The sequence below is a fragment of the Chanos chanos genome, chromosome 2 (genome assembly GCF_902362185.1).
Source record: "Chanos chanos chromosome 2, fChaCha1.1, whole genome shotgun sequence".
Classification (NCBI taxonomy): Eukaryota; Metazoa; Chordata; class Actinopteri; order Gonorynchiformes; family Chanidae; genus Chanos; species Chanos chanos.
Window position 1 is genome coordinate 48,260,310 of NC_044496.1, and position 66,326 is coordinate 48,326,635.

Below are 66,326 nucleotides of genomic sequence, written 5' to 3' on the forward strand. Positions count from 1 at the left end.
AAACGTATACAATGAAATGAGATGAGAGTAGAAGCAAGTGAAAAATAGGTTAAGGATAAAGACCATACGGTTGTTAAGGTTTGGGTATCTGTGGATTTCTTATTGAAGTGGCTGTAGACATACAAAGATCTTAGGGTCAATCAAACGTAGTGTTTTTGTTTCTTTTTTATCCCTCAAGTTAACCCTTTTTTTTCCCTTTTTTTTTTGCTCTGCTCTTTGCCACTATCGCATTGTTAGACAACACTAGTCTGTCCTTTGACCCCAGGAAAGAAAAAGCAAGCAGGCAGCATGCAGCACGTTTGATTGCTTGCCTCAGACAAGCCTGTCAAAGTGCATATGCAATGCAGCAACCGAAGGATCAAGTAGCTGAAATCCAATCCTACACATTCACACATATCCTCTAGCAGAGCAATCAACAGGATAACTAGATTTGATCTCCCAAGGGCATAGGACTGAGAATGATCTGTCATTACCCTACCGCTTCAAATGAGACTTCACACCCAGAATAAAACAAGCCCTCTGCAACACTGTCATACTCAACACCTACATGACCAGGTTATCTGGCATACAAACCCATCCAGAGTAGTTTTAGAAGACCTCCACAAACGTCCATAGGTAGACCAGCCATTTTCCACAGTATTAGGTCACATGCAAAGTACCATAAAGACAGTGTATTGTTCATCCTGCTCAATCCTGTTGAAGGTGTGTGCTCATGTAACTCACCAGGCCAAATGTACAGTCTCTGTCTCTGTTTTGATGTTCAACTGGGCAAAAATAAAATGAATAAGTAAATGAATAAAAACAAGTGTATCAGAAATGGTTGAATACTGTGTACATATTTGAACTTTGGTTTCTAATTTATAAAAGATAAGCTTTAGCTCTTGGAGTACTTATTTTATTTTTCCTTTCATGCGTAGCTTTGTGTTTTTATTTTCTATTTCTGTAAAGTGTGTAAATATATCTTTATGATAATAAGTAATATTAAAAAATCTTATTTTAAGAGATCAGCGTGCAAGTGTCCTTCTTGTGAGGGAGGGGGAAAATGGTGTGCATTATCACGGACAGACAGAGATTAAGGTAACGATAACAATCAATTAAAGATCAGCTAATAAGGTCGCCGATATCTACAGATGGTGGAATGGTTTCAGTAGAGTGAACATCCCAGAAGTCGTTACCCTAAAATGTGATTTCCGTCACTTGACACCTCAAAGGTGACTGATGCCTGTACATTCTGTACTGTTCACCCAGCACATCAGCCGTTACTGTCGCGTAACTGCCGAGAAGAGTCATCGTGTTCAAGATCCATCATATTTGCATTTTCACCAGCCAGGCAGCACAGAGATACAAGGCAGCCTCCCTGATTTGATAAGAGTTGTGAAATAGTAACATAGAACTTTTTTTTATATAACATAGAACAATTGTTCAAAATAGAATTGTTCACATTACAGTAAATGTGCTTTTCATTTTATTCTCTTCCCGTTTTCCTAAATTAAGATTGTGGGCATACAAGGAATCATTTCCAAGGTTACTGGTTTGAGTCATTTGGCATAATTAATGATTACCATCAAGAATTAAACCATCTGGAGAAATGGAAAATATATCTTGATTTTGTGGTATTTTTTTTTTCAACAGTCTATCTTGGTTACAAGCACTAAAAAGAAAATTCTTTGATTTGTGAAAAAGACATGAGACAGCGGGAGACAGCGGGAGAGAGAGAGAGAGAGAGAGAGAGAGAGAGACAGAGAGAGAGAGAAAGAAAGAGAGATAGAAAAGGTGAGCAAGAAGTCGAAATGAGAAAACTGAAGCCCTCACTCTGCAGACCCCGGTGGGACAACTCTGGGAAGTGTCTGCTTAGCATACATGGTTGACACGGCATGACAGGCGAGAGGGTGCCCCACTGAGCCAGCGCACCCCAATCCAGAGAGGTTATGTCATCAAACCTGGGTCAGCTGTATAATTGGACCAAGGTCACTGAGGTGATATGGAGCGTGACAATGAGGCTCTAGAGTTACAGTGCAGACCTGGCCACAGAGACAGCACAGAGGCAGTAACACAACCTCAGATGGCTCCCTTAAAAGCCTAGGGTTCAGCGAAAAGGGACAGCACCACTCTGCTCATTTTCAATGCCAGAACGTGTATCAGTGTCTCGTAATCAAAGTGCATAAATGACACATGCTGTCAGCTGTGGCTGTGTAAAGCGTCTGAAGCAGGAATAAGACAAGTAAGGTGCATTGCTGGGTAGTAATGTGTGTCAGACAGAAAGTGGCTTGCTTTCATGTGGTTCTCTCAATTATTGATAATGCTCTGACGGCGAGAGAGAGAGAGGGCGAGAGTGAGAGAGAGAGAGAGAGTGAGAGAGAGAGGGGGAAAATATTGTGAAGCATGGGGAGGCTTTTACAGCTGAGACGTCAAAGCCACAACTAGAGGAGAAACATCTGGACTGCCCTTGGCACCAAGTTACGGAATCACTTCTGTCACATCATAAAACTCTTTATAGCTGTTGGCTGGTCTAGAATGCCACCAACAAGGACTTGAAAACCATGTATGGGTGATTATCTCTCTCAAGTTTTTCATAGTAGTCACGTCTGACTAATCCGATGTGATCCGACGATCTTTTCAAGCAACGCGTAGCGGATCTGACCAAGTGTTGTCAAATCAGTGTCAATTTCAAATGTCAAAACTCCAGAAAAATAACATCACGCACAATTAACTCTGTTACGGACTCTCAGCGGTGCCAGTTGGACTCTTGCATTGAAGGTGGGGGGTGGGGGTTGGGGGGGTGGTGATGGGCAGAAATGAAGTGGAAGGAAAACACTGGGGATTGCAAACAGAGCCTGGAGCTAGGTAAGAAGCTAGAACAACAGTGAGCCTAATGCACCTCAGCTGTGTTAACAGTGGCAGGGCTGGAGAAGGGATGGATCACTGACTTGGTCATAAAAACAAGGCCAGCACAAACATAGCACATGGGGAGGGTGAGGGGGGGGGGGTTGTCATTGGGGACTGGTGTGGAGAGTGGCTGTGACAAGGTTTTTTTTTTTGTTTTTTTTTTTTGCTATGAGGGGTGACTTCTGACTACTTCTGGCTACTTCTGGAACCTTCTGGCTCCATGGCCTTAATCAGGGCGGTGGTTTCTTCAAACTGTCCCATGGGACGTCCAAGAGTGATGGAGCACCACAGGAATATGTGTATGTGAGCATGCGAAGGGTGCCAGTGTTTTGAGCTTATCCTTGAACTCATTTCCCTCATCAGTGAGCCAAAAACCATCCCGCAGGATTAAAGTCCACAGAGAAGCGTTCAGTCACATTAGGCCTTTCTGGCAGAGTGGGAACAAAGCGAGCGCACCGACGCATACCTAAACGCACTCAGGGTCATACCTTTCCCATCAGTCTATTCTTACACAGTTAAGATGGTCGCAGGAAGGAAAGTCACCTTTTACTGGACTATCACAAACATAAACATGTTTTGGGGACAGGAGGATGTTTCCAGCGTTTTTTTTTTTTTCTTCTTTTTTTTCCCTTTCTGACTTTACTGTTTCGCTGGATGACTGAGACTTGGTGAAAGGGTTTAGTATCCAGGGACGTCGTGTTGGGGGGAAATGCAAGCGCTGTTGCGATCTTTATGGTTGCATTTCTGGCAGTAAACATGAGTCCCCCATGGGAATCCAGTGACATTGTAAAATGGAAGAAGGCCTTGCTTAGGACACTCATTTTAAAAAGACACAGTTGTTGCTTTTTTTTTTGTTTTCTTTTTCTTCAGCAAGGGGAACTTTTATTGAATTATTCGCTGTTGCTATTGGAGCTGTGTCGCGTAAATGTTCCCCTTTTGACAACACTATAGCTTTAACAGCGTAACACGTAAATCCATTAAAACAACATTTAAGGTGTCGGGCTCTCCTTCAGGCCCACGGTAAATGTCTAAATGTTCCTTAGTTCATGTAAATGCCTCACTTTATGTCACACAGAGCACATAGGAAGCAGATTACAAGGGTGTCGCCCAAGGGGGAAGGTTATCGGCGGACTGCACCACAGAGATTACCTGATAGTGAACAATGTGCCCTCCTGATCCAAAAAAAAAGACCTCTGATGAATTCCATTTAAGGTTGTTCAGGCGTAGCCCCTTGGAAAATATTTAAAGAAACAATTTGCTGCTGATCACAGAAGGCTTGTTGTGTTATTATCTGGTCAGGGCAGTTAGGAGGCCACGCTGTTGAGGCCCTTGCAGGAAGTGCTGCATTCTGTGTGCTGCCGAGCAGGCAGGCAGGCGTTAACGGCCCGGATTGCGTCCCAGCAGACAGACTGCTGCACGAGTCACTACCCTCGAGGTATTCTCCTAATCTTTCAAGTGGCAAATTAATCTTCTTTCCTCTCTTTAGGAGAAGAATGGAAGTTTTTGTCTGAGCCTACCAGAGTTTACAATGTTCACCGATCAGCTTTACAAACATTACCGGGAATGGAGTTGTAGGGGCATAGCTGGCAGTCAGCTGTCTCTATACAGTTCTGTTGTCTCAATGCTTTTCTTCTTTTGCCAGAGGTCACTAATAGACTGCAAGGACAGATCTGATTGAGGATATGTGGGTAGCTTCATGCAACAATACTGGGCTTGTACTGAATGGGCAATTGAGGAAAAAACATCCCCTTGCATTCCACATGTCAACTTCCTTTACCAATGTTTGTTTTTATTTAAATATTTTCCCATTACAACCAACACAACAATGAAATGGCAATTGTATACAATAGTATTATTACCGTCTTCCTCTGAATTTTTCCCCATTTTAAAAATAGAAAAATAGAGGCTGAATAACTGTGCTTGGAGTGAATACAAAGGCGGTTGAACTAAAGACAATGATACGGTGACACAGGCTGACCTGTAATTGGCAGGAGCTGGAGACCAGAGCCCTGCTATTGGCTGCCATTCAGGGCCTGTGGCCGTAGAGGATGGGAACCATCATGAAATTGCACAGGATGAGAAAATCACTGTCAGATGGCCTGTGCGCCAGTCTAAAAGCCAGACATTTCAACAAAGGAATCAAGACCTTTACCAAACACAAGAGATGTCAAGACAAGGTTAAGCTGCAAATTTCTTGTAGCCTAATAGACAGATGTCAGCTAAAAGATACATTACATTACAGTGAGGTGAATGAGAGACAGATTTGTGCTGTTGTACAGAGTTTTACATAAGAGCATGTAGCACACTGAATACATTAGCCTAAAGCACTTTAAAGGAAAGATTGCTTGGGTTGTTGTAATGGTTGGAAATCGGAACGCGTGGAGCTTCATTCATGCATCGAGACAGGCCCAGACTGGCCTTATGAATATTACACAGCTCATAAATGCATTAGTGTAGGGAAATGAAGATGTTCCCAAGTGAAAAAAAAGACATTTTTTGGGAGACGTCCAGGCATCTCTAATCTGCCAGTGTGGATTAGATGAACCCCTCTTAAAATTGTAATAGCTGATTTCCTAAATCACTGCCAATGCTCCACAGTTTAACAAGCTTTTGCAGACGATTGCGATGATGTCTTGTCGTACCCATCCGGCGCTTCCTGATGTCTTAATGCAGGTCAACTCCCCAAGGCTTGGCTAAGGAGCTGAAAAAAAAGAGAAAGAAAAAAAAAAAAAAGAGGAGGAAAACAAAGAGGGAAAAGAGAAGGGAGATGGCAAAGCATGCGTGTCTATCCATCTCTTTCCTCTCCCTCTCTCTGTCCCTCTCCCTTATCTTTTAGCACCAGCAGCTGAGCACCAAACAGACACAGCCACCTCCAAACCAAGCCAAGCGTGTTGGCTTGGTTTATACCAGACATGGAGAAGAGGAGAGAGAAACGTGGCTACCCCTCTGTGTGAGGCTGAAAGGAGTTAAGTAAGAGGGAGAAGCTGACCTGTAGTCTCTGTATTCACGGGCTCTGACAGCCTCACATACAGTATATCAGTCAGTACGCAACTCGACCAGACAGGCGGGACGCTTTACACACACTAATACAGAGAGATATGCAAATGTATGTGCATTGTCCTTTCCCCCACTCTCCCCGTGGAATAAATCTGCATTTCATCATTGTTCCTTTAGGTTTTTAATGTATTAAAAATTCAGCATATGGTAATGCCAGGCTCACTGCTCCAACCGGGCTTAGAGGCGATCTGTAGTTTCAGTTCCCACACTGAATCAAAGCTGTGACTTATTCAATTCATTATTTATTCTGAATTGTTTATCAAACACACACCCTGAAGACTTTCCTCCCTCCCTCTCTCTCTCTCTCTCTCTCTCTCTCTCTCTCTCTCTATCTCTCTCTCTTCTTTTTCAGAAAGCATAGAAATGTCACTGCTTAGTTTAGTCAGTAAACACAGAGAGGTAGAATACACACTGGAGACAGGCACAGGGTGCTGGAGGACCTCAGGCAGGCAGCTATCCCAGTGTTCCTGGATTAACCCACCACAGACAAGCAGCAACCCTGTCATAGCCAGTCACAGCCAGGCAGCTAAGAAAAAACATTGTGTTATCAACTGTATACAGAATGTGATAAGGAAAGCAGTGGATAGGTGCAACTGGACTGGCAAGCATCAAATGCACTGCTGAGAAAACCCAAGACTTTAAGAAACAGCAGTAATCTACAGCATGCAGGTTGACTACACACATTCAGTATGCAGTTATTTTCAAGTTGAGTGTATTGGAGTCGTTGTACATGAATGTTCTGGGGCAGAGTTCTGTGTTTTATTTGAAAAAGGGCTTAACGTTTTTTTTTTTTTTTTGGAAAAAGTAATGAGTCATTTTGAGTCATGCACTAAGGGTTGTCAAACACGTCTTACAGATCACACTACTGCTAACAAGAGGACTCTCTAAAGTGAGTAAATGATGGTACATTCAGTTACTTTGCCACTGTCTGAATGAAGACCTATTGTGCACTATCAAGTGGAAGGAAATATCAAACCCAAACAGACACAGACTTTGTGACTGTCTGGCCAAGACACTTGGCCTAATTGGTGTAAACAACAGTAAATATGTCAGCAATGTTAAACAGATTAATGCAATGTTTGTGTCACAGTTGTTTAGACAATTCACCTTGGGTGTCCTTGGTCAACAAGAGAATTATTTATTTGTAATAATGTGATTATCATGTCAAGATCCAAATGCAACAGATGTTACAATAACAGGAGATTGCTTTTCACACCGCTGATTACTAATTTTGTCACTCAAAAAAAAAAAAAAAAAAAAAAAAAAGATCGCTGGCGCACTCATCTGATAGGCAAAGATTTAAAAGGCCCTATCTAATGTGCTGTGATTGGAGCTGTGGTGGTTACTATGACTACAATTTGCCTGTGAGAGGCAATGACCTCAGACACACTGGCCGGTGGCCATGGACCCCAACATGAACAAGCAAAGCAACTCAGACTTCGCAGCAGCCTTTAGCAAACAAACGAACTAATGGTTTGACCAGACAGCATCAACGGAAAAACAACAATGCACTTTGGCTGGCTGGGATATTTAACGCATTCATGCCCTCCGTTTTACACAGTTCATTTGTCTCCTCTAAACAAATCAAGGCTGAAGCTGACCACGACTGGAATGTGATAAAATCTACTTCCTAACACCATACTCTTGATAGTCAGTAACTGTCACTTTCACCTTACAGCAAGTTTCAGGTCACTAAATCCAGCCAAATCAGACTATAGTCACAGTGGCTTCAAATTAGCCAGAGGAAAACAGTCTCACCTCAGAATAACAAGTTCAAATGTCCCTGTGAAAAGTTGTTTATAGTAGCTGCCAAATGTAAGACAACTTTTATGAAGATGACAGATGTGGGACAGAGAAGTGTGGTAGTGTTAGTTTTTCAGAGGTTCTTGAATGCATCAAAGCTACATTTGCTATGTGCTATATATCATCTTCAGTGCTCAACAGCAGTGAGGGTAACACAAATGAATCCTGCTGGGACATAGTTAATCTCTACACAATAACTCGAGGAGGTTCCTCTTCTGTGATTTCTGTATGAATATCAATGAAGTTAATTAAGGACATGATTACTTCTGTGTACCAAGCCTTCAAATATTATTTGCTAAGTTGAATCTCACAGAAAGGGGAAATTGCTTACAGACAAATCACATGAAAATGCAAATGTGACTACTTAGCTTAACTGTTTAAAGTGATGCGTACGCCAATTCTCTGTTTTATCCCATTGCTAGGCTGGAAGTATAATGAATGTTTTTGCACTGTGTACTTGTTTGGTATAGTATTTGTAGGTGTACACTTCTGCATAGGATGTAGGTTCCTTCTTTGTATATTCCTTTTCAGGAGTGCACCCTGGGCTGCAGCGAGTTCCTTGTTGAGACGCCATAAACTGCACCCTGGCAAGTAGCAGATCCACCCTGGGAAAAGGAGTCTGATGTTTATGCAGTTGCCATGGTGAGGCCACCCTTAGGAGAGAAGCAAGGGAGGTGTTAAATAATGCTCACCATCCACCAGGTTCAGACAACTCCTACAGTCTGTCTCACCGAGATGCACAACCTCAACACTCGGATTTACAAAGATGGGTCTTTTGGCAAGATGTCAAGGAAGAATTTAAAAGCTTAATTGCGATGCCACCCAGAAGTATCATTTGATACGGATGATAGTTTGTGGGATTTGTTGACAGAAGAACATTCTCATATACACGATATGGCTATGTTGCTAAATATACGTATATGAGATACGTAAAGCATTCGAAGCTCCATCTCTTTGTTTGCTTTCCTTCTGTGTTTTTTTTTTACGTTTATGTCACGCAGGGGTCGGACTGAGAATAATACAAAAACAAATACAATGCTAGACAGAGAGGCAAAGTATCCTGTGAGAAACGGTGACTACATATTACTGTGCGGATCAGATTCATCACACAAGGAAATGACATTGCAACCTCCTCTTATTTTGTATGTCACGTTCTCTAAACTCGCATATCTATCATCAGATAGTTACTTGCAGTTTCGAAGCTGTACTCCACTATAGGCAATTTAGCTTTGTTTAATTATTGGTTAACGAGGTTAATGTTTTTGGCCAACATCTATCAGTAAAACATGTGGCAAATGTTTGTTCGTTTTGAAAGTTACAATGAACATGTGGAATTGAGATTTCCATATGTGAGTGACTCCCATGAAATATGCAATGCATCAGCCTCTATTAGTCAGTTAATGGTAGAACAATATTTATTTTTCAGCACTCATATGATAACAATTTAAAACACTTACAGTATTGTTATCATGCAACCAAAATGCTTGGAAAATCTAAGGTGAAAACACGCATACTTGCATTATGTTACTTAGAATTGGCAAACGGTCTGATGTGTGTGTGCGTGTGTGTGTGTGTGTGTGTTGAAGTGGTGCGTTTGGTATTTGTTCCAGCAGTTCCTCTGCACATTTGTCTTCATCTCAGGCAGCCGCTGAGTTTCGTCTGGCAAACAGCTCTGCTTCGTTTCGTTTGATGATTGAATACATTTTGATTTGCCGGCTGCAGAGTAAACTTCCCGTGTGGCTCACCGTCAGGCCTGCGTTTTCTGCGACCTACTCCAGAGGACCATGCATGATGGTTGTTATTATCCCTCCAAATTAGCAGAGTAAAAAAAAGCCTCCTCTTTTTCCAGAATGTTCTGTTTTAACCCCTTGTTTGTCAGAGAATCCAGGCACAGTGCTGGGTATGGTGCCAGGCCCCTCTCGCACAGGCAGTCTCCAGACCTTGTGAATATTAAACAGCACCCGCTGTGGGAATGTTTCCCAAATTGGCAGCAGATGTTGCTGGGAGGGCGGTGTGCTTAAAAACTGTTTTGTCTGCAAACTGAGTGATATAGTATCATCAGTCTGACAACTCCTCCTGATGAACTTCCACTTTTGTAAAGAAATCTTTTCTGTTGGAAGAGCGAGGTAGCAAAAATTGGACTCACGACTGACTGTCATTATCAAACATAAGGCTGACTATTAGTGCAAAACTGCAGAGATTAACGTGAGGATTGTAGTCACTTTCTCACTAGGTAATCTCTATAATCTCCATCTGATGAGGTTTTCAGTGACCATATCCTAATGCTCAAACCAGATAACAGGGGGAACATATAATCACTTATAATCTCACACAGTTGGTGTATTATGTCAGATAACACACACACTTTCATCAATAAGATAAGAAGTGTGCCAACACTTGTCTGAAGAGGCTGCCAAATCAGATACCAACACTGTGTAAGTTTCAAACCAAAACAGAGCCTAGTGGGTTACCTGTCTGACCTGCCAACGCTGAAGGGAGCCAGACATATTCAAGGACAGAGATGGATAGCTAACGTGTGGAAAATTATTTGAGAGTCTGTTTCAAATACAGAATCAGTTACACCTCCAGGCTAAAACTATATCCAACTCACTGTGACATGAGGAGAGGAAGGAAATAACTGAGACAGATTGAGGAACATTTGAAATGCATGTTCATGCATTTAAACAATGTGCTTTTATGAACATGCTTCCATATACACTGAATTAAAACGAATAAGACTTTGATTATACAAGCAGATGCTTCAGGACTGTAAACTAGATTAGCATTGATATGTTCACGGCCCAAGAAGAAATGTCTGTTATTCAAAATCAGAAGTATGAGAGCTGTGCCATTTGGAATCCACAATCCGGGTGTTAACACAAGGCTAGAAATAGGTTAGAAGGCGTTTCTTTAAAATAGGCTTGAAGCTGCAACGAACAGTCTATTGTTAGTGCTTAGGTGTGACTATCATTAATCTAGCACATAAAAAGTGTGTAACTGCCATTTTTGGGAACATTCACTTCAGCCTTTGACATATATTGGTCATAAAAAAGTCTCTGTCAACATACTGACAGAACAAACTCCCTTCTGTGTGAATGAACACTACTGCAGAATGGAAATCTTGCCAGTTTACAACTGTGAACTTGCCAAGTCTTTTATCATACTCCACCAAATCCCCTTCTCTGATGCTGATTAATTGAACACAAGAGAAAGAATGAAGGTAACCTTTGCTAACTTTGTCTGAGACTAATGTGCTTATTAGATGTTAGGAAAATCCGACAAATTTGTTAAAATGCCAAATGTTTTATCTCCAGATCACAAGCTGTTTCATCTCTCAGCTGAAGGGAAGTAATGCTCTCAAGGGCCTGAGAGCCTGAGAAAATAAAAGTCCTTTACAGAGTCAGACCTCCACAAGATTTTGTGAGGACAACCACTGTTTGATACTTTTTAGGAAACTAATTTACAGACTTATAGTGTTACTAGAGAAACATCAACTGTTCTTCTTCCAATTCTCAAAATACACTGAGGCAAGATTAGCTGAAGTTTTTTTTTTCCAGTAGAGAATGAGAAATGAGAATTAACAGTGAATCAGTAATAAGATAGGTATTGATTAAATTTATCCTACTCCATATGTGGGGGGGGGGGGGGTATTTTTCCACTCGGAAAAGTGCAGCTGGTGCCTCTGTAACTGTAAGTTGAGGCTGTAGCCACATAAAGCTACTTCAACGCCATTCGCTCAGGACACACACATACGCAGTCCAGGTATGTGTGAGACCAGTAGTCCTCGGCAGTGCCCTGAGCTCACGGTTAAGACTTATTGTGTTTGTGTGGGGGACCCCACTGTGGTGCTCCATCTCTCTGAGGTTTTTAAAAAGTCCAGAAGTCCATGACCCTAATAAAGAAGGGGAGGTGGAAGAGAAAGAGACACAGAAAAACAGAGAGACCGACAGAGACGGAGACAGAGACAGAGACAGAGACAGAAAGACAAAGAGAGAGACAGAGAGAAAGGGGGCAGTGGGGGGGGGGGGGTAAAATTCTATGCTTTGGCATTTCTCTCCTCTTTCTCTCCCCCTGAAATATACCCACTTCCTTGAGTACTGTTCAAGCCCTGCCAGTAACCCCCTCCCCTTCAGGGCAAAGGGCCCCTGTAATTTATTATTTGTTCCCCTCTTGTTAAGGAAATACTTTCTCAATAGTCTCTCCATTTTGTATATTTTTACAGTCTTTATTTTCTTCCTTGATTCACCCCTCTTTCTTCTTTTGTTTATTTGCTGTATAAACAGAGGTTTGGTCCCCAATGTCCAGACTTAAAAATGACTTTCCCCATTCAAAAAGACATTGTTTATTTGCACAGCTGTGCAGGTTAGGATAAGATTCAGGTTGAGTGTACCTGTCAGGAGTCGAGGATGGAATTGAATCATACTAGCTGCTCTGGTAAGCATTACCTCAATTCCTGATTCAATTGTTCAAGTCTAAGTCTGAAGATCTGTTGACTGATGGAGCTTGTTCTGTTTAGCTCAGGTATCAGTGAAAATTAACAATGTCCCGTCTGACTGCAAGGTTCCATGAGCCAACCATGAAATGCGATGTGCTGTTACACCGAAACGTACACTAAACAATCCCCTCGGTCTGTAACCAGTCGCATATTTTGACGTCTTATTCCACTCTGCGCAAGCTAATTTGGGGATTTTATTTCCAAACCTCTTTGTCTCTATTGTGCTCCTTTCAGACAAATGCATAATTGTCTGACCCCTGTCTTAGCTTATTACATAACTACAATCAGGTGTAAAAGCTTCGATAAGGAGCTATGGGGATGAAGGGGCTTTTTTGTTTGGCTGGTAGAGATAGTTCATCCCTTTCTACCCCTCTTCTGTTCCAGTGCTCATCTAGTAGAGGAGGATTAAAAGGCCAGGCCTGTCACTAACTCTTGACCCATGACTCTGCTTTGATGACTAACCCCCCCCACCTTCCCCTCAACCCCCCCCCCCCGCCCCTACCCAATTCAAATTGTCCTGGTCTAGAAGCCAAAGTGGAGGTTGACCTCTTAGCCCTCAATGTCACTGCCAGGCTGAAGGGGTCAACAGCCATTCCCCTAAGCTTCCGGGACTGTCCGAGCGATGCAAAGGCAAACAAAGAACGCTGATGCTACAACACTAAAAACGACATCAATGCCAAAATGCTTAAGCTCTTTAATCAACATTAAAGCCATTATATTACCCATTCAGAAAGCCATTTCCATTTTAATGAAGCCATCGCAGCCTAGATAAGTCCCTCTGCTTTTCACACACAGAGAAAGAGATTTATGAAAATGTAAATTATTATTAAACTGCTGTTGTGCATTTAGGCATTAACATAATGTGGAATATCAGTGTGGGGAAAAAAATACATTACTGCTGTCTAAAGGCACTTTTCATTAAATGAATTTAATTTGTGATAATTCAGTAATTAGCAAACAAACGGGGGGAAAAAAACAATTCAGACAGACAGTGGCAGGTAAACACAGGGAGAAACAGACACAGAAAGAAAGAAAGAAAGAAAGAAAGAAAGAAAGAAGAAAAATTACTGAAAGAATCAGACTCGGAGGGGTCTCAAAACAACCTTAGAATCATAAATCTTTCTAAAGCACCACAGCTGACCTCTTGCTCCCTTTCCTCCCCCAGATATCACCCCCCGTCTCTTCTATCCCCTCAAACCAAACCCACCAAAAAGCCAGATCAGCTATCAACCTTGCAGACCCACACCGGAGGCTACCAGTCCTCAGAACATCCACCCAAAAGGCCAAGGGGGGAGTACCAGGGGTCCAGTGCCTGGAAGCACAGGAAAAATGACAGAGTGTCTGAGTTGTGAAAATAAAAGCCCCTAAGACAGAACGGTTTCCTCCCCTGTCACCCATGTTTCATATCCATGCAATTAAAGCAGTCAGTTCTGGCCGCCCGGCTTGTCTTCAGCCCTGGTGCGGTCGCAATGGCTCGGTTTAAATTCAACAAGAGTTCACCGGCCAGAGCTAATCTTATCTGATCCATTATTAGCGGCATTTTTCATCTTTACGGCACAGCTAACAAGCCTGTGATAGTGTGTTAATAGTGCAGAGTGTTCACATGTGAAGGTAACTATGAAGATAAATGAGAAAAGTTTCAGAGAGGATAACTCGTCCGAGGTTAAATACAGGACAGCTGTGGGTCTCCGTACCGAAAGCTGAAGATAGTAGAGTGAGGTGAACATTTATCTAAGAGCCTCTTTCCAGAATGTTCTGCTTCCCTCCCCATCCCCCCCCCCCCAAAAAACATGAAAAAAGAAGTCACAGACACAAAGTTGAATCATTATGTTTAATCTCTGATTTTAACAAGCTCACTGACAAACAATAGAATCGGTCAAGACACTCTTAAATCCTGGTGGATGAATCTTAGTATGCAAGATCAGCAAGACTGTCAGCTACTGTAACATCTGACAAAAACAAGACAATTTAAACTAGTACAGCGAAATGTGTGATCCTTTGTCTCAAGGCTTTCTTATCTGGCCCTGCCCAAGGGCTACAGGACAGTACAAAGGTCAAAGGTTAAGAGTACGTAATCGGTCAGTGTTTGAGTGAGGGGTGATGAGTGTCAGGAGGTGAATGACTCCGCCGAGCCACACACAGAGGAGCCTCAGTGTATGTGCGTGTGCGTGTGTATATGTGAGTGTGCACGTGCACGTGGGTATGAAGAGGAACAGAGACCCTATCAGTGACAGAGTTCCAAACACTGGAGGCAACGGTAGACAGCGACCACTCGGAGTTGTGATCCATCCCAGAGGTCTGAAGAGCAGACTCCCCCAGCCTGAAAATCTCATTGTCTAATTCCACAGGCAATAAAGAATATCCCTTGAACCCTCTCCCACACATGCACACACACAGGACAATCAGACCTTTCTTCCTGGGTTAGGGGTTACCTGCCAGTGACCGGTTATCAATGGCCCTGCATAGACTTCCAGCTGTCGTTTATCTGTCATGAACAGCGTACATCTGTTCAACTGGTTGTGTGTCGGATGGGTGGCTAGCCGCTTTTTTTTTTTCGGTTTTTTTTTTTGAGAAAGAGAGACAGAGCGAGCGAGCGAGCGAGAAATGGCGACCCATTTTTACGGCTGAATTATGTCTGTTTTTGGTGTTTCTCCGTGTCTGCGTTGCTCTATGGGAGAGAGTCCATCCTCCCAGGCTCCTCTCACCTCCTCCTACAGGTACCACAATCTTTTTCCTTCCTCCTCCACCAAACCCCTGGGAGAATAGAAGAGAGAAAAGAGGGAGAGAGAGAAAAGAGAGAAACTGAGTCACTTCTTTTTCAATACCCCAAAGCGGTAGCAGTCAGTTGAGTTACTCTCCTAATAACGCTGAACCTTGCATTCACAAACACACACACACACACACACACACAGGCAGGGAGGGAGGCAGCTGCTGTGATGCATCTGGCCCAAATTGCTTTTGGGAAATTTGACAAGCCAAATGCTATTTGTAACAACACTGTGGTGTCATTAGGGCAGCTTGTGCCGACAGTTCGCTGAAATGCAGAGAGAGCAAACAACCTTAGTTTTCATCTCTTATTCATGTTTTTTAATCACCAGTATTCAAAAGAGGGGGGGAAAAGTTTTTGTGGTTGTTTTTGCTCTCATATAATGAAATAAGAAGGCGCAGGTCTGTGTGACTTTGTGGCTGTCTGCTGGAGGACTCTGGGATTGTTGGATTCTTTGAGTAGGGCAGAAACAGAAGCGGGCAATGCTACAAATGCAGAGGAGCTGACACGAACAGCCGCGAGGATTAGGAGACTGCCAACTCTTCGGTGGCCAGCACAGACGGCGGGAGGTCTCTCCGTCCATTTTAATGAGCCATTGTGTCCGAGACGGCCACATCCTGCCCCGTGCTCCTCAGATGGAACGTCCAGCGAGCGACGGCCGCTTGAGGACCCTCATGAGGGGTTTCCACAGAAGGGGAGATGGATTCAGGAAAGGGTCGTGTGCGTCACTGCACATACCACAGAGGCAGATGGTTCGTTTGTGCCAAAAACAAGAGGTGCTACGAAGCGCACGTCTTCAAGGGCACGGGAAATGGCATCATAGTTTCTCAAACTACAGATGGATCTGTTTCCTGAGACCTGGACTAGTCTCGGAAATTTGGAAGACTATTCTTAGGAATATCCTCATCGGTGGACTGAGGCCACAAAGTGACTTCAAAGAGCATACCTCAGATTCTTTGACTCAGTTTACTTTTGAATAATGACCTAGCCAATGACTAACGAGATACACATACAAATTATGCATCTGAGAGGTGAATATGACTCAACTAAATTTCACCTGTAACATGTAGCAGTTAAAGGTCTGGTATCAATTGCAATGGCAGATCAAATGTACAAAAAACTAGAATGGCAGACATTTGCATCTTCCCTTAAACATACACACATACACACACACACACACACACACACACACACACAGTTTGTAGCAAAACTCATCAACCAAAAAGGCGTAAATAAAGGCCGCAGTTTTTACCTGTAGGCAGCAATTTCGATGTCCAGAGCCATTTTCTCACTGAGTAATTCCTCATAATCTCCACACTGCTCCTTCATCTGGGCCTGGAGATCACCCAGCTCCTCCTCCAGCCCAGCAGCAGAGGCCTGAACGAATACAGTGGTTTGTATGAGAGAGGATCATTAGTCTATGCAAACACAGGTTAACAGGGGCCTGAACAAACACAGAAAGCTATGTTTTCAGAGGGTCAATTTGTCCACACAACAGTTTCTGCCACTGACTACAAAACATGCAAAATCACATATGTGTAGTGCCATTTTCATGTTAAAATTACATGTACAGTGCTATTTTCACGTCTTAATTGAATATGATATTGGCCATATATACATATAACCCTCCTCATGAATATTTACTTAGTAAATATTACCATACTATATTTACCATTTTATGGACACATCACGTTTCATACATGACAATTTTAAACAGACAGATAGATCAAGTCAGCTCCTGTTGGTCATACATAATTTTAATAGTATTTTTGCATATGACTAGCCTAACAGAGTTTAGTCCAAACACACACTCTATGCCAGTCTTATGAAGTGAGAGCTGTTTGCAGTGGGAGGAGTGGGTGTAGTAGTCTCTCACCTCCAGTTCTGCAATCTCCTCCAGATGAGTTTCTCTCTTAGTCTCTATTTCTGCCTCCAGATCTTCTCCATGTCTTTCCAACTCAGCAAGCTCTTTTTGCAGTTCAGTAATCTGTAATCAAAGACATAAGCACACTGTTACACACACACACACACACACACACACACTGTTTAAAAATAAACAGAGTGTAATCGTAGAAAAAACAGCAAAATTATGATTACGGTTCTCTTTGACTGGATCTGACATTTGGCTCTGTTGTACCAGAACTCCCACAATAGGGACATATGCCTCAAAAAAACAGGCACGTGAACAGAGCTGAAATTTTATGTTGCATGTTCCTGCTCATGACAAACAAAACGCAGAGACGATCCGTTCCCACCTCAGAGAGAACTGTGCTGTGCAGTGAGTAATTACAGTAATCAGGTAAGTTAAACAGTTGGCTGTCAGAGACGGATGGAGATTGCAGGTTGTATTTCTCTCTCAGGTACATCTCCGAAAGCTTTACCCCGGCTTTATTAACAGGGTGATGAGATGTCTTTGTAAAGTGGCCATGAGATTCTCTCCAACTCTGCCGTGATTAGTGAGGTCTCGACCATTTGCCCTCAGTCCCTGTGATTAGTCAGGGGAAAGCCCAGCCATCACTCTCCTTCATAATGGACAGACCTCGTTTCAGCAAAAAGCTGTTTGTTTAGTCAAGATGTGTCTCAGCGTGACACCAGACCTCCAGTATCCATCTCAAACCAAGAGACGGGGAGAGAGAGAGAGAGAGAGAGAGAGAGAGAGAGGAGAGAGAGAGAGAGAGGTGCAGATTGAGGGAGGCTGTCTGTCTGTCTACTCGCGTGCTGTAGATTAGGGAAGAGGAGACTGTGTTATGAAAGTGAATGCTGTGGTTTTTGAGGAGCTGTTTATTTGAAGAGTGAGGCTATGACCACAACTGCCATAATTAGAGCCAAACCGCTCTGTTTGTTATTCAAAATGGAGAGGTGTCAGCTGTGACCAAGCTGTGATTTGATTTTCTTTTCCTGCTGAATGTAAACGCAGGCTAGTGAATGAATTTTAATTGTTTCTCACACGTATAAATCATGAATGGGTCTCTCTTCAGTGACACACTGTTGTTTTCTCTTCAAGAGTACTTTTCTCCATCTCCACCCACCCATAACAAAATAAAACTTTCTTTCTTTTTCACTATCTGTGTGAGAAAGTGAGGATGACAGGTGAAATTTTATTACCCTGTCTCAGTTTTGGTTTGGCGTCTCTGGAGACTTTGCTGGAATGTGAGAATTTTATGAAGTTTATAACTGTGGGAGAGAGAAAGAGTCAGAGAGAGAGAGAGAGAGAGAGAGGGAGAAAGAGAGAGAGACTGTGCCGGTAGACTATGAAATACACTGTTAATAATGAAAGACAGAGAGAGGAAGAAATACTGCTGGGAAGCTGCACCAAACTCTCACATCTAATGATGCTATCTCTCAGTGTAAACACTCCAGTCAGCAGGAATAAGCTTGCTTTATTCCCTAACTGTCACACTGAGTGAAGAGTACTGTGAACAAACCTCTCCCAGCTCCCCGGTCCTATATGCTGCTGGAAACTATTCATTTCCATCATTAGAGAAGATTTAGAGCTTGTTGCCTCACACTGAGGATCCAGCAATCCCAGCGGCCTCCCTTTGCCCGGACTTATCATTTGTGTCTATTTACAAGAAATAGAAGGCTGAAGACAGAGCATTTCCACAGGCGGAGAGAGAGAGAGAGAGAGAGAGAGAGAGAGAGTGAGAGAGAGAGAGCGAGAGAGAGCGGTAGGTAGCAATAACAGTGCGTTGAAATGGAAGGTCACAGCTCAAGTGCTCAGAGAAGAGTCCAGACACTCACCAGGTCCTTCAGAGCGTTCACGTCCGTCTCCTTGGAAACGTCCTTCACCTTGCCTCCAGTCACTTCGACCAGTTGGTCCCGTTTGCCTAGCCCCCCCTCTGTGACGGCCTTCGACTCAAACTAAAAACACGAGACAAAGTTTCAAAGGGGAAGCGAGAGCACCGCCGATCTTTCCCATCGCTCTGTAGGGAGCAACATGTGCAGATACCATCTATATATAGATACCATATATTTACATCAAAGTTAAACATCTTTTTTTGTTTTAAAACTGTTACTCTACGCATGAGTACTCAATTTCCAGAACTTCTGTCACTAGAATAAACCTGTTCCAGCATTGTTTATAGTGAAGATAGTAATTACGCCAATCTCAATCACAGTCTATTTTGTTAAAAGTGCCTTCTAGATTTTTATAACCATACAAAGGGACCACAGTCAGTCTAAGATAAAGCGCTTGAATCAGTACTACAGGAGAAAGTGACTCATCAATCAGGATTACACAGGGATCAGGCAGTATAGATTAATCAGAGTTAAAGTGATTATTCACTCTCATCTACAATTAGGGGGCACATAAATGAAAGGGAAAAGAAAGCAAATGAAGAAGCCCATCAGGTATGCAGGTGTTGGTGTGCCAAAATCAGTCCACAATTACAAGCACTCACAATCCCAATCATGACCGATTGTGATTGAGACAATTAAACTGTGTACGACCCTAATGAAGCAAAGACCTGATGTTCAGCTGTGAGTCCAGCTGGTAGGCACAGAAATAGAGAGGAAATTAAAACAAAAGGAAGGTATGAATAAGGGAAAGTGAGGCTCAGTGCAAGTATCTGTGTCCAGGATTAGACAGGCTAAACTCCGGCGAAACTGATCCAGGGTTTCCAGAAGAGTTTATTGTTGGACATATATTTGAGCAATTTTTTTCCTTTCCAAAAACCTTAAAATAGCCTCACTAATTCATACTGCCAAACATTTATAGTCCTAAACACTTGAATTAGGGGTGACTCCAAGGAAGGGTTATTCAAGGGAAAAGTTACAACAAATACATGGGAGACATATGGTGGTGGTCCAAGAGAAGATTGTTGGGAAACATAACACTAGAAGACCCATGGTTCTCCAGAGGCTTATCAGACCTGGCTCCCAGCACAGGAGCTCGCTCTTGCATTTTCTCACTCTCATCTCGAAGACCACACTGCAAAGGAACCTGGGAAAGGGGCCAGCCTGTTGATTACAGTCATGGCCCTGGCGGAGAATGGCTGTCCCCGGGCCAGGCTGGGTCAGAGGTCACCAGTGCTACAGGATGACCTCTAAAGTACCCTCTCCGCTTGTAAGATACTCAGAAGACAAAAGCACTCTGTGTTGGACTGGAACACTGACTGAAGCTCTCGAGTTCTTTTGGAGCGTTGTGTCAGGAGGCCAAAAGGAACTGGCCAGTCCCACAACAATGTGTGAAAGCTCAGATATCACTTCAAGTGTGTCTGCATGTTTATGTCTCTAGTACTCTCTCAGTGAAAGGAATAGAGAGAGACAGAGGATGTGTGTCCATGTGTGTGTATGTAAAATACTGATACCTGTAGACTTTCTGCCAGTTGGCAGTAATACTCCTTGATGTCCATAATGGCTGGGGTGATGTCAACGGCAGGGAAGTCCAAAGCTACGCCAAGGGAACCATCACTGTCCACGGGTTCCGACAGCATCTCAAGCCTCTGTGGACAAACAAATCATTAAAAAACGTGTGTGTTTTTCTTCGACTCTCAGCATATGCCTCTGTTAAACAGCACAGCTATGTGAAAGCATTATAACAGAATGATGACTTCCAGGAGAAGTGCATTAAGACTAATCTTGAGATTTTTTTTTCCCTCAGTACAACCAATGAAAGCCAAACTGATTAAGCAGGAGAATATGAGGTGTTTGGAAATATGGATGATGACAATAATGGCATTTAATATAACAAAGGCAGTCTCTACTTTTCATTTCATATTCTTGACATACTTCTGAGTTCAGCTTTGAGTTATGGAATGGGTCCCACTGGGAGTGTGTTAAATTCAGAACGACAGAGATACAGGAGGCAAGGGAGAAAAGAGTTAAGGCAGTTAAGGGACTGATAAGAAGGTCATGAATGCCACTTGAAAGGAGATGGAGTGTGTGACTGTAGGCGTGGTTCGGGGGCATTAGGTCACACATTGATAGGAGGAGCAGTGGGAAAGACAGAGAAAGACAGAGAAGAGCCTCTGATCACTCTGGTGTGTTTTAAATTTAGGACATAACAATATCCCCCAGTGGTATAATGTCTACCTCACCAAGTCTCTCAGAATGCTGATCTATATTGTGCATTGGTACACAGATCTGTAAACACCAATTGGACGGGTTCTGAATAAAACAGAGCACTTTCTGGGACCTGTACTCAGATCATTCATACTGTGAAAAACTTTAAATGTTCTACACATATGTTGACATGTGTTCTTACAGTCGCCTGCTGTCGCTCCATTGTGGCTAGTTGTTCTTCATATATAGCCACCTGTTCTCTCAGGGCCAGGCAGTCAGCAGTCACTTCATCCACCTCCTGTAGGGGGCATTAGAGATCCAAATCAGTACAAACGCACCTAGACATGAACTCAGATTCTCTCCAGGCTTTCCATGTACTTCATCCTTACTACACCATTCACTCTATCAACTCTCCTCCCCTCCACCCACTGGTTCACGCTGAAATACCGAGAAAAGAGACAAAGATGATGAGTCTCTAAGATGGGGGAATGTGGCTGGTTTCAGATGTTCTCCAGTCCATATGGTGGCAGCGGTTTCCTTGCTCATGTGGGGTTTTTAAGTGCCTGCTTAATTGGTGAAGAATTCAGTCACTCTCAGCTCCTACATTTGCATTTGAATGTGTCTGTGTGTCCAGGCAACATGTCTAGGATAGATGTACTGGAAGGCAAAGGCAGAGTGTTCCTTTTATCTCTGCACAAACACAAGCCTCTTCTTGGACTCCGTCTGTACACTTCTATGAAACAGCTGCAGTGTAGTCTTCTCCAATACGGTAGGAGTCTGTACTTCACCACAGTGTTTTATTTGAGAATCTCAGTTGAAGCTAAATCAAAGTTTGATTTCTCTCCATTCTTTATTCACAGGAAACTCTCTGGAGAAAATAAATAACTCCCTGGACACTGTATTTACACACACACACACACACACACTGGCGTGCACACGCACGAACACACATATGTGTGTGTGTGTGTGTGTGTGTGTGTGTGTGTGTGTGTGTGTATATATATATATATATATATATATATGTATATATATATTTATATATACCAAAAGCACATCAAAACAGCTAGTAATTAGGCAAATGATAATTAGATTTTGGGTCATGAACAGACAGTCCATTGTGTCTAATGAGCAGATCAGTGTGATGCCCACTAAAGAAAACCTGCAGGCCCAAGCACACATCTCCTCTCACTGCAGTGAAGTAACCTGTTGGTTCTGTTATGAGTGTGGGATGATTCTCTCTGGTCAACTCAACCTCAGAGGACAAGTGAAATGTTGACAAGTATAATACAGTTCTGAGTGGTCACCTTCATTCTGTGTTGCATTTCTATCCTAATGGGAGTTGTCTCTTCCAGGATGACAGAGCCCCCGCCCACAAATTTGATAAGCATGAAAACATTATAAACCACATGCCATTGCTGTCTTAGTCACCGAATCTCCACCCAAAACTAACAAATCATGGATCTTACCATGGAAGAATGATGTCACAGGTTCAAGAAACTTGTAGAATTTATGCCAAGTCCCGGTGAAGCTACTCTGATAGTTCATGACAGCCCAGTGCCCTAGTCAGATATTTTACCTTAGTGTTTCCATTATTTTGGCAGTTACCTGTATATCAAGATACTGTTGCTGATAAATCCATAAAAATACAGTCCAGTGTATGCTGTCAAAAATATATCTTACGTTCTGGCAGTAAAAAGGTATCTGATATCTAAAATATGGAATAAGACTTTCATAACTGAAGCCAGTGGCAAAGGCCATTTCACATTTTTCCATTATCCACCTCTGTCTCTCATCAAAGGCTACCATGTTAGCAAGAGGAAAGCTGCCAGCTTCACTTGCTTCTCACACATTGAGAAACATAGTAATACACAATACCACGGTCCTTAAATATCTCTGTCCGCTTCAACCAAATTATCTGGAACAATACACCCTTGCCAGCTCTCTTCTTTCGCTTTATCAAAACTGCCTCTCTCTCTTTTTTTCTCAGCATTGAAAGAACAGCACAGCCCTATATGGCCAGCAACATCATCCTCTCCTCTCTCTTGCATCTGCATGTGTGAGAGAGATATAAGAGTCTGAATGACTGGGTTATGAGCCAAGCTAACAGCTCTCCAACATCTGTTGTTTAACCAGAGGAGATGGGTGCTATCATGTGTAGAGTTATGGAGAGGCTTACACAGGCTCAGGCTCTGGTTTCACTATGGCCTATGGCCCAGAGCCTCCGAGTCTGATAATTAACAGCTTTACAGGCATATCAGGAAAGTAACAGCTGGCTTGGAAATAGGACGATTTTTAACTGGAGAGATGTAAAACTACAGGGGCGCTGGCATAGCGAGAGAGCACTGAAAGCATGGGACAATCCTGCCATCTAGTGTTTGCAACCAAATCCTGTTGTAAGATCGAGCCTTAAATTTATAGGGGGACCTGTAATTACACAGCTTCCTATTAATTACGCAAACGATCGACTTTACGGTCGGTGCGGTAATGTCTCAGTGATATGTAAAAACAGATATAAGCCGGAGGCTTTCAAGGAATTTACCACAGCGACATCTTCCCTTTCCAGTTGTAGAAGGGTTTTCTGCTCCACCACATCCTCATGTCGCGCCTGCAGACTCTGCAGCTCGCTCCTCAGAAGCTCAGTGTCATGCAGAATCTCCTCCTGCATGACAGAACCAAGCAAAGTGTGTGTCACAAGACTCAGTGAGAATAAAGAGTTTTAGAGAGCTTTAGCAACACTCTAAATACATTCTAATGCATAACGCTGTCATAACACAAGAATTTCAAATGTATTTTAACAATGTATTAGTATTGTCCAGCACGCAGGTCTAGACTGAGAAAAAATATCCCTCTAGGGAATAGCAGAGAGAAACAGTACAGGTAGAATTTATGTGTAAAATATATTCACTTGGATGTGATAACATGTTGTTCATAATAATGTCCTTTTTGTGTTTACACTAGGACTACACATAAACTGGGTTAGTCCAGTCTATGGTTTCTGTTTGCTTAGTGACTGTACACAGGGTGTGTGTCGGTGTGTGTGTGTGTAAGTGTATGTGTTTATTGTACCTTCTCTCGACGCAGTCTCTCCACAATAGCGTCCAGGCAGGAGTCGTCAGGTCGGCTGATGGAGACAGTGGAAGATTCCTTTTCCATTTTCAGTCTCTCCTCTAATTCCTCGATTTGAGCCTCCAGAGATTCATTCTCCTCTTCCAGACAACGAGCCTTAAACACACAAACACACAAACACACACACACACACACACCACCTTTAAAAGGGCTTAATGGCAGGAGATAGCACTACTCTTCTCAGAGAGATGCAGTACATGAAGGATTTCTCTCTTCAGGGGTAAACACATCTGACTGATGTCTGTAAAGGCTCTGCAGAACATCCTGTAACATCCTGAAACATCCTGTAAGAATATAACTCCCCAAAAGGACAGTTTGTCACTTTTGCTATACAGGTTATTCCAAAAAGCTATTTGACAGCTGATGCTGGTTCTTTGGTACACATACATAAATAAATCACTCAGAGACTAGATCATCTGGAATATCCCTGTCCATGCCTAAATTATGCATGTGAAACTACATACATTTCAGAACAAATATGACATTAGCTAACTAATGTGATTCACTGCTAACACTGCGGCTTGGAATATAAATCTTGGGCGGTAAGTGTCAACAGAAGTATTCTGCACCCAGCTCATAAAATTTCCCTCCCCAAGTCTCACCACATCAATAAGGTTGGCCAGGCGGTCATTAAGAGCAGCGATGAGAGAACGCTCTCGGGCAAACCGAGTCACACCCTCTCTATTCAGAGCACGGGCCGCAGCAAAGTCTGGCTCAGTCCATTCACTCACTGCAGTCCTGCCAAAGAGATCATTTCAAATCAATTCATTCCTCTAAAATGCCAGTCGTTTGCACAGGAATTAACGCATTAACGTTGAAAAAGAAAACAACAACTATTGTTATCACAATTTTAACACTCCATTGACTCTACTTTGGAACGTGTCATATTGCAAACATTTCTGACAATGAATGCTTGTCCAGAACAAAGTACAAGGGATGATGTCATTTCTTGATATGAATGCAAATGACATCTGTTATCAATCTGCAAACTACCTCCCCTCGGGATCAGGGTGTGGTTTGACTACACACTAGTTACACAATGGTCACAGTAAAGTCGACGGCAAATTACACCGTAGACCGCTTCTCTGGCCTCTTTAAACTTTTAAGTAACTAAAGCCTAACTGAACCATCAAACCCACTACATTACTAGTACCCAGTATCAAGCAACAAGCTGAGTCCACTCCCTGACACTTTGAGTGCTTTGAAATTGCTGTAATCGATTCAGGATTCAGTCTACTTTTCATTGTAGCTCCTCATGACCCAATTTGATGTTGCATTTTGTGTCAGCTTGACAGGCTTGTTGGTTATTTGTGGTATTAATGCACCCAGAGTGTTTTTTTTTTTTTTTTTAAATTCTGACATATTCAGTTCACCATGACTCATGCCGGATATTCTGGTTTAGAAGCAGAACATTATATAGAACTACAAATACACAGAAACATATAGAAATGAAGAAAGCCACAATAGAAATACGACAGGTATGTTTAAAACTCCGTGCTCTGCATGGCAGCTCTGTTTCCCTGCACTGGTGAGCAATCTAGAAGGCGTCGTCAGATCCACTGACCTGGCTGAGGAGCGCAGGTACTGTCCCCCACACCTCTGGCTTACAGCTCCAGTCTGACTCCACTGGTCCTCCTCAAACAGCCGTCGATAAGATGATACTCTAAGCATGGCCATGGCCGGACCAAGGCTGTCAGCAGGCAAATGATGGCATCAAGTCCAGGCAGGGGATTTTATAGAGAATAGGGGGAGAATCTCACACATAGATGAGGGATGTTTCACTGGGCACGGACGTAACTAAGTATAGGAGCAATGTCACGGCCTAGGGATTTCACACACACCAGAGACAACATATCCACGGCAACCGGTAATACCGTAAGAATGCTTACTTGAAGTTTGAAAAGATATATTAGACAATTAAGAAACTCATTCCGGCATGTTACTACTTTAGCAAACGTCATGCACAAGCACCAGTGTACTTCAAATGTAAGGGTACGTGAAGGCCTAACGCTTACTTCTTTATTCTAAATGCAGGAGACAAAACATTCTCTGTATTTCCTGAAAGAAAAATGTCCTTTTTGTTGCAGCTTTGCTTGTGCTTGTTAATAAGTGAAGTTTATGCAGGCTGTCACTATGTAGCAGAGTGTTATCAAACAGAAATAACATAATGCACCAACATAGTAATGAGAGTATAAATAAAGTCGAACGGATCAGTGACCACTGTTGTAATGTCTTTTATTTCAATTAAATAAATTAAAGTACCAAAACAGAGAAAATAATGAATGTGCAAGTATTCAATTGCATATGTACCGAAGTTATAAGACAGACCATTACAATAACCCAACCTTAAAAAAAAAAAAAAAAAAAATAGCAGAGAAGAAAAAAAAAAGCACAGGGCAACTATGGCATTAATGATCCACATCCCAAAGACGTTTAGAAGAGTCTGTTTCAGAAAACCAAATGCTGTACGGTGGCTCAGCTGTGTCAAAAAGCTTAGAGCGAGTGAGAATGAGAGTTTTCACATTCTCTCCTCCACTGACTCAGTCGCGAGAATTGTCCATTCCTTGCACTGAGACGTCATTGTTTGGGCGAGGCCATTCAAACACTTTAAGGCTATGACAACCCTGCATAAGGCTGTGACGGCAGCCAAGCCCTCCTCAAGATTCTTCCAGTGGCTCTTGAAACACTGGAAACTACAGAGGGGCAGGGCTGCCCCCTAACCTATCATGCCTGCACAGTCTGCAGTAATGGGCTGATTGACAAAACAGGCATTAAGCTAACTGAATCAGTAGAGCCAGGCAGAGGTACACACTGGCCTGAGTGCTTTGATGAGGCTGAATTTGTTCGAAAGAGGTTTTCGTCAATGCCACATCAGAGTATGTTAAGGAAATTACGTAACATCTATATGGGTAGGAAGTGCCGTCAGTCTCCAAACACAATGGTCAGACCGGTTTGAACTGTTTTGTTCTCTTGTAAAGTAAGCAATGGTATTTGAGAACAAAAAAAGAGGAAACGTTACAGGAGTTCCTTGTTAAGATACTACAGATATGCTTCTTTTTTTTTTTTTTTTTGTCCGACCAGGACAAATACGGCACGGAAAATGTAAACGCTGAAGAACAGCTTCATTCCTCCCCAAGGGAATAAGATTCAAAGGTAGTCAAACAGCACTGCCACATGTGCCTGCAAGTATTAAACATGTACACTGGGCCTGGAATAACAGAATACTGTAAGCCAACACTGGCTTTTGGGGTGGGGGGGGGCACTCAAAGACAGTTCTGTTCAACCGGTGACACAAACAGTGTAACTGGGGCTGAGACACCAAGGCTGTCAGCAAAGCCACGTCAGTCTTGTGTGAGTACTGGAGCTTTTGCAGGATGAATTACACATACAGTACAAACAGAGGACAAGAGCACATATACCACACATCAGAACATAGCATCACAGAGAAAAACACCAATCAAAAGACTAATATGAGTCCTTATTTACACCAGTTAAGACATTAATGCAAAGATGTGATTCACTGAAACTTTGAAGAGCATGACAGCTGGACCAGTTACAAGCTTACATAGACAAATGACTGCGGATTTTTTATTTATTTATTTTTTTCTAAATGATTGAGGATCACTGATCAAAGCGTTGACGTCAGGGAAAGATTTAAAAAAAAAAAAAAGAAGTTTGACCTTACAGTTCCAGTGAATTGTCAGTATCGTGTTATTATGTCATCAGGAAATGGATAAAGCAACAATAAGTTAGTGTCCACCAGAGAGAGAGAGAGCTAAGATCAGCAGTTTTTAAAAATTAGCCTTGCAGTGTGTCCTACATGAGTTTGAGAAAGAAATAAAAAACGCATGAAGAGAAGACATATGAGGGAAGAAAGAGGGAAAATATAGATAAATAACATTAGTTTCAGACTAAAACAGACATATTCACTGTCATGATTCAAACAATGCTCCCATATAACTTGCCCACAGGTTGTAGTCACAGAAAGCTTTTCTGCCCGAGAAGGTAGTCGATTGTCTAGGTGACGCGGTAAGGAATACATACGTTCCATTTCAGTTTCACAGACAGTAAGTCTCCCTGTATCCTCAAGTAACATTTTCCCCACTCGAAATATTTTAGTGTACTGAAGAATCCTCTGGGTGTCTATGGGCATATCCACAGTCTGCAGGTACATTCCAACAGTCAGGTTCATTAAGAGTTTGTGTTTTGGCATGGGACATCTCACCACAGAGTTTAAAATAAAGACCAAACTGGGGTGAGATAAGAAGGAACTAACTCCATAGACATAGAGGTGAGACCTCCTCTGGACCAGCAGAAGCGACAAGGTTTCATGTAGGGTCTTTGAACCACGTCTCTCATGTGGTAAAACTCCCAGAGTCTGAGTTCGTGCCATGAAAGCCGGGATAGATGCGTCAGCTGACAACACAGGGAAAGAGGCAGTGTGTGTGTGTGTGTGTGTGTGTGTGTGTGTGTGGCAATGAGCGTGCAAAAAAAAATCAAAGAACTAAATGCACCTTGTCTGTGTTTGCACAGCAAGCTCAAGTGCAGAGTGTGTTCAGAATCTCCCAACACTGCACACACACACACACACACACACACACACACACACACACACACACACACACACACACCCACACCTCACTTCCCAATCCAACAGCAGCACCTGCACGCTTTAAAGCTGGATGGCCTGACACCATGACCCCTGGCCCTCATCATTCCTCATCTCCTGCCATGAGGAACCCCAGGATGAAGTCGGAGGCCTTCTGTCTGTCCTGAGCCGTCTGTTTGCCCACCAGGTTGGGTGGTGGTCGTATGAGAAGGGTGGCAAAAAGGGTAGCTGTAGAAGTGTAAGAATAAATCATGTTACAACTAGACTAAGACCTTCAGAACATTGCAGTTGGAACATGTTTTGAGTGAAAAAGATCTGTGAGCTGCGGATGAGTAGAGTGAAAGAGGGTCACTGACCGACGAGGCTGGCTGTGAGGTTATTGTCGACCGAATGCTTCAGTAACTCTCGCAAGAATGCCATAAGGTAGCGAAACACATTGCGGTGGGCACGCGGAAGCTGGGAAATCAGCTGTCAATCAAAACAGAAGGGAAAAAAAACCCCTAAATAAAACGTGTCCAGTCCACTAAGGCAGCTTACAGTTTCAATACCTATGGTAATTGCTCTTTATTATTATACAAATTTAAAGATATCTGTTGAAACAATGGCTTCTTTTTACGTGTGTTTGTGGGTGGAACGCGTCTGCGTGTATGTGCGAGGAAAAGAAAGAACCGTCAACGTTTACCTGTTTGCAGAGTCGGCTGTCGTGAGAACAGTCCAGGCAACGCTGGTAAAGCTCGTAACACACCACTGGTTCCGGCAGAGCCTCCAGGAAAATCAACAGGGCCTCAGCCACTGAATGGTTACAGCCAGCTGTTACACACACAGTTAGGAAACAAACAACTACTGAACACACACACACACACACACACAGAGTGCGGAAGCAAACAGACTGAACATGCAACACCCTTAAGCAAAGACATTAGTGAACTCGGTGACATTAATATGGAAGCAACCTACTAACCTTGAATGTCTAAAACCAATTTAAAATTGGGGGGGGGGGGGGGGGGGGGGAATCCCATGTGTAAAGACAAACAGAGTGATGTTGAGTGAGAAAGAGAGAGAGAGGGAATGAGCAGAACAAAAGGGAGAAAAAATGACAAGGGAAAAAGGGTACAGTGTGTCTCCTGAGATGCTTCTAATTCCATTCTCCTGAAAGAGAATGAGCCTCAGGGCTGCAAGCCAAAAAGCCTTTTTCACAGAGTGGTTACAGGAGAGCGAGTCTCTCAAAGCAGAGCGGAAAAGTGTGAAATAATATGGCAACAAAGGTTGGTCTGGAAGAGAGAAAATAGGGGGCTACATTTAGTTGGCTGCCAGAGGCAAGTTTACGTTTTGCAGTATAAGATACATGCCCTGTAACCCTTGCAGCTGTCTTTTTAAAAAGCAACTTTCACACAGCGCACAGCTGTCCAAGTTGCAGCACTAGCTCCTTCCCTTACACACAGACTGAAATAGAAGTCCCCTCCTTCACTATTAGACACACCTTCAACATTTCAGCCTTAATCTCAAACACTGCAAGCCCCTCCCCAACAACACAGGCCCCTCCTCCGTATTGCAGGTCCCTCCTCCACAGCACGGCCCTTTGCCCTAACAGTCTGCTAACATCTCTCTGGCAGCATTCAACCCCCCTCGGCAACACAAAACTCCAGCTGTGACCTCCAAGATAGTTATTCCTGAATTCATTTCAAGGAACACTGTTTTGGCTCACTGTTCAGAAAGGCACAAATCGATGAATGTTAAGCTTTGTCAGTGCCATGTAAAACAAGTTCTAAGAAACAGGGCGCAGTTGTCGTTCAGGAATGACCGTGGCCGATCCTACTCTAATGGGATTTAGGTCAGCGGGAGCGACGGAAAAAAGGATACGGATGGTGTCAGGAATGCTTGTGTCCAGGCAGTCAATGATACTCTGCAGCTCCTCTTGCAGCCCTGGAGTCTGGAAAAGATCCTCCTACAGATACATCACAGAGACAAATGTCTAACTGGGGCCCTGAGCTGACAGCGCACACACACACACACACACACACACAGAAATAGACGTTTGTCAGTTTGTAAAGGGGTCAGTAAGAATCCACCTGCTGACAGGACTTGGTGAAAAGATGGTTGACCAGCAGCCAGATTTCCTTGGGAATCTTCAAAGGTTTGTCTTCTGCTCCGGCACTGTCCAACAAGAAGTTCATCCTGGATTTCTCCTGGCGAGCCCACAAAAAAAAAAAAGAACAGTCATCATAGATATTCTACTGTATCACAGGTATTCATCACTGTACACTATGAATCCTATTATTATGTCAAGCATATATCCATGCATACTGTACAGTTCTATTATAATACAGCTAAATCTGGCTCCTCTTCTAACTGATAAATTCTCCCCTGATGTCGAGGGTATAATTTGGTATGTCTCAGTTCATCCACACTAGCTCTGAGGCGACCTAAGTACTATGTTTTTTCTCATTCTTTCGGACACTGAAAATGGATCACGGACAAAACGCACTCAAACACAAAACCTCAAAAGCTGAGTTAGCTTCAGAGGCAAAGAGCAGCAACCTTCAATACAGGGAGCTCAATACTGCAAAGAGCATCTAAGCTTTCATTCACTTTACACTGTGTTACTGAAAAACAGACATGCAACTTTTTGAAAGTGTACGACAAAGAAAGCGTGTTATTCATTACTATACACGTTTAAAGATTATCATAACCTACTGGGCAAGAGCACAATGGATACAGAAATAGAAGTGAGCAATTTAAGCTAAACGACACGACGTGACTCACTATAACATATTTATCCTGGTAAATGCCATCTTCCTCTATGGTATCAGTTACAGTCAATGACTGCTACCCTCCTATGCAATGGAATGAGGGATTGGATTAGTGTGAGCCTTAATTATCGTGAAAAATGAGCTCAGTAACACAGGCCCCGGTGCCTCCGTCTGATTGGCTGTAATCGGGAGTGAGGCTGAGGAGTACAGTGGAGGTGACTTAAAAAGAAAAGTGCTTTAATGGGATAAGAAATGAAAGTATGACAAGGCTATAGTCCGGTACAGTCCCAGACTCATTGCTCTATCTTTTCTCTCAACATCACACACAGACACACAACGTCTTAAATGTATATTTAGTCTGGTGCCACTTTAAAAAAAGAAAAGTAGCCACTTCACAAAGCATTTGATCAAAGAGAACGAACCAGTTCTGACTTTTTTTTGGGAAAGGGGTCAAGTTTTTGATTGGACAACACACACCATAACAGGTTGTTTTTAATCCGAAGCCTCGGTCACATTCTCTTACGCTCCAGTGCTACTCGGAGGAATAATTAATGAGAGAGAGAGTGATAGTACAGCAGCTTCAAGTGCATGCCAGGGGGTTTTACCTTCTCCGTGTAGCTATCCTCTCCCTGAGAAAGAAGCAGGCCGTGCAGTGATTGGTTGGAAAAACAGTGGTCAAGGCAAGCGTAGGAAGAAAGAGAGAAGAAGACAAGAGAGAAAACATTGCATAACCAGTGAAGAGTCAGAGTGAAAATAGGATATGGATAAGAAGTTCTCCCACCACCACAACCCTGAGCAGTCATAACAGTCAAACAGTGGAAGTGAAAGAAAATCATGACAGACCACTGGATGGGTTTCGCTTTGTCGGTTAAGTGAAACGTCACCCTGAGGCAGAATTTACAAAGTATGGTTCTGTGTACAAAATAAGAGATGCTTTCTACAGGCAAAATCATTTCTTTAATTATTTCAAATGTGCACTATGTCAAAGGTTATTTATCTTAGATGTGATTTATAAATGTTTAGGTTGAATAACGCATGAGTGAAAACACTGGGGGGGAAAAATGGTAAATGAGGTCACAGGATGGAACAGTAAATGGAAATTGAGTGTGAATGAGAGTGTGTAGCAGAATGAAAGAGTGTCTGATGCCTTTACAACACATACTCTGTCTACAACAGTCCTGTCTCTGCAACCAGCTGGTGTTTCCTCATTCCTCTACTCCCTACTATATTCCTGAAATAGAACCAGGAGGCCAATGATGGGCCCCTTACACATACTTAACCCACGCCTTTAGGCATGCAGATAAGATTCAGAGGCCTGTGCCATACAACCAACATACCTGCCTGGCTTGATCCGATACACTGAAACACGCGCTAATAATCGACATCTATTCCTTATTCTTTCTGACGCGTAAACAGTCTTTTCATATTCTTGCCAACACACTAGCATTCTTTTCTTAATGTATTTAATACGATTGTGGCGTATTTCCCTATATACACCAGCCTTTTTTGCCTCCCCATGTATTTCCGTTTCCCATCTATCTTTTTTCCCCTCACTTTAAGTTCTTTTCTGTTACCTCCCCCAGTCCCTAGACCTAACTCGGGGGGGGCGTAACAACATTAAACATCCTCCTCTACATGCTTCTGCGGACAGACAATGAGCTCTGTGCTCTCACCAGATCAATGAGTTTGGTAATGGGGATTTCACGGATAGGCTTCTTCATTCGGCAAAGGGTCTCCAGGGAGGTGCCGAAGCAGCTGGGAAGGTAGTTTCCAGACACAGTTATAAAGTAGTCTTTGCCTCGGTCCAGATGCAGGACCAGAATGTCCTCGATTTTGTCCTCTCCGGAGTTGAGCAGGGTCACAGAGTCCTTACTGACGTACACTTCCAGAGAGATCTCCAGCGTCTCATCTGGAAGGAACAAAGGTGAATTGTACTGTACTGTTCAGAAAGACAAGCTAACTCTCAGGCAGCTGTGATAGTTTAGTAGGCACATTCACCCATATCTCCAATCTCTACCATTCCAGAGGCTACCAGCCTAACTGGTTTCGGTGCTTTATTTGCTGTTATTCCTTCAAAATTCTTTAATGATTCAATCAAAGAGGGCCTCCAGAAGAGACAGGTACATTCTGTTTTTGATACTTAAAATCATTGGGTCTTCTGACGCAATATACGATTGTCGCTACACCTTATTACTGAAATAGTTGAAAATTTATTTTGTTTAGGCCTGAGTGTGGGGAAGGCACTCACTGGGGTCCAGAAAGCCGTCGCTGGGCTCAGCTCGAAGCCATGGCTTGCAGTACTGAGTGTCGTTCAGTTTGGGGATGAAGGCGAAAGTACAGGGAACCTGTCCATCGTTTTTAATGATGAACGTCTGTTTATGCAGCTGCCGAAACTTCACATTCTCAAAGGTGAACTACCAGAGATGAGGGAAGGGACAAAATGAATAGAATGAGAAGAAAGAGAGAATTAAAAGAAAAATCCTCTGCCCCTCTCCTGCTCTCTCACACACACACACACACACACACACACACACACTCACACACACTCACACACACAGTGTGTCAGTGCCCAGTGCCCAATGAAGCATTGCAACTGCTATGAAAAATAAGGCAATGCTCTTGATCATTTTCACATTTAAACAATCATTACTTTTCCACCGCGGCAGAGTTACTAATCTATCTTTTTTTACTCTAATGAGCATTCACGCTCTAAAGCAGTAACACAGAAAAAAACCTACAGCTGCACGACCCAATACTGACTGCACACCAATAGAGTATCACAAGGGAGGGGAGCGCAGGACAGTAAATCAATGAAGAACAAAGATTATTGCTCCTGCCTGGCACTCTCTCCTTCCTCTCTCTCTCTCTCTTTTTTCTCCCTTCACTCACCTCCCTACAAGACAGAGTCAAGGAAGGCAGAAAGTCATTCTCCATTCTGTCCATCATTCGCACAATCTCCTCAAACACCTTCTTATGGCGCTGCTCATTCACGACCTTCACCTACAAAGCAAACATATGTTTATATTTAAACATATATTTCTAACACTGTGATCAACAGACATACACATATTTCAAAATGTCACTAAAACACACATGCTGAGGGCTCATGACTAATCTTATGCCTTTCTGGAAGGAGGGGACATTTGCAGACAGAACAAGAAGGAAAGAGAAAGAATGAGAAGGGAAGAGAGAGAGAGTGAGTGAGAAAGAGAGAGACAGAGAGAGAGAGAGAGAGAGAGAGAGAGAGAGAGAGAGAGAGAGACAGAGAGACAGAGAGATATCTATGCTGATTGTTAGACTCACCCCAATGTTGAAGAGCGAGCTGACCGGTTTGTGGTCACTTGTCTGGAGCTCCATGTGGCTCCGATAGTGCAACTGTTTGACATTACCGCCCCTCCACAGTATACGATCACACCACGCGGGCACACGACACTTCCCACTGCACACAACATAGTTTTCTTTTCTCACATTTCAGGAAAATGTTTTTATCCAAACCAAAATTCATTTGTTTGCTGAAGCAATAATGAATGCATATAAACGGCATCATAATAATTATAGAGGGCTGAAGGTTGTGAGACTGAGCTCAGATGGATTCATTCAAGAGATATACTTCTGTAACTACATGAGCTGGGATGATTTTTGCTTTTTTCTGCAGAAATCTCATGATTTAATCAACAGGAGGATGCAGACCTCATGAACCATTTATGAGTACTACACAAACTGGGTGTGTCACTCCTATGAAATTCCATCTCGCCATTTTGGGAAAAGAAAAATCTAAAAGTAGATAAATAAATAAATAGAGAGTGCCTTGGCTGTCTTAACAGACTGCTCTATCCAACCAATCAGATTATACAAAATCCCTCACACACTGAGGACAGCCTTGGCCAGCCCAGAGGTACTACACCTGATAAACAGGACTGAATGAGAAATATATAAAAAAAAAAAAAAGAGGGCGTCTAGGTTGTTTACAGGTGGAAAGCATCTCAGCCCTAGTCTCCATCTGAAAACCAATGCTCAAGTTTCTCATGAAAGTATAAGATGGACTGGGGGGGGGGGGGGGGGGGGGGGGGGGACTGTAAGAAATCATTACCTGGAGTCCCAACGATCAGATTTGGCATCATACTTATATGTGGGAATGAAGTTTATCTCTCCCTCCATAAAGTCAGTGAAGGCACGCTTGGTCTGCCTCTGAATATTCAACTGGAAAACAACACCAAGGGGAAAAGATTCTAAGAGGAAGCATTAAGAGCAATAGAGGAACTCCTGAATTTAACTCTATTTTTTATATATATAGAACTGACGATGACAAACGCCAGAAAAAGAAAAGACAAAAACAGGGGATTCCACTGTTACGTGTGTTGCCATAAAAAGTGTCCCCAGGTTAAACCCAATACTGAACTGTAAACAACAGTCAAGGGAAGGTTACTTTCTTTTGTAGTGTTGATGTTGACTATAGAGATAGTAAACAATCCACTCTGTTTGGACTTACCTGATCATATTCCTGGAGTTTCTTTAACTCATTTCCAGCGATGAGTCTCTTCACCTCTTGAGTGTCATACACAAACAAGCGGTAATTCAAATCTCCCAACCATATCACCACACTGAACAGAAAAAACAAGAACAGAAAATGAGTCGACCTTTCACTCACTTGTGTTTAATGAACCGATTTGTATTTGGACAGCGGTACAAAGAAGTTAAACTACACTGGGAATAAATTCACTCACGAGTATGTGGCCACACTGAGAAAAGCATACTGTAAAGTGATTCTTATATGACTGACTACAGTGTCTAGATTTTTATACTTGACTACAAAGACAACAGTTTAATGCTCACTTACTAGTATACTCTCTCGTATTTGATTATACTGACTGTGAGATGACAGTGATGTAGACGTGCACAGAGTGCAGTGATCCTGGCTGATTACTGACAGTATTGCACAGTGATGTTAACTCACTCGTGTTTCACTATACTGAGTGGGGGATAGTCCAGCAGATGGAAACTCATACGAGCACAGATCTCTCTGTAGTCTTGGTTGCGCCGCTCAAAATCCTCCACGTGCGCGGCCAGGTGGGAGTTCACGATGCAGAAACTGGTGTTGTGGAAAACAAACCGGACTGCCACTCCTCCTTTGTTGCCCTTTAGAGATTAAACATTAAAACGGTATTTTTTTTTTAAATGATAAACCAGAATAAGCAATTAAGGACTGGTTTAACCATGGTTCACTTGACCTTCCACATTTCTTTTTCATTCTCAAGAACAAAGTAAATAAGTGAGAAAAACACACCCTCCAAATACGAGAATAAATATTAAATTGTGTTGGACTGACACCCTTGAACTGACCTCCGCTTTTCGAAAGTCCAACACACAGCTGCCATATTTGTATTGAGATGCTGAGTTACACTAAAACATTTCCTGTGGTTTTCACACATACCCACCATTTTGTTCATGATGCCTGTCCCAACTGTCTCTGCAGCCACTTCTTTGATGTAGTCATGATGTTCTCTTTTGACGAACACCACAAGCATCATGCCCACTAACCGAATGGTGCGCATCTAGAGGCGAGAGAGAGACTATTCTCATCCATTTACATCCAAATGTAAGAGTCCATGAAAAAGGGATAATAGAAAACAGCTCGCAAAAAAAAACAACAACAACAACAACAACAACAAAAACAGCCATTACGCCATCACCAAATTTCCCTCCTGTCGGGTCTCTCCAATTTATGTTTTTGTTGTGGTGATTAAAGTGAAAAGGAGACACTGGGAAGTGGTTTGGTGTACTCTGGTTCAGCGTTAAAGCGTTCCCAGTCGCTGAGAGTCTCATTCCCACTCACTGAGAGGATATGTGGCTTTTCTCCCTTACCCGTCTGTACTTGGCTTTGGGGTGTAAGCATCGCTCTACCGCCTCCACCCAAATCTGCTCTTTGGATGAGTCCAGATAGAGGAAGGCCTCTGTACTCAAATCCAACTCCTGGAATCTATAGGACCAGAGCACTTCATTTACACACTTCAGTTTATTACAACACACATCAGCCAAAGTTTTATCAATGGATAAGAACACAAATGAGACATTTCATAAACGTAGCATGGAACAGTGTAGGACATGGGCATTCTGGATATCATAATACAGGAGAAAGAGAAATGTACTGATTATGACTACTAAGAAACTAAATCAAAGGACAGAAAAGTGTTGATAAGCAGAGAAGTGTTGATAAGCGATAAGCAGAGCCCTTGCTTCATCGTTACATGTAGTAATGTGGTTCCTGTGAGCTTGAGCATAAACAGTAAACAGTGAAATCCTTTATTAATGTGACATGTGATCCAACACTGACCCCAAAGCATAGACATCAGGTGGCTCTGGGACACAACACAGCCAAGGCTCCAAACTACTATCTGGGGACTGGCCATTCACGTTCCAAGTGCCTACGAAGAACCTGGGGGTAGACAGACCCAAATAATGCAACAGCAAAATATTTTTTTGTGAGTTGTGTAAAAGCACTGTTCCAATTATATTTACGTAAAGTTTATGTTTGTGTTCTTCAATGCCTTTATCATTCTTATGGACAGATGGAAAACTCCCATCACTCACTTGAAGTTCTGGATGTCCACATACTCCTTCTCCTTTTTGGCCAGGCGATGTTTAATTAGTCCCTCCCTCTGGCCTGCTTGGCTAGAGAGCATTGCCTGCCTCATGTTATAGTTTGATGGGCTGTCATTCCAGGAAAGATGGCGATCCATTGAAGGTTTAAACCTGCAAGGTTATGTAACACTGCCATTAACAAGCAGCTGTTCTGCTGATATCTGAGGACAATTTGAGAGAAATTCTCTGGAACGTTTGATGGCGTTCACATTTCACTCACTCTTGTTTAGCAGGTGTAATATTTGGTGTGGTGAAGGCTCTTTCTTTGGAGAGTTGACCTGCCACGTTTGGGGTGTACGAGCCTTTTCTTGGTGGGAGGGGAGGAACAGGTGGGGGCTCTCTCTGGGCAACAATACGGTTTTGTTGGTTCTTTTTCTCTTCCACTTTTAGAGAGTGGTTAAAATTCTCCTCAAAGCCAAAGTCTAAGGCCAGTGAAAGGGCAGAGTTTACAGGACCTGGCAATAGAAAAGTTAGATGAAATAGGACAACAGAAAGAATTAATTTAACAGACTGTTAGTACATTGCGCTTGGTGTATTTACATAACGAGTTCAAAATATCTCTTGCATTTTCCTTGCCTGTGTTGGATAGGTTTCCGGAGGAGCCACTGTTGGTGTTGACTGGCAAGGAATTCTTAGGGACACTGACTACAGGGGCCACTGAGCTGGCAGTTTTGGACGTCCCCCGCTGGGGGGGCACTGGGACAGATCCTGGGCGTGGGGCTGGGACCACAGGCTCCATCTTTTTGGGAAGAGAGCTTTTTGATTCAGCTACTGGGGAAAACAAACAATAAAGAAAAGAGTTCTGAGATTTGGCAAAGTAGAATAACAAAATAAACAAGCAAAGTCATCTATGTGTGAAGCTTAGAAATGTGCAGACAAAGGACAATGGCGGTTTCTTTTTTTAGATCTCCAAGTCTCATGTCTGACCAGCAATGAACTTTGAAACCCTGACACCAAGACTTCAACTGTGGCTAAATTTGGACTGAGAATTGTATTTTTGTACATTAATGACATGTGTGTAGGGATTGTGTGCCCATTAACAGAAGTTAAATGCTACGCATTTACAGAAAACAATTTTCTGCTGACTTCATGGAACCCATCAAATGCATCCCGTGACATTAAATACGAGGAGCTTTCTCATGAAAAGTAGGTCATGTGACAGGAAAAAAAAACAAAAACTATCCAACCCTCTTACATTTAACACTACAGCTCATTCTCAGCTTTGCCTGCTGTTTCACAGAATGAAAACTGATAGACATTCTGGACAATAGAGGCTTTTAAAAGAGCTTAGCAAGTTGCTTAGAGGGAAATTACTGACACAAAATTCAGTGCCTATGACCTTATTGTTGAGGGGGTTCTAGCCTGTCACTGTGGTTACTGTTATGACGTCAGTGCTGAAGAAGTTCTAACCTGACACTGCGGTTACTGCTTTGCTGGTAACTCTCATCACAGGCTACCCAGTCCACACTAATGGTTCTCAGTGGCTCTCACAGCTTACTGCTTGCCCACACTGACCATAAACAGTGTGACCATTAATTACTTTTCTGTATGTCCTCATTTCATATTTTTGCTGAATGCGTGTATTTATTTTTCTGTGTGTGTGTTCAAATACTGCTATGAGAAAACTAATTTGGTCTATGTGTGATGTTGAAAACGTGCTTCTGCAATTTAGCTACAACTATTTTAACGTCTGTGACTGTGATGACTCAGTGTTGGCTCTTCCAGGAACATGACAGAAGTATCTCTAAACATTTATACACGTTAGTTCCAACTGATCTGTAATTGTCCGGAGAGTATGTGTTTGTTCAAGAGAAATGACAGGTTCACCTTATAAAGTCTGTCTTGACGTGTTTTTCTTTATCGTTCTGTGACGTCGAGAACAAATGACTGCCAGGTCAGTTTTGTGCAGTCTCACTTTTTCCATAATAAATTTCGAGAACGCACAAATACCACCTAAAAATCCAAGCTTCACCTTCAAAAGTTCACCTGACCTGCAATGAACGGGCTGAAATCTCCCCACGGGCGCTGGTTACTAAAAATCTCTTAAATCTGTTCATAGTGTTAGACCAGACTGGTGAATAAATGATGGCTTTGATGATGAATAATGCATGTCTGGCATGGCCTGAAGCAGGGAGGCAGACAGGTGTGAAAAAAACGGAACCTCACCTTGCAGCTGAGCTGACTTCACCTGTGTGAAGAACAACTGACTTCGCTCATCGTCCTGAAGCTCCAGGAGCAGCTCAGGGGCTCGCTCGCCTCTGACCCGTATCCGTAGCGATGCTGGAGGGGAAGGGAAGGAGTCAGTGTAAAGGAGAAATACACGAAAAACTCACAGTCTAACACTACAGACTGACAACCATCCACTGAGCCACAGAGAACGTGAGGAAAAACTAACCCCTCCCCCCTTACTTAGTTCAGTGCTGAAAAATGGTTTTGTACTTTGATATTTGATTGGAAATAGTGGATTGATTTGGTTAAAAAAGACTTCAGAATATTAAACATCAGAGTGGCCTTTGTTTTCAGGGAAATACTCACGGTTAACTGGTATATCAATGAGAAGAGCCTCCTCAGCCTCTGTAGAGAGAACATGAAAGTAGCTATGCATATCTGATGCACTGTGCTTGTATTTTTGATCATAGTGTATTGCTCATATTATTATTAATAGTATTGGTAGTAGCAATAGTAATAGCAGAATTATTATGTAGCCTTGTCAAAGCGGAGAAACAGTTCAGAGGAAACCTAGATTAACACCACAAATAAAGCATGCAAAGTGGTAGAGGTTAAGCCCTTGCGTGGGTATGGGTAGACACTCTTACCTCGTACAATTTCAAAATTCCCATTGATGGGTATATTCAGCTGAGGTACTGGGCTGGACACAACAGAATCTGGGTTTGCTAGAACACCCAAACTGAAACAGAAGAGAGCAGACTTTGAATGGGGAAACCGAAGTAAATAAACATTGAGCTTGTCATGAAACACAGTGGGCAGAACGCAGTTTTCTCTCCTGCCGCTTTGTTATGTTTTATTTATTTACGCCCAAGATTAGGAGGATAAGCAGATCAGGAATATACCTCTTATCTGTTTGTTAAACTTTAAAATTAGCCTCCACTGAATATGTGATGTAAGCTCTCTGGAAAGGCAGCGGGACCGCAGTCTCTTATCACTTGCCGTTTATATGTTTCCGCACACAACAGTCTTTTAATAAAGGTCACGGTCTTTTTCTTTCACCCATAACAAAAGCTGTTTCTTATCTCATCAATGATGCTGTGATGTGCTCATACACTCTTTCAAAAACCAAAATGAGAAGCAAAATGCTTATTTCACACTACAAGAAACGTGGTTAAAAACCAAAGGAGGTCACACGTAAGCCATTTCCTACTCTCTCTGACTAAGCATGCTACAGCGAGGGCTCAGCATGCCAACGCTTCCACCTCTCCCCACAGGAAACATTATCGAGGTGGATTAGCGAAAATACTTTCGATGCTGCTCGGCTGTTCTAAAGGCGTAAAGCTAAAACAACAAACGTTTGTGTGTTGACACAGATCTCTCTTGGTCTGCGTAGACTGTTAGGCCATTACTGAAATACTGTCTAATCATTCAGATAAACAGCAATCAAATGTAAAACGGTATTGAAATGTAACAGTCTACAAACTAAAGTGGGGGTGAAGACTTTAGTCCATCCTCAAAGCAAAGCCGACACATTACCCTCTGCTATCATACGACAAAGCGTGAAAAGTCCTGACAAGACAATGATGCTTGAAATAAATCCTTTATTCCTTTCAAACGTCCTGAGGTAAAAGACACTGAAGTTGTTCAATGAGTAAGACTCATCATGTGTTTTTCTCTAAGAAGTCAAAATAAACCAGAAAGAGGGCCACCGATATGGTATTAGTACTGGTTTTGCGTGGCTTCTGACAAGCTAAGAGGATGTTTTATTCCAATGCTGCTGTCTTTCCCTTTTTCCACATTTCACCATTGTGACGTGTTTCTACAAGTTCTAAAACAGAAGCATTCAGTAAAATCTTCATGGGCCACTTGGCCTGCAGGCGTTTGTTCCTGAGAATATGCCACGCACTATTATCAATAGTGTGGAGCTACTCTAACCTATGTCAGGTGTTGTAGTGCATTGTTTGAAATAATGTCCGCAAACGCACCCCTCTCGTGTGCTAAACTTAATAGCCCAGGGCAAGCATGACAGGAATAAGGAAGTCCAAACCATAAATGAGAAAGACTGTAGCAACGCTGAAGGGTAAGATCAAAGAACCTCTGTCTTTTCAGCTCTACAACAAAAGTCTACTCTATGGAAAAGGCTACTTGAACAATTCAGCACTATGAAACAACCTCAAGCAGAGAAGCTTCTGAAATCACCACGAAATTATTCTTTCTCTTACAGGACAGATAGAATTGGAGGCCTTTGTGTACACACACTGTTACAATCATAGCCTCAAAAGCACAATCATACAGCCTTTAGTTTTAGCAGTACACAGTGTGTGTGTGTGTGTGTGTCCACTTTACTCAGTGTGTGAGAGAGAGCGTGTGTGTGTGTTTTCCAGAGTGAGGCTCAGTGTGTACAGTTCTAATGCAGTTAAAGAGCTGATGCACTCATGTGAGGCTTATTAGGCTCCAGGACGCTGAGGTGGAATGCAGTATAATGGACAGCGTGTTGGCTAGTATCACAGCTGATCTCTCTCTCTAACACACACACACGCACACACACACACACACAAATAACATGATACAAAAGCTGTCTAAATGACACCGAAAATATGACAGCTGCAAAGGATTCTCTATTACACAATCTTCAAAGATACCTTCCTATAAATTTATACAAAGCACAAAATTTATACACACTTTTCAAGTGTTTATGTCAAACACTACAAAAGTATATGTGTGTCAACATTGAAAGCATGATTACAGATTAATGGTTGATTCTTTGTACCAAAGTGTGTTATTACATTGCACAGAAAAACCCATTTTAAGATCCATCTGCTCAGTCAAGACAGCTGGTAATTAAGACATCTAGGCTACTTCTCTGTGGGCTAAGTTGCTACAACATATCCACTTTTATTTTCCAACTTCTCGGGTGCAAAGACTACCACGCTGAAAAAAAATCACAAACCCGGCCATTTGCATGTATTTAAAAAATGACAAATGGTACATTAAACAGGGATACATAAATACAGTTCAGATCAGAAACCAAAAACGGATGACAGATAAAGCAGATTTGCATAGATAAACACAACTGTGTAATCTGTTCCACTGCTATGGTGTTAAAAAAAGGCCATAATGTAAGAGTATCACTGAAGAAAAAACTGCATGCACAACAGCAACAGTACATATATGCTTTTTTAGAAATAAAAACACCTTGTCAAGCACATACATGGTAGAAAGCAAGTACATCAATTAGCGTGTGTAACAGATACTCACGTAAACTGTCCGGACTTCTCAATAAGAGAGAGGAGCCTTGGTTCCCTCTGCCCGCCCCTCAGCTCATGGCCTTTAACAGTCTGAGCATCGACATTACGGAATCAATAACGTGTTATGGAGATGGAGGGGAGAAAAAGGTAACGTTTCATTGGGCCTTTGAGGTCTGCCAGGACTCATCCATTCAGGGGGTCCAAGTCTCACTGTGGTTATTTCCATCACCTTGAAGATGGTTCAATGCATACTGTAATATCTATGTATGGTAGTAGCATCCTATTTTAAGTGAACACGTAGATAAGTTACGTTGCAAGTATTAAACCGGTTATTTCATTAGTGTTGTGTATTTTTATATTCTAAGATATTGCACATTCATTACTTTTAAGCGACATCTAAAGGCAGCCGTTCTCATGAATGTAACCCTAGCGTGATAACAACTGTGACTGAAATGGTGAAATAAATGCACATGTATCATGACTAGACAACATTAAAATGTTTAGCATTCCCTTAAAAGAATTTGACGTGGTAAGACATTCCTCAGTTTAAATACCATCTCAATGGCTAGCCCGGTGGCTCCTATAGACTGCTACCAGCTTATTAATTAAACTCGTCGGAACGAATTATATGATCGCGTGTTTACAGTTAGACTACATAAAGTGTTACGTATTTACACACTTTTGATTAAGAAATACTGTCGTCGAACAAGTTGTCAATAGGATGATTAGTCACAGCAATATAAGGCTACGAAAGGACAGCTAAACTAGGTTACATGTAACACTGACCAAAAAAGTATCACAACCATAAACACAATTCATCATCAAAGCAGATGAAACACATGCACAAAAGGATACTGCCAAGCACTGCTCATCAGTTATGCCGAGAGATGAATCCATAATTTATGTGGATTACTATCTTTGTCTCAAGACTACAAAGCCAGCGACCAGTAGCTAGGTTAGCTAGCTGGCTGGCTACCGAGCTAGTTAACTAACTACTGACCAAAGGTCTTCTCATTCCAGTCCCACCCGAGTTGCTTCGGCCTGCTGAGACCGGTATCCACAGATTCAGTGGCCGGTGCTCCGATGTTTTCCTCCTGTGGAGGGCACTAGGGGGGCCCCACAGGGACGTGAAAGCTAAGCTAATATGCTAACTTTACCTGTTTGCTATGGGAGCGACGCCTCTTCATACCAAAGGAAAGATCCGAAAAATCCCGACTGGAAATGACACCAACTCACGACTGAACGAAGCGAACATTTATCTAAAAAAGTCTAAACTTACGGCTAATTTTTGATTAACAACGGCAAGTCAGATGTCTTTTAATTTCAGGATTTACTTTAGGTTCTTGCAAGCTGATCTCAATGTCAAGTTATTCACGTTGTTTGCTTGCTAGTCAGAAGTTATGAATCAGCTAGCCGGAAAGCTAGGGAACTGCTCTTACCTTGTGAACGTCTAAAGTGCGCAGCATTTGCGCAACTCACAAGGTGCAGTGAAGGAGCGCCTAAGTAATTGAAATTTTCCCTTTATTTCACCAAAATTTTTGATTATATTTTTCGAATTCACAGTCAACTGTACTGTGACAAGTTGAATAGTATTTATCAGGAGACAAGTGGAAGTAATACAAATTATGGGGAGGGCCTTTGTAGCATTTAAAGAAAATCTAAATATGCTTTAATTAATTATTTTTTGACAATTTATCAAAGATTCTGCATACTTGTAAATAAAAGCCTTCAATGAGATGTGTGTACATACAAGTGTGTGTATGAATTTGAATGGCACAAAATAGCAGCAACTTTATAAATTATGTCTCCATCTACTGGGGGTGGTCATACTAAGAATTACAGTTTAGAATTACAGCTAAGCACTGCTGGAGATTTCATTTGAATAGACACATGATGTCCTTTGGAGCTGAATGAGAATCAATGTTTTGCTCTAGAGGAGTTAAAATCATAATTACTAATGCTATACTGTCTTCCCACAACCCTAATTAGGATAAGTGGCTTTGAAAGTGAGTGAGTAAGTGAGTGTACTGTCTTTTAAAAATGTGTTCTGGACATTCAAAGGTTATTGTGATTACTAATCTTTCCTTCAGCAGCTTCTGCCCCGCCTTTTTTATGTGCCACGTTATAATCAGCCTTAAATAAATCTCAAATTAAAATACTTTGCCTGTGCTCAAAACATACATATTAAGTTTGGATAGAGGATTTTAATGTTCTCTACAGTGGGTTAGATGACAAAAGACTTTAAACTATGGGCTGTCATTTCTTCCAAAAAAAGAAATTAAAATCTCAGCCATGGACACTTTAAGGAATGACATGAGCAGCTTTTTTTTTTTTGAACAGCTGAGAGCTATTGAACTACGCAATTGTTTTTCTCTCTTCTATTTTCGTTCTCTACTCCTTGGTCCCTCTCTCTCACCTCTCTGTCTTTTCCTCATACGATTCTCACACCTCTCTTTTGGCCTATCTCCCTCAGTGTAATCTCTACCATTGTAGTGGTGGCATTTATTGTTTAGTTCATTATAAAACACTCTACAAAAATTGTGCTACATACTCTGATTTGTTATTGTCAGAAGTTCTCAAAGGGAACAAAATTTTTTAATTGGTATCATATCACTTTAAAATTCATATGAGAACGATGGCTTTATCTAGTGCTTGTATCACAGTTATTTTACAATTGAAATGTCTCAGTCATTATACATAAATACATAGTAGTAACTTAGTACATTTTCAAAAACATTTAGAAGTACAAAAGCCATCTAAGTATATTACATAGTTACAATATATTTGTAGCTTTCAATGAATTTGACCCAAAAAAAAGAATAACAAAGTAAATAAAATGGTAAATAGTAAATAATGATCTTAATGTTACTGTCCTTCAGGGACGAAACCCAGGTCAAAAATGTATTTGAATGATATAAGGATCATTCCAGCCTTAAAGCGCTCTCCCAGTCCTCCTCTCCCAAACCTTTCAAAACTGAATGAAGTCAATAAAATAAATGAACAATATAGTTCAAGTCATGGTGGAAGTTCTTTGACTCACTCTCACTTACGTAACAAAAAAAGAGAGAGAAAAAAAAAAAACTTCCAGAGAGGCGCCCAGAAGGAAAGGGAAGGAGACCATGTTCAAACAATCAATCAAATACACATTTGTTCCAGGTCTGAAGCGTTGTAATCGGTGCCTCATTCTTAAGCGGAAGAGGCTTTGATTTTATGAATGGCGTAAGGGCTAGAGTTGCTGTGGGGCCAGATGTCTCCGTTTGGCACTTCCATTTTGTCTCTGTCATCCTCCCTCCTCTCTTCCATGACCACTGTCATTATCATCTCGGGACTGAACATGTCCGCTGTACGGTATGAATGCGTGAGGCGACGGAAAGAGGAGTCCAACGAACCGTCGTCGTCGAAATCCTCGATCAGCCCCCTGCGGGATCTGCGAGTTGCCTTGATCTCATCTCCTAGCTCAGAGACAAGGTCCTTCATGTCTCTCACCAGTGTGGACTTCAGGCCAAACAAACATAACAGGAAGACCAAACCAGCACAGATCCCAGAGACAAAGTACAAAGCAACCGTCTCTGGGAGTCCTGAGGTGACATAGGCAAACCAAATTGAACATATTAAAGATAGAAACACATGCAGGTTGTAAAATAAACAAGTTGTAACGGGTATATTCGGTTGAACCCGGAAATTAGAACTATATTAAATGTATAAGAATAGGTCACTGCTGACTGCTGCTGTCAAATTTCTTAAAAAAAAAAAAAAAGAACTCCTGAACAGAATTCTTTTTTGATCTATCTGATATTGAAATCTCCCAAATCTATGGATGATGCATTATGGAGGTCTTAGGCTCAAATAAAGACACATACCCTGAATGTGTGAAAAAATTTCCAGAGAGTTGGTGAAAATGTTTTGAGGTCTGACTACGCCAGGGCCAGTGTACCAGCCTCCTGCAGGCAAGAGGGGAGGAGACTAAGCAGCCAGCAGTCAGCATGCCCACTAACAATAAACTAACTATAAACAGCAGTTCCTACTGTGACCCATAAGCAAAAGCAATATGTACAAGTGCCCATTTTACATTGTCAGTTGACTTTTCTAATTGTTTGGTTGCTACGCATGGAGTCTTGAGACGCAATGTTTATTTACAGTAATTTCATGAGGTTGCAATTAAAGATTGAGACTCTTACCATGTGTTAAGTCTGAGATCAAGAATGGGTCTGTAGATCCACGTCCCACATCCTCCAAGAGATATTTAGGAACTGATTATGAAACAATAACATTTATAAGTTTACGATGTCTGTCTTAAGAGAGGGTGCACTGATACATATACAGTGTCTTAACTAACCTTGGCACTATGAAATATAAGTTTACACGTGTGACTGTAGCTTCCTCTTAAGTTTTTTTTTTTTTCTTTTCTTTCATCTTTTTTTCTGGACTCTCAGACACTCACCGCACGTGAAGGACACACGGAGGTGTTTTCTGGTGCCAGGAAAACAGGGGTCTCCAAAACTCTGGGCATCAGCCAACACAGAGCAGTTAGTCCTACCATGACACCTTCGCGACACCTTTCTCAGAGCGGATGGGGCCAAGCATTCTAATGGAGAGAGATACAGAGACACATTTAGCCACTAATAAGTGTACATGTGTTTAGAATCTTCTAGATATTTTCATTTTAATCTTCAAATACCTACACAACAAATCTGCAACTCTTGTATCTCAGGGTTAAATTTAGCACAGACTTAATTTCAGATTTATTTTAGATCCATTAACGTATGAGGTATTGGTGTTGTTTTACAATACAGCACCTTTTTCAAGTACTCTCATAATTTCCTTTACTCTGGTGAGTGTTATGTCGTAATTAACAGTGATATTTCTTATTCGCAATCCACATTCATACATGTAGATGAAATCAGAGTTGATTGAACGCTGCCAATTGCTATCTATAATTTTTCTGTTTTCTGTGGGCAAATTAATTCTCCCTGACATGAACACAAAAGCTAATTCAAAATTCTTTATTGTGCAATGTAAGACTGTAAGTGTTATTAAAAAGACACAAATAAAAAATGACAGGTTCAGTGAGTAACTGCTTATCTAAGTGTGTCAGTTGCTTTTGCTGGTTTCATTCACTAGATGGCGAAATTGAGCAGATTGTTTTTCCAGACCCATGTCAGGCTTGACTTCAATTTCCTGAGAGCAGCCATGAGTCCCATGAGGCAGATGCCCAAACGAAGCAGAATAAATGGCAAGGACTGTATCATTCTTACAAGCCAGTTTCATCCTCTCATTCTCACACACTGTCTTTATGCGATGATGCTCTGTGACAGAAAACACACACACACACACACACACACACACACATACACAGAGAGAGAGAGAGAAAAAGAGAGAGAGAGAGCGAGAGAGACAGAGGGAGAGAAACACACCATTTTTGAAGTGTCAAAATCCATTTTTCTGGACTGACTTCGATCAAAATGTGAAACTTTTACTTTTAATGATTTATCCAAAGAATGTTGGCATATGTGTGTTTGGTTGTTTGTTTGTTTTTTGAAAGGCAGGACCTTGATTCAAGATTGTTACACATTATGTCCACACACCTAAATAAGTAGAACCATGTCCTGGTTATGAAAATGTGGTCTCACCTGGTCTGCACTTGTAGGAGACGAGGATGTATTTGCTGGTCTCAGGGCAGGGGTCCTCTCCAAACACTGGGCTCATCACTGGTATCTGACATGCCCTTCTGTCCTGGCACTCTGACATCACCTTCTGCCCAAACACAACAATCAAACCTCAGTTAGGAGAAGAACCATATCACTCAAACTTTTATCTTTGTTCTCAGTCCCTGATCTTTCCGTTTGTTCTCGAGCCCAAGTTCAGGAATGTAAACAAATTATCTTCCATTTTTTTTTTCCTGTTCTTTTTTTTTTTTTAATGTACTCAGCTAAATATTTCCTACATTCTGCTTCTCTTAATGAAGTTAACTGATATCGCACTCATATTTTTGTCGAGTTGAATAAAATGCACTGATAAATGGGTGATAAAGAACGTAGTGTTTTGTGAAGTACCTGAACAGCCAGAGGGGACATGCAGTCGGTGCTCTCATCCGTGATGTTGGGATTTTTGGAGGGACATAAGTGCTGACTTGGCACACGGCGTCCGTAGAAAGCAGAGAGAATGGCCACCGAGGTTTTTGAGGGGCACCTGATGGAGAGAGTCTCCCCATCACAACCATGGGCGGTGTGATTTTTCAGGATGGTATGGAGGTAATCTGAAGAATATGAAGAGAAATAGTTTATTGACAAAGCCTTCATTGTCATGCCTTTAACCCACAAGTCCACAGACGCTGTGTCCAGGATTCTTACGTCAGCGCTGTTTACGTGAATAAGCGTATTCATTCAAAGCTAAAAAAAGAAAAAAAATCAGTGGTCAATGAATCATTTGTCTTTGTATTAATAAGGGGCATGAGCAAGCACTATACCATCCAGAAACCACAATGATACATTTAAAACACCATTGGATATGGTTATGCACCAACAACCTGACACAAGTCAAACCACCTCCCTGTCCTATCTAATCTTTTAGGGCGTGACTGCCATAACTACTTATTACGTAGTGGGCTCCTCCTAACTGTTATCTAAGTATTATATCAAAGTCAATACACCTTTTCCAGACAATAAAAAGTTGTAATAAAAGTTGTAATAAAAAAGTTAAACATCAAATTTTAACACTGTAATATGCTCAAAGTATTGTAATGCACTGTAATATCCCAAAGGAGAATGATCGCTGAAAGACATCAGCAGCTTCTCCATCAAGTTTAAGTTGAGACTATCATATAAAATTTAGATTGTCCCAGGTCACTGCATATCCAGTCCAATCAGCGCATGCAGTGCTAAGGCCTTTCAGTTAAGAATACTTTCTGTTCCTTCCTGTCATTTCATTTATCACCTGGGTTTGCTCTCTGGGCTGTATTATGTTTAACACGCTAGGCTGCTTTCCCACATTAAGCTGTATCCATGTGTAAACACTTGTGGTGAGATTGCTCCAGCGTGAGACAGCTGAATCACTTTGTCCATTGTAATAAGTGCTCCCTCCTCCTGACCAGGCCTGGGCTGTATCCCACACAGCGCTGGTTTTTTACAGGGACTCCTGCAAGCTTGTGCCAGGCACAGATTCACAATAAGCTATTATTGGCCATGCAACTGCACTCACATCCATTGTGTTCAATGAGATTAAGTCAGTTTGTGAAGGCAAATAAAGTTATACCTACCGTTTTACAGATAAAGCAATGATGAATGGTTTAAGTTTACATATGAGAGCACACTGTGACATCAGCTTCCAGGTTGTTATAACTTGTAAGATTACACACCATCTGATTTTTGCTTTTCTTTTTTTGTTTTTTGTTTGTTTGTTTGGTTGGGTTTTTTTTTAAGTGAAAATAACTCAAAAAGAAAGGTTACTTTCTTGTTTTTTTAACACAGCTGACGCAGCGTTCTTGCTAGTGGAGAGCTCCCTGTGTGTGGAGAGGCTTGGGTTAATAAAGATGATAGTCTTCTCTTCCTAAATAGTTTGTACTGAAAACAATGAGGAGGATGCAGACAGAGAGCCCGGTGACCCTGACACCCGCCACTTTAATGCTGGCACTATGCAGCTGTTCTCCACAGGATACACATCACACATTAATCACAAAAAAAACACACACTCTCCTAAGGGAGCTTGCCTTTAAATCCACTAATGCTGTCAGGGATCTCTCCGATGGACTTCCCTCCAAAACAACACGAACATCGGAAGAAGAAAAACACTCACCAGAAAAATCCGGAGCTGACCATGCAGGGTGCGTGCAGACAGCCAGGAGAAAGCACAGAAAACAGCCGGACCAGCTAAAGCTCCATGGAGGAGACATTGTTGACGATAAGACATAACGATGCAGTGGGTGTCGTCCACACTGCTGCCAGGGTTGGTTTGTTTACAGACCCCTGCCATGAAAGAATGGGTCAATGATGCCATTGTGTATCCTTGAGAACAGTACTCCTCTTTTCACGCTCTATGACACAGCTGACTGACTGACACACATATCATGTTATCATGTTATGTTTAGGTGGTGCTGTGTTTAGTATTTCCATGGAGTAAAATCCATTTACAGGTGAGACAAGCACCACCCACAAATGAGTTGTTATGTGTAACATAGCTATGATAAGTCATAGCTGTGACTTGTTTACATTTCACAAAGAACGACAAAAGCAAAAAAAAAAAAACTTTTTAAAAAACATTTAAAAAAGAAAAAACATAATATACACTCTGTAGTTATGCTTTAAGCAAAAATTGAAGTATGCCCCTTATTTCACTATAGAAGTGCTTTGTTTGACTTGGCTATATAATGTCAGATGTACTGACAGTATCTATAATAGCCTTTAGCTTGTGGTCAGTATGCATGCCCTTGTGTGTGAAGATAAAGGGGAGATTTTCCTAGCAAAAAGCCCAGATGGCAGATGTCCTGTTGGGTGGCCTATCTACTTGATAAGGGTTTCCTGCCTCCGTGTGAGGGAAGTCTGGGGTCAAGCGTGAGTTATGGCTCCTTAGCACATCTTTTTCCCAGAAATGCAACAGTTTGATTCTTTTCAGTCTGGGAACTGAGTTTGGGCCAATGCTTTATCGCTTGTATCTTTTTAGAGGGAAAGTCCAACAATTAGAGTGATTTTTTGTTTCATTCTCTCTTTTTTTTTAAAGGCAAAAACATCACTGGTTGTCATAGGAGCCAAACAGTGATATTAAAAATTCATAAACTTGGGTGTGGAGTTGGCAAGCGTTTGCACTAACGTGAGTGAGCTATCAGTGAAAGCTGATTCACTGGATTAGACAGTGACAGTAGTAAAGGAAGCAGACAGTAAGCGCTAAATTCACTTTTTGCTTTATCAGCGCTCAGAAAAGCAATCTTCCTCCCTTAAAGAAATAGCTGAAACTCATCCAAGAGAAGCTGCACTCCTACATAGTGTATGGCTCCGAAGACCCAAAGGAATTTTTCCTCAACTGCACCAGACACATAGTTAGCCCACTAAGGATGATTGAATTGTGCAAAGTTAATCATTTCCATTCTTACTCTGTATTTGCAGAATGATGAGTGTGGTAACGACTGACCAAGGGTGGTGCTCCATTCCATGGAATCACCCATGCTCTTACGATTCTAAACAGATATTGAAATTCCACACAATTGTTTGGTTTTACATTCCACTCCACAAAGTCATGAGGATTCCAATGGATACAGTTTAGTATGCGGTTTGTGATATGTGTCAGTATACAGGAAAGAGGGAGAGAAGCCATTCAATCTACAGGTCAAGGTTTTTGTAAAATTCTTAATGAAGCATAGACACATAACCTTTGGTAACAGTAAGCCTTTTAAAAGGGGAGGGAATAGAACTGTGACTAAACTTTGCTGTAACTAGTTTCCTGCTCTAGAGTGTGTGCAGGTCATTTCCAGGCTTTGTTGGAAGTTTCCATTTACAACATTCGTTATGCTATATGTCTGTTTCATGGAAATTCCACCTCAAACTCAGTGGGATTCGAGTACAGATATCTAGAGCCCCATTCTGTTGCTGTTTTGAGCACTCTTTTGTTTAGTGTCTGTTTAATAGTGTCTCTCTCTCTCTCTCTCTCTCTCTCACTTTCGCTTTTTTTCCCTTGAGAAGCGTTTAGTGTTTAGTATCTCTCCTGCAGCAGCTATGCCAACAGTTGTGAAAATCCCCCTATGATGCAATGGGCACCCACAGACACACAGCTGCCGGTGAAAGAAGAAATGAAACTTCATTTTTTTCGGTGTTCGCACAAGTTCAGTTGGTCTATAATTTATTTTTAATTTTATTTGTGTATCAGGAATCATAAAGTTACACAATAATGTAGCATGAATCTTGTGTAAAATGCATTCTGCTACAAATCCATGGTAACCAACACACAACTCCCCACAACAACACCTCAGCCAGGGGTATGAGGTTGAATGAATGAATAATCACATTCTGAATAAACACATCACACTCTTATGAATGACTCACAGCAATATATATGGATTGTATGGACCAACCCTTTTCACTTCGAACAAATTTCATATCAACTGAGTATACACATACACATATAATCTTTCTTCCTTCTCTCTTCCTGTACTGGGGGTTTGCCTACCCCTCCTAAATGACTCACAACTGATATCACAAAGACTCAAGAGATTTAAAAGAATTTACCAGAAATTTCCAAATTATTTGAACAAAAGTGGACTGAACAAAGTTATCTGATTGTCATTGCCTTAAATTATTGAGCAATGCCTTTGAAATGTATTTTTGCCTGAAATGGCTTTTTCTTTCTTTCTTTCTTTCTTTCTTTCTTTCTTTCTTTCTTTCTTTCTTTTTTCCTTTCTCTTTCTCTCTCTCTCTCTCTCTCTCTCTCCCTCGCTCCTTATCCATCTATCTCTCTCCATCTCTCTCTCTCTCCTTCAGTCTCATGTTTGGAAGTTTAAAAAGCAAGAGTGTAATTAAGACAAATAGTGAAAAGGGTCCTTCATTGCGAAAGAGCCTTGAATTCATTCAAAACCACCAGAATCAGCCATCAGCTTCAACGGCAGTGGCAGTAAAGCTTGTTGTTAATGTTTGCTCTCACAAGTCAAATTATGAAGGAGCATGTTATAGTAGAGCACATTGTAATGGAGTATAGTGAGTGCCTTGTGTTAACACTACATGCAAAGAGAGTACTGTTATTGAAAGATCAGAGGAAATGGTAAATGACCATGCAGGTATCCTGAGTGTTAAGAGAATGTCTGAATAAATGTCTGAATGAATGAATGAATGAATAAATTAATAAATGAACAAATGAATGAACGATCGAATGAATGAATGAATGAATGAATGAATGAATGAATGAGTGAACGAATGAACATAGTAAATACTGGTCTATGTGAGATGACGTTGTTTTTTCTTTTAGTGTCACGGTGTATTTGTGAGGTGAAAGAGGAGCTATTTTAAGCACTCCTGCTGAGTTTGGCTCAGTGTTTATATGAGTTAACGCCACACCCATTCTCCCTAGCCTCCCTCCCCTTTGACTATTAAAGTTCGTTCAAAGCGATAGCTTCAAGGAGTAAGCAGACATCAGCATAGCAAGAAAAAGGTCCAACCAACGCTCCCTGAGAATTCTCCACAGCATACTGTAGGATTAAGATCTTCAGAGTGATTTTTCATCTCACTCACTCTCTGGTCAGAACTCTCTTGTGGGATAACCCCTCTGAAGATTGGACTGACTTACAACTTTTGAAACTGGACAACATGGCACAACAGCAGTACTCTGAAAAAGACCCCACCATTGAGCTCTTCATAAAGGTCAGTGCTACTTCACTGTTTTAAACTACTTTTCATAGTGAAAAAACTTATAGTAACACAGTAGCGCTACAAACACTCCATTTGTACGATGTTGTTCTTTTCAGAAGAATGTCAGAATGCTGGACAGAAAAAAAACAATTTAGGGAGGAAAAGTTATTGTATTACACATAGTTACTATATTACACAGAACATCTAGAATCGTGGAGTTTAATTAAAATGAAGTTTAAAAGTACAGTCATTTACAGGCATTCAAGCACAGACATAGTTGAGTCATTTCTGAATTGTGAATCTGACTTCTTACTAAGTTGTATGACATTACTCAGTGCATCCAGTAGAGCTGTTAAACAGTGTCAAGCCATATAATGTAGTTATATGACTGTTCACACAGGTAGAAATACTGTTGATATTCAGATAGGATTTGCGTTTGGCTATAAACCAAGATTTGGCATATAGCTATCAGTACTTTCTCAGTAAAGGGCAGAGATCCACACTGTGGGCACTGTGAATTTTACTCTCCTCTTTTCGGTGTTGTGGTCTTAGTTACGCAAAACCAGGGAGACTTCAGCGTATCTGTCCTCTGTCACCCTAGCTTTTATCATGACACACACTCACACACTGCAGGCTCTGGAGGTCATCTTATCAACACACAGAGTCAGTCACAGGAGGAGCAGAGAACGCACTGGGAGCCCCTGTGCAGTCTCTCCCGACTATAGAGACCCACCCACACTTTAGTGTATACGCACATACTAATACAATCAAACACATACACACGCACGCGTACGCAAACAGATAAACAGTTTACATTTATATTTAAACACATGTATGCACACTTATGCAAGCTATCAGTTTCACACACACACACACAACACACACACACCATTAAACACATGCACATATATACTCATATGTACAAGAGCAAGTATAGGCATAAAAAGATTTCTCATACAAAGACTACAGAAACTCTGACACATTTTTTTAACAATGGTGTTGCCTCAGCTTTCACATCCAAATGCCGTGCAACAAATCTACTAGTTAATTGAGTTTTCATGTTAACCGCCTCACCAAAACAAAGAGCCTCTATTTAACTATCACCTTTGTGTTCAGGATTTGTTTATATATCTGCTGTTGCTGATGTTAACAAAATATACCATCATATGAAATATACATTCACAGAGGGGACCTGATGTATTGTTCATGTGGGCTATCTCCTTCTCAAGACAATGCCTGTTTTCCTCTTCATGAAACAAAACCTTTAAATAGCCACAGCACCTCCCTATTTCTGGAGCTTTCTAATGAGGGGGAGAGGCCCGGAAACAGACAACAACTAAAGTCAACAATTAAATCTGAAATGACAAATGACTAAAACCTAACGAAGAATAGTAAAAAAAATGTGAAATTTTGTGAGTGCTGTTCTTCTAAGTGTGGGAGTGTGGGGTTGTGGGTGTGCGTGCGGGGTTGTGGGTGTGCGTGTGTGTGTGTGTGTGTGAGTTGTACAGTAATACACATCTCTGGTTTGTTCTCAGGCAGGGCATGATGGAGAGAATGTTGGAAACTGTCCTTTCTGCCAAAGGCTCTTCATGGTGCTCTGGCTGAAGGGAGTCAAGTTTACAGTCACTACAGTTGACATGCGAAAGTAAGACCCTCAATCCTCCCTAACACTCTTGATTGGGATTAAGATTCATACAGTTTATCAACTGATCACAGTCCACACAATTTCCTGCTATTTGTTTATTAGCTGGGAGTCTAAAGTTTAATTGAAATGGGGTGAGATTGATCTCCTGCTCACAGAGCTAACTTAACTCAGCTTTGTTCTGATAAGACCAGGGAGGAGCCTGTAAAAGTGTTTTTCAAAATGGAGAAAAGCTCTCGATGCTATTGTAAAACAAACAGTCTTCTAATCTACTTTCTAAAGAACAAACGAAAGTTCATTTCGAATGCCAAATAAGCAGGTAATTGAGACGATACTAATGTCCCCTCCCTAGGCAGCTGGCCGCACCCATATCCGTGTGCTTTGCTTAATGAGTAATAGAAAGCTTCTTAAAAGATAATTAATCAATACTACCGGTTCACTCTTTTGTGACGCACAAGATAACCAATCAATTAGTCTAAGGGAACGGATAACGCCCTTCCACCCTTTTCTGTCACCCAAAATTTGACGTATCCACTGTCTACTCCTCCCTCTGGTCTGCAGGAAACCAGAGGAGCTGAAAGACCTTGCCCCTGGGACTAATCCCCCCTTCCTTCTATACAACGGAGTCCTGAAGACTGACTTCATCAAGATCGAGGAGTTCCTGGAAACAACTCTGGCTCCACCAAAGTATGGAAATATGGAGTTATAATTCAAAAATAATTCAAAAATATAATTCATTATAATTCAAAAATATTACCCTTGCTTGTACCATCATGAAGTCTGCATGAGGACTTCAGTGCATATTGTGTGTTTTAATATTCAGTGTTACTCTGATAAGCCCAAAGTCCATTTTTGGGGGTGTGATTTATAAGAGGTCTATAAGGTTGGACTGCCTGTGACTGTTATGTGAAGTCATGGTTCTGACAGCATTATTAAGGTGATATGGCTGTCATGCGGTGATTTTGTCTACCTTCGAGAGAAGCATGGTGCTCTACCATAAAGGTTCATTTGAGTCTTGTTCCACTCAGTTACCCACACCTCAGCCCGCTTAACAAAGAGTCCTTTGATGTGGGTGCCGACATCTTCGCCAAGTTTTCTGCCTTCATCAAAAAGAGCCCAAACAACAGCTGTAAGTTACAATTTATGCTTTTTAAAATGTTACTCTGTGCATTTAGCTATAGTTTGACAAGACAGATAAAACTGGAATGAAAGTAAAACATTCAAAATTATTTCTGAAGTTGCACAATATTGCCCAGTTGCAAAATATCTCGACTTCACCATTGAAGTTTCATGAGGAAGTTTCACACTCTGGTTGTTGCCTGTTTGTTCAGTACAAGAAAGAGCTTTGCTCCGGGAATTTAAACGACTGGATGACTACCTAAACACCCCTTTGCCGCAAGAGATAGATCACAACTCAACAGAAAACATCACAGTTTCCACAAGGAAGTTTCTGGACGGCAACAGCTTGACCCTGGCAGACTGCAACCTGTTACCCAAACTACACGTTATCAAGGTAAGCTCCAATTCTGAGAAGTTTTCAACAAGACAGTTTTCCACAAAATAAGTGGAAGGATTCTCACATCACTTTTAAATTCATAAAATAACACAAAGATATACTGAATATGGTTGATTTTATGGATATTTATTAAAATTACATAAACCAGATAACTAATCAGTTTAACACTACAGTAAGCAACTGAACATAAAGTATAATACAATAATTTTACAACTACAGAAAAATACAGATTGTATAGAATGGTCACTAGCTTCCTTCTCAACACTTTCAGAAAAATCTGAAACAAAGTTATCTCTTTATCAGTAATTAGACAAATGTAATTACTGAATATGGGCCTGAAACATTAAGAATTCATGACTGTGCTTATAAGAGTAAATCTAAAATATTTTTCTCCTTCTTCCTTGATAGGTTGCAGCCAAAAAGTACTGTGACTTTGACATTCCTACCCAGTTCACGGGAGTGTGGCGCTACCTGAACAATGCCTATGCAAGAGAGGAGTTCAGCCAAACGTGCCCGGCAAACATAGAAATTGAGAAAGCTTACGAGAGTGTGGTCAGACAGAGGAAATGAGCTGCTCCCCAGTCTATCCATTCACAGTTAAATCTCTAAACACCCGCAATACCCAAAACACGCTACCGAGGAGAGGGGGAGGCACATTATGAATTTATATCTTCTATAAATAGTTTTTGGAAAATCTATCACTTGCAGATGGATTTGCTAAAGATGACTCACTATGTTGTTTTTGTATTTCGGTGTAAATAACATAGTTACACACACAGCTAAAAGAGATGATTGTATGTATGTATGCATGCATATATATATATATATATATATATATATATATATATATATATATATATATATATATATATATATATATATATATATCAGTTTTGTCTGTTTTGCTTGGTGCTGCCTGTTGCCAAGGATCCCAGTCCTCCTTTCCAACTAATGTAAAACTGGCTGCTAGTAGTGTAAGTTAACCATATGTTTCTCCTACAGGTGACTTGGAAAGTTTTACTTTTTATTTTACAGTTGAAGTCAGTGTCAAATTCCCACATTTCGTACACTGAATAGGCCACTAGTGCAATTGACGGTATTTTAAATTTAGAATATTTTGTCCATAGTGTAAATATGTATTTTTACATCAAGAACAAGGTTTAGTACTTTACCTGTGCATGCTTATCTTTAAAGAGCAAGTATTTATTTAATCTTATGATTGAGTGATTGAAACACAATAAATGTAATACACTCAGACACACCCTTCAATGGTGACAGAATCTTTTCATCATCACAGGTATTTGTTTGATTTAATACAAAGCACCATTCAGATGTATAATCAAATGTATTATGCAGGACAAATGTTAATATTTGCACAGTAAAGGTTATTATGTATGTCAGTTTGTATAAAAAAAAGTCTAATTATAGAGATGATATCATTGATTATTTGAAATAAATAAAATAAACTGGCTATGTATCTGGAAATTAATTCCAAATCAAATTGTGTACAAAACACAAAAGTGGAATTAATCTCTTTGTCTCTTTTACTTGCTTGAATATGCAAAACTATTTATCAGCCTTCTCTAACGACAAATTGCAGATAATGTTTTGAAACCAACTCTACAGAATGTGAATCCAAACAGATTATAAATAACACTGAACTTATATTATGTGTTGGATAAGGAGATATTGTGTCACACAGTGATAGTCTCAAAAATAAAATTTCTTTCAATCAGTCCATTTTACATAGATTACTTTTTATTGTAATCTCAACACCAGGCTGCTTTTGTCCCAGTTAAAAAATATATTACAGTCATCAAATTGTTTGAATTTTATATATAAAGCAATGTACACATTGTCTCTTGGCTATGAATTGGATATTTAATTGAGAAAATGAAAGAGGAGTCCTCAGGGGTTTGTTCTGATGTGGAAGGATATGGCATCCCTCTGACTGTCTCAACGGGATTAATCTCTAGTTTGTCACACAGTACTTCCAGAAACAAGCTGTTGACACAAAGATGAAGAAAATCCTTGACACGTCAGAGACTTTTCAATACTACGTTATTTTCATGCAACATTTCCAACACGTTTCCTGGGAGGTTTTCATGCGCTAATCTTAATTAAACAGTCTGTTGGTATAACCTTTTTGCATTTTTGAAAAAAGACAATATATTCAGTAGATGGATACAGAAATTCATTTTACGAGTGCATTACCTACGATACTCAGTGTATTCATAAGAAGACGTAGTCGTAATGAAGCAGATCAGATGATGTCTTACCTCTCTTGTTGGGTTTTGACAAGCTCTGGTCAGATCTCAGAAAGCCTTGAGAACGAAGGCTATCTGCTGCTGCTAATTTCAGCACTGCTGCTTTGAGGTCTTCCACCTGAAACAACAGAAAATCTTTCAGGATACAAAAAAAATCACCAGAGCACGATTTTATTTAAAAGATACACGAATGTTAAAAATTACATTTCAGAGTTCTTACCATGTTGCTAATTTTCTCCTGTTGCATAGCTTCTTTAGCACCTAAAGTATGTGGAATAAACCGGACTTAGATTAACATATAAATTTGATGCTAAACGACCGCTGAACAACAGAAACTCTAAATGGCCTGTTTCTCCCTCACCGTTGGTCCAAGTGCCTCTGTCTCTCTGTAGCATGAGGGGAAAGACATTTTTGACATCCCTTTGTTCACCTAGGTCATTAGTGTGCCCCTCTTCCACCTCTGCTACCAGCTTCTGCAGCAGCTCTGTCAGGACAAAAACATCTCTGAGTTATCAGCTTCTGTCAGTGTCAACACCAGAGACACTCCATTCACTTCCAATGTAAGGGTCATAAAAGAAAAAAAAAAACAAAACAAGGTTTTTGTTAGCTACTGCAAACCAACAGAGCTAAGGTAGGAATACATCAAGAAACAATAGCTTCCACAGCAAAGTACTCCAGCGTACAACTATTTAGTATATATCGTTAAAATGGGTAAAAATCAAAGACAATTGGGTACAAATCAAAGAAAAAATCAAACATATCGAGGCACTGTTCATTCACACAAAAGCTCTGCTACTGAAATGTACGTTCATAAACTCAAATAACATTTTAGAGTTAAGTATGTCGCTATGGTTTTGTCATGTCATCCCAGAACCAAACCAGATCAGGAACATCATATCCGTAATGAAGCCTCAATCCCACTTCCTAATTCACCCAACCATCAAATTATGTCTAATTTATTTGAATTCTGGTTTAGTCCAGCTATGATGCCATCCCTATTACAAACAATCTCTCAAAGCTCAATCACCACTAGTCAACAGAGTAAATATTTCAAAATTTAATGTCTCATTATAAAAGACATTATGAAAAATGAAAATCCCCTCCGGTTCTTTTTGCATTTTGTTTTCAATTCACAAATGTTGTGATAGTATAACAATAATCACTAGAATCTTGATAGATCTTTAAGATCCGTATGATATGTTCTCAAAACAGTGATGAACACCTAAAACATTAAAACAGCCATGGCTTATGAAACACAACAAACATCTCTAATCTACTCACTGAAGAGGTGGCAATACTTACCTTCCTGTGGAGGAAGTCCAGAGTCTGGATACAGTGGTAAAGCTTGCGTTCTTCTCGCTGAGCAGACCACAGCCACGATGTAGAGCAGTGCCACTGACAACATGGTGAGAGTACTTCAGGTGAATCAGGTCCGCACTACCAGGTCCCGACCGGGGGCATCACTTTTATATCTGCCAAGGCCATCTATCCTGCGGAGATCAATACATTTTGTGTCACCCCATCCCAGTGTTAATGGTTTTGACGTGATGGTTCTCTGGTCATAGGCGCAATTCAACCTGTGCTGTCAATTCAGAGCCGGCCTATCTCTGCTTGCACAGATAGTCCTAACAAATGTTTGCTCTCCACTACCAATCAGTGGCTGGTCAGTCACCTCAGATTCTTTATGTCTGACACCAGATTTTGCTGTGATATAGGCTGCTGCTCCTATACAGTGAGCAAACGCATCGCAGTGTTCATTAGGATCCTGGAGATGTCATGTAAACAGATGTCCCTCTTTGACCATGTATGTCATGTACCTTTCTATTTAAAATTCATGGCCTTTCGGTTTTAATGTCATAGAGGAAAACCAATCACTTTGGCTCTCTGGATTTTTAGGACACTATCATTCCATTTAATTGTGACTGTATTAATATGGTATGTAACTAATAAATTAATAAAAATGATTTATCAACAATGTCTCTAAAGCAACTTGAAATGGCTTCTTGTCTAGACCAATGATTTTATCTGAGCATGTACACAAACTCCTATTACGCACTTGATGACGTTGTATGTAGGTCATTGCTGTAGGTTTGGCTTGGGCGTATCTGTCAAAATGAAAGGTGTATAATACAAAATGGAAGTGGTATGGCCAGACAACTGACTTGTGATGGATAAGGTTGGAAGTTTCTGAAATTGAAGCTGAAAGTGTCAGACCCCAAAACCATTCCTCATCACGTTGGTCTTTGATGAAGCACAGTGTCTGAAAAGGATGAGGTCATAGGGACAGACAGCAACCATCAACAATGAGTTTGTAGTGCGTTTTGCCTGCAACACTTGGCTCAATACATACTAACCCGTGACATTTAGATTTATACAAAGTTTGACTTTGTCTTGATTAAAACATTGAAAAGTGAAATTGGAAAAGTGATGAACAAATTCATTAAATTCAAATGTGAAAGTGGCTGACTCATTCATGTTTCATGTTTACCTTAAACAAACACATTATGCACAGAAGTCAACTTCACTAAGAGCTGTGCTATTTAGGGTATTGCTCTAAGAATTCCAGCCTGATTCATTCATCTGTCATTAATGCTAGGGTGAGAAAATGATTTAAAAATTGCATAGACCTTTTCTCCTCTCACCCCACTCCTCAGTCATTCACACACATTACAGATATAATTCAGTCTGCAGCATTGTGTGAATTTGAGTATTTAAGTATGCCTAAGCTCTATGGTTAAAAGGGCCCTGACGTGGCTGGAGTTAACATAGTTTCATCAAGTACTAGAATAACTAGGATATTGTTTGTATTCTAAGAATCCCATGTGGTTCTGTTCAAAGAACATCACATATTATTTCACAAATGAGGGGCATCTGAAACTACATGAAGAGCCACAGCAAGATGGAGAGAAAGAATGCTATTTAGAAAGATTATTTTATAGTGCATTTTATTATGATTAAATAAACTGGTAAAAAAAAAAAAAAGAAATCTGTCACAATGTGTATTGCACATACCTTGCTTTATTGCACTCAACAACATATAAATTTATTTAAACCATACATATTGAAATCTAACTTAACAAGGGTGTGACAATACTAAGCAGGTCATATATTTAAATTACTTGATGGTAAACTGAATGTACAAAACCAAATAAAACGCGGAGATGAACACTCCAAAAAGAACACGTAGCTGTAGTTTTTCCTGAAACGTGTATTTCATATTTAACTTCAAAGCGATCTCACAAACTCCACCTTTGTGTAATTGTATTTCAACATTTCCAAGATGATAGTGATTGTAGACCAAAGATAATCTAAGAACAAAGATTATTTAAAACCAAAGATGACATAAGGCCAACATGATTTAAGGCCAAAGATGACATATCACATATTACTCCACCCTTGTTTATTTCTGATCAGATATTCCAAAGGCGACTGAGATAGATAGCTAATTATGAATTGAGTACTAGTGTCAGAATAAGTTAATAACACTCTAGATTTATGGTTAATACATAATGACAAATTATAAGACATATACAGAGTCATTTCAAGTTATGAGTGGGAAACACATCTGTTATCTGTAACATATCTGACAAGAATGGTGAAAACATACATGACAATGACCAGGATTATACAAAGTACAGTGCAATGAAGGAGCTGAAAGCTCCTACCCATGGAAATCTTCTGAACAAAAGTGACCAAGAAATGACATAAATCAAAGCTTAGTCACAGCCTCCTCTGTAATTCTGCATATAACTCTCTCATACAAGTAAAACGGTAATTTTTAATTTTCATATCATACTTTTGGTTCTCGCTTAATTTTCTCATATTTGGAGGGAAATGACAAAATCTTCAAATAGTATTGTTGTTGGAATACTACTAATAATGGATGATATACAGTTTATTCAAGTCTGACCACAGACTTACTGTTTGATATATTCCTAGTGCTTCGAGCACCATAGCAACGCAATACATATGGCCAAGCAGTAGAACAGAGATGAAGCAAATATGAATTAATTCCACATACATCTTGTTCAGTGTTATGCTTCACCTGTGATTTCTGTGAGAAGGAACACAGTTCTGAATGTCATTACAGTTACACCCATAAAAGTGGACAAAATGTTAAGTGCACATGTGTTTGGGGGGGAGGGGGCACTTCAGTGAATCAGTGAATTATGAAATATCAAAACTTATCACAAACACAGCTAAGTGCCATCTGATCCATGTATAAAACTATTAATGTGTCAAAGCTGCAGCAACATCAGTAAAGATGCAAGGGGACATTTTTGTTCAGTATGGAAAAGTTCTTGGATGTATCCAAACACTAATGACATAATGACACTAATTAAAAACAAAACTCATACACAAATGAACAATTTAGGAACAATACACAAATAATGTTTGTAACTTTTCGATTCTGATTTTTTTTAATTATAGTGACGAAAAAGTCAATGAATCTCTCTTTTTAAATTACTCTCACTTCTAAACCAAATACAATAATGAGACAGTAAAAACTTTATAAAATATGCTAATAAAATAAACTAATGGGAAAAAAATCAATATACCAATATTAAGCCACAATGAGAATTGATCACAATGTTCTTCAGTAAAAACAGTGTTATAACTCCATATTTCAAGTTCTACTCTATATTTATCTAATTACATCTACGCTTTATACAGAGGGAAAATATGCAAAGGTGAGGCTAAGGAGGTTTGTTTTGTATTGTAGTAAACAACTGACACTTTTTCTTCCTCAAAGAATTCCTGTTTCCTAAATTGAAGTAGTTGTAATTATATTCACTTTGGATAAAGTTGCTACACTCTAAAAGCAAATCCTAACTCCATCTTTTTACATAAATGAACAAATAAATAAATACGTGCTCAGTGCATTTATCAGTGAATGGAATAATGGACATTACAAGTGGTTTTTTTTTTTTCTTTTCAAAACTCCCCTTGCTCATTTCTTAACAATGTCAAGTTCAGCTTAAGGCAAAAGCAATTTCTTCTTATGGACAAGGTCAGATCTTGAATTAAGCCATAAAACTAAATTTAACCTTGTTTAATAACATCAGTAGTCACCTTTGATTCACTGTTCATATCACTGGGGTATAACCTGGAGAAAAGTATGAAAAGCTAATTCACTCGCAAGATTTTTGTGTGAGAGTGCGGTAACCTCATCCGAGCGAGGTTTAGAGTTTCTCAAAGCAGATGGAGCAGAGCAGAAAGATGGCATAGAGAAACATGAGACCCAGACCTAATCTGCGGTCCAGCCTCCAGTGATTCAGATGCACACTTAAGACCTGAAAAGGGAATGGGAGGAGAGAGAAAGTAAGTAAAGACTTTTGTCCCTTTTTTTTCTTATTCCCACCTTCTTTGTAGAGAGCTGAACAAGTCAAAGGCTGAATATCATTTGGATCATGGGAAGAGTACTTGAATAATTAAACGGATGCCCCATTACTCACAGTAAGAAAGACAGAGGCAAGCAGGAGAATCACAGAATACACCAGCCCCTTACTGTTAATAAATACCTAGAAAAAAAAAATTAAACAGGCAACAAAGCATAGTAAGAATCCAAAAATATAAATTATGAGAAAGCACAATATCTTCTGAGATACATGCAAAAATGGGTTATTATTGTAATGCATACTTTATTATAGGAGAGATGCAGCAGAGAAGAGAGGAAAGACAGCAAGAAAGAGGGATGAAAAGGGAAAAAAAATGATAGCATACAGTCGACCCATAATCCACCACCAGCGTCCGCAAAGCCCAAGGGAAGCCAAGACCCAATAAGATGTCAAAGATATTACTGCCAATGGAATTCGAAACTGCCATATCACCCATACCTGTAACGGAGCCAAACACACTGCTGTTAACATTCATCAGGTTGGCAAATACTTTCAAACAGACACAATGACTGGATATCTGTGTCAGTTAAGGGCAGACAGGAGAAAACATTGAGTAGGAAATGAAGGAGCAGACGTGTGACTAAAAGACAGAGTAGAGAGAAGAGAGAGGATGGGAAGAGCTCAGC

At 41.0% G+C, this 66,326-nt stretch overlaps 5 protein-coding genes across 8 annotated transcripts in view; 1 reads left to right on the top strand and 4 right to left on the bottom strand.

Annotated features, from left to right (window-relative positions):
- Positions 1-14,952: 14,952 nt before the first annotated feature.
- vimr2 (vimentin-related 2) lies at positions 14,953-25,814 on the bottom strand. The gene is made up of 10 exons (XM_030765473.1): positions 25,702-25,814; positions 24,740-24,875; positions 24,078-24,233; positions 23,551-23,670; positions 21,214-21,309; positions 20,318-20,452; positions 18,750-18,869; positions 16,885-16,995; positions 16,261-16,385; positions 14,953-14,995 (listed from the first exon to the last, which is right to left on the bottom strand). Exons 1-10 carry the CDS (start codon positions 25,812-25,814, stop codon positions 14,953-14,955), a joined length of 1,155 nt encoding a protein of 384 aa, XP_030621333.1.
- Positions 25,815-28,771: 2,957 nt separating this feature from the next.
- Positions 28,772-44,449, bottom strand: ocrl (OCRL inositol polyphosphate-5-phosphatase). Of its 4 annotated transcripts, none has more exons than XM_030764887.1 (24): positions 44,408-44,449; positions 43,563-43,642; positions 40,952-41,043; positions 40,671-40,709; positions 40,302-40,415; positions 38,712-38,903; positions 38,356-38,590; positions 38,085-38,246; positions 37,828-37,929; positions 37,359-37,473; positions 36,932-37,048; positions 36,451-36,632; positions 35,986-36,097; positions 35,587-35,696; positions 34,800-34,935; positions 34,386-34,496; positions 33,745-33,910; positions 33,170-33,405; positions 32,102-32,125; positions 30,816-30,932; positions 30,607-30,691; positions 29,429-29,556; positions 29,103-29,214; positions 28,772-28,974 (listed from the first exon to the last, which is right to left on the bottom strand). In XM_030764887.1, exons 1-24 carry the CDS (start codon positions 44,447-44,449, stop codon positions 28,850-28,852), a joined length of 2,934 nt encoding a protein of 977 aa, XP_030620747.1. In that variant the 3' UTR covers positions 28,772-28,849. The 4 variants fall into 4 exon arrangements, with proteins under 4 accessions (XP_030620747.1, XP_030620743.1, XP_030620745.1 ...); XM_030764883.1 differs by having other exon boundaries at positions 38,676-38,903; XM_030764885.1 differs by having other exon boundaries at positions 38,712-38,906.
- A 2,289-nt stretch (positions 44,450-46,738) lies between these two features.
- On the bottom strand, positions 46,739-51,440 carry LOC115806153 (protein eva-1 homolog C). The gene is made up of 8 exons (XM_030766896.1): positions 51,344-51,440; positions 49,606-49,808; positions 49,183-49,306; positions 48,706-48,858; positions 47,994-48,137; positions 47,731-47,802; positions 47,413-47,493; positions 46,739-47,130 (listed from the first exon to the last, which is right to left on the bottom strand). Exons 1-8 carry the CDS (start codon positions 51,438-51,440, stop codon positions 46,739-46,741), a joined length of 1,266 nt encoding a protein of 421 aa, XP_030622756.1.
- A 3,228-nt stretch (positions 51,441-54,668) lies between these two features.
- On the top strand, positions 54,669-58,747 carry clic2 (chloride intracellular channel 2). Its single transcript, XM_030764890.1, has 6 exons — positions 54,669-54,888; positions 56,412-56,521; positions 57,080-57,205; positions 57,547-57,647; positions 57,850-58,031; positions 58,443-58,747. The coding sequence occupies exons 1-6, from the start codon at positions 54,835-54,837 to the stop codon at positions 58,602-58,604; spliced, it is 735 nt and encodes a 244-aa protein (XP_030620750.1). The 5' UTR covers positions 54,669-54,834; the 3' UTR covers positions 58,605-58,747.
- Positions 58,748-65,484: 6,737 nt separating this feature from the next.
- Positions 65,485-66,326, bottom strand: part of slc24a6a (solute carrier family 24 member 6a) — an 11,690-nt gene continuing 10,848 nt past the window's right edge. The window contains exons 15-17 of the mRNA XM_030765836.1: positions 66,026-66,138; positions 65,758-65,823; positions 65,485-65,595 (exon numbers count right to left, since the gene is read on the bottom strand). Coding sequence (XP_030621696.1) covers positions 65,485-65,595; positions 65,758-65,823; positions 66,026-66,138 — 290 coding nt within the window. The remainder of the gene's footprint in view (positions 65,596-65,757; positions 65,824-66,025; positions 66,139-66,326) is intronic.

Excerpts from the sequence above, each read along its gene's own strand:
- vimr2 (XM_030765473.1), bottom strand. The coding sequence starts at position 25,814 with ATGGCCATGCTTAGAGTATCATCTTATCGACGGCTGTTTGAGGAGGAC. Across the intron at positions 20,453-21,213 it reads TGGAGCGACAGCAGGCGACT|AGGCTTGAGATGCTGTCGGA; the intron begins GTAAGAACACAT and ends GTTTGTCCACAG. Across the intron at positions 14,996-16,260 it reads ATCGAAATTGCTGCCTACAG|GGGTTTGGTGGAGGAGGAAG; the intron begins GTAAAAACTGCG and ends CTATTCTCCCAG.
- ocrl (XM_030764883.1), bottom strand. The coding sequence starts at position 44,449 with ATGGATTCATCTCTCGGCATAACTGATGAGCAGTGCTTGGCA. Across the intron at positions 40,710-40,951 it reads GAATTTTGAAATTGTACGAG|AGGCTGAGGAGGCTCTTCTC; the intron begins GTAAGAGTGTCT and ends TTCTCTCTACAG. Across the intron at positions 28,975-29,102 it reads CCTCACAGCCAGCCTCGTCG|CTACCCTTTTTGCCACCCTT; the intron begins GTCAGTGACCCT and ends ACACTTCTACAG.
- LOC115806153 (XM_030766896.1), bottom strand. The coding sequence starts at position 51,440 with ATGTCTCCTCCATGGAGCTTTAGCTGGTCCGGCTGTTTTCTGTGCTTT. Across the intron at positions 47,803-47,993 it reads CCGTGTGTCCTTCACGTGCG|TTCCTAAATATCTCTTGGAG; the intron begins GTGAGTGTCTGA and ends TTTCATAATCAG. Across the intron at positions 47,494-47,730 it reads GATCTCAGACTTAACACATG|GAGGCTGGTACACTGGCCCT; the intron begins GTAAGAGTCTCA and ends TCTTGCCTGCAG.
- clic2 (XM_030764890.1), top strand. The coding sequence starts at position 54,835 with ATGGCACAACAGCAGTACTCTGAAAAAGACCCCACCATTGAGCTCTTC. Across the intron at positions 54,889-56,411 it reads CCATTGAGCTCTTCATAAAG|GCAGGGCATGATGGAGAGAA; the intron begins GTCAGTGCTACT and ends GTTTGTTCTCAG. Across the intron at positions 57,648-57,849 it reads AAAGAGCCCAAACAACAGCT|TACAAGAAAGAGCTTTGCTC; the intron begins GTAAGTTACAAT and ends CTGTTTGTTCAG.